The 72,089-nt window shown below is 45.2% G+C and overlaps 1 protein-coding gene across 1 annotated transcript; it reads left to right on the forward strand.

Annotated features, from left to right (window-relative positions):
* The first annotated feature begins 14,204 nt into the window (after positions 1 to 14,204).
* Positions 14,205 to 59,491, forward strand: LOC131285573 (MOXD1 homolog 2-like). The gene is made up of 9 exons (XM_058314432.1): positions 14,205 to 14,531; positions 28,263 to 28,418; positions 34,095 to 34,364; positions 39,114 to 39,293; positions 43,003 to 43,491; positions 43,612 to 43,774; positions 44,021 to 44,156; positions 53,168 to 53,336; positions 59,198 to 59,491. The coding sequence occupies exons 1-9, from the start codon at positions 14,205 to 14,207 to the stop codon at positions 59,489 to 59,491; spliced, it is 2,184 nt and encodes a 727-aa protein (XP_058170415.1).
* Positions 59,492 to 72,089: the final 12,598 nt, after the last annotated feature.

Genomic DNA, 72,089 nt, shown 5'->3' on the forward strand with positions numbered 1-72,089 from the left:
ACGGTTCGTCACTCTACTTTATGTTTCGAAATACTTCCAATTCAATGCGTTCATTGCGTTTGCCGACGAAGAAGTTATTCAGGCGTTTGACTGCGTTGTCGAATTCCGGGAGTTCCCTGTTGGCAAATGGTATTTGCAATTGCGGTGGGAGAATTTCGTCTTCAGCCCTTCCTAGGTTAGGATAAGAAGCAGTGCTCTGGGCCATTCTTCCCATTCCATTCTCTGGTCTGGGGTTTTCGCCTCAGAGTTGAACGGCTCTAACGGGTATTTTCCGGTTCCATTACTGTGCCCAAGTGAGGTGATATTGTGGTACTAGCTGCTTTGAAATCCATCCTCTTTTGTTTTCACGTAAGCTCTACGGCATACGCTTGTTTTTTTTTTAGTACGTTGCGATGACAATTTTTGCTTTCCTCTCCAGTTCGTCCCCGGCATTACCAATTCCCAATGCTACTTTGTTCTCGTTGCGTTTTTCATGCCTCATCGCTGGTTCTTTTCGCACTCTTCCAAGAATTGCTCTTTCCGTGTGTTGCTACACTTGTTTCGTGGCACGTACTACAGCTGCGCCGAGTTCGCCTTCTAGTGCTCTCTCCTTCGACGCTTCGGACTTAACCTGGCTCGTCCCATGTGCTACGGCAGTGCCGGCTCGCTTTTCTTTTGTTTCTCCAACGACGCTGCGGACCCGACCGGGCTCGTCTCCATGTGCTACGGCTGCGCTGATCTCACTTTCCATGGGTCTTTTGTTTCTCCCACGACAATGCGGATTCAACCAGGCTCGTCCCAGCTCGCTGTGCCGGGCTCACTTTTCTTGGGTCTATTCTAATTTCACGCTACGGGTTCCACCGGGCTCGTCTCATGTGCTACGGCTATGCCGGACTCACTTCGGGTTCTCCAGACGTCTCATGTGCTACGGCTGTGCCGGGCTCACTTTTCTTAGGTCCACTCTTATTTCACGCTACGGGTTCTACCGGAATCGTCTCATGTGCTACGGCTATGCCGGACTCACTTCGGGTTCTCCAGACGACTCATGTGCTACGGCTGTGCCGGGCTCACTTTTCTTGGGTATTACTTATTTGACGCTACGGGTTCGACCGGTATCGTCTCGTGTGCTACGGCTATGCCGGACTCACTTCGGGTTTTCCAAACGTATCTCAAGTGCTACGGCTGTGCCGGGCTCACTTTTCTTGGGTCTATTCTAATTTGACGCTACGGGTTCGACCGGGCTCGTCTCATGTGCTACGGCTATGCCGGACTCACTTCGGGTTCTCCAGACGACTCATGTGCTACGGCTGTGCCGGGCTCACTTTTCTTGGGTATTACTTATTTGACGCTACGGGTTCGACCGGTATCGTCTCGTGTGCTACGGCTATGCCGGACTCACTTCGGGTTTTCCAAACGTATCTCAAGTGCTACGGCTGTGCCGGGCTCACTTTTCTTGGGTCTATTCTAATTTGACGCTACGGGTTCGACCGGGCTCGTCTCATGTGCTACGGCTATGCCGGACTCACTTCGGGTTCTCCAGACGACTCATGTGCTACGGCTGTGCCGGGCTCACTTTTCTTGGGTATTACTTATTTGACGCTACGGGTTCGACCGGGCTCGTCTCATGTGCTACGGCTATGCCGGACTCACTTCGGGTTTCCAGACGTGTCTCGTGTGCTACGGCTGCGCCGGGCTCACATTTCTTGGAAGTCTATTGTTTCCACTGTGGCGCTATGGATTCCACTCGCTTGACTTGTACCACGCATGTGTAGGGCTCACTCACTTTTCTAACTTTTCCTCGTCACTCTGGTATGGTTCACTTGTAGCATTGTAGTCAAGGTGCGAATTCTCGCGTGCCAGACTTATGATTGCGCTACTTTATAGTTTCATTGTTAGATCTAGAGGTTCCTTTCCTTTGCGAGAAGTCTAGCCAACGCTTTCCTTTCCTTCTATTCTTTCTTCTTCCTTGCTTTACCGGCTGCGCCAATTGTAGAATCCACTAGTCTTTATTCCGTCCGTCACCTTGCACTGTCACCTAGCTACTGACTGATCGTTCGTTCTGGAACTTCTCTTTCCGTGCGATCGCTCTCTCTTTAGTTCTCCTTTCTTCTCTTCAATGCCTACTCCTACACTGATGAATGTAGGTTTGAGATTGAGTTAATTTATTTTAATTCGAACAATTTAAAATCAACCAAAACATAAAAATAATTATTTTTCGTAATCTTCAAACTGTTCAAAGCTAGAAAAACAGCTTTGATTTATGTTGAAAAGATTTAAATTAGTGAATTATGATCAACACACCCTCGGATCGTCGCCTTTTCGTGCCATTGTCCTTTGGCCGACCTTCTCCAATGGATGCAGTTGTGTGCACAACCATCGTCGCCAACAATCCTGCACAAATAATCTTTACGTTACGAGCGGTAATGGTATCTTCAAATCTCGGCGCATATTCGCAACTTTGCAGCTGCCCGACGATTTGTTGTAGACGGTGGTGTTTTTCCCTTCGACGCTGAATGCAGACACAACCCTCTCAACACCCCTTGCAATATGGTAACAACAGCAACGCACCGAGCTCTACAGGCACTTTGCACACTGTTCGGGTAATTTATGCTAAACAACTCTCGAATATTCCGCAAGATTTTCCCTCCACTCTGCGAGGGAGAACCAAGGTTCGATATCCCATCCGGATGAGTGATTGCGTTAGCAGGAGTAACTCGGTGTCTGTATGCTTTAAGACACGAACGACCTTTGGGTAAGTGCAAGGAGCTGCAAGTACTTTAGCGCCCCCTCAGTCGTTCGAACGGCGAGTTCGCACACCGTTGCACGAATGAAACGGAGCGGCAAAAACAGGGAATCCACCATCCTGCCCGGGCTTAGTGTGGGTATTAAGGAATTTTATTTAATTACAAGCCGCGCCACGTGGCAGGATAAATGAAGGCACGCCGCACGACTCCCCCATTTTTCTTCCATGCCCGTGCCAGCGGCTTTCTCCCGGGCGTCTTTCGAGAGCATTTTCCCTTCCAGCATGATGGACTTGCCAGTGTGTCGGCTTTGAGTAGTAATTTGAGTAACGTATTGATATACGCTTTCACCTTCGAGGAACAAGTTCAAAAGACGACCCATATTCGGTATTCCGCTCACGTGTCCAACGCTCGGCAACAGGAGGAGGAGTCACATCGGACAGGTCTAATTAGATGTATGGAGAGCCTAGCAAACAGCAACCCGAACAACTGCCGTCGGTCAACTGACACCGGGTGGACTTGGCTGTCGATTTTGCTTAAGGATAATTGCAGCCGAAGGACCTCGGCGGGCCGTGACCTGACAGGTTGTCCTCGGGAAGAGCTGGCTTGCCCGTTTGTGATTAAACATTCCACTGGAGGGGCTGGCAACAGCGTATTGAAGCTACACAGGGTCATGCTGAGAATTGCTAATTCACGCAGGAAAATTAATTTGATGGATCTTTCAACCAGTTTTTGTTTGATATTCTATGAAATTGGTTTTCCACCACGGAGAGGAGAAAACAAATTCTAACCTCCAGGTTAGTCTTCCGCGATATCAACAACTGGAACGACGAAAAAAAAGGCAATGAAACTGTCAACTTTTTTATGGCGCTACTTTACCAACTAAACACATGCTCCCGCGGGATGTGGGACGTTCGAAAAAAGTTAACGAGTGAATTCAACCATTTAAAGGCCACGGGGGCGAATGTGAGTTGAATAAACATTCGGGCGAGTTTCGTAGCATCTTTCCATTGCGCTTGCAGACTAACACACCTAAACCATCGCACATCGCCCTTTAATGTGGCCATTAAGTAAGAGTTTTGCCTTTCTTGCCCTGGAAAAGGTTAATCACCTGGGATTCCATTTTATTTCGGTTGACATTCGATTGGCGTAGAGACGTTTCCGGTTTGAGAAGAAGAAACCCGAAAGTTTACAAGTATGAAAAACACCATTCCGGTGGAAAACCCAGCAACCGTTACGGAACGTCCCGATGGAGTTTGCTGTGATGGGAGGAGATGGGTGAAGGGAGGGAGGAGGCATATTCCTTTTAAAAAAATGGTCCATTTGGATGGCACACACATGATCCATCTTGGGACCTCCGGTGGGATTGTTTCGCTTCCGGACAGGATGACAAGTTTCCCGTGTCGGTTTTCGATTCAATACAAGTGTAGAAAAAAACGCAAAGAATCCTTACCATATCCTTAAGAGAAAAAAAAAGGTTACCGGGAGTGTGCCAGACCGGAAGGGAGCAGGAAAGGGTGTAGCGGATCTATCGAAAATAAAGTACTATTACAGTTATTGTAAATCGTGACCAGTTTTCACTATTTGCGCCCTCGGCGTCTCGTCATCGGGTTCTTCCATTTTAAAACCGGAAGGGATGCGTTGACCGGAAGGGTTGGGATGATTAGGTGGGTCCGGAAAAGAACCCCCAAAATCCTACCATAGTCAATCATCGAAATCTTTGGGGGTTCCTTCAAAACAAACGCGATATTCTACGCAACCCTTCGAGGGGTGGTTCATCGAACTCCTCGATTCCTCGCCTTTGCTCCCCGTGTCAGACTGAACTTCGTTGTTGGAAAATTAATCAGAAATGAAAGTCCACCCCCACATAACGATGTTTCAGCCAAACAACGAGCTCTTTCGTGGAGAATGGATTGATTTTTCACCACCTCCACTAAAGAGCTCTGGAGATGGATTTAAACGTCAGCTACGTGGTTTGTTTGCCAGCGACGAGGTTTGAAAAGACAAGAAGAACCACTCAAATGTTCACAGAAGGACAAGCAGACACACACACACAAAAACACACAGGGGAACGGGTGGGGAGAGCAAGTGGATAACGTTTGATTTTATCACTAACCTGAGGGTAATTTTGAAGAGCAATAATTCGAACGATTATTGCTGTTAGGATTATTGTTGCCAGCGTTCGGCGAGGGCATTTTGTTCGGGGTCGGTTTGCACCGTTCTGGACTTTAGAAGTCGTTGGAATGGAATAAAAAAAAACCACACACATACACTCAAGCACACAAGCCCGCTCCCTTTCGGTAGGGGGACAACGTCTCGGAACGTCCCTTTTTGGTAGACTTCATTCCGATGCGGACGCGGGATGTCGATAAGAAAATATAAAAAAATGAAAGAAAACATCGATACTGGAAAACGATACCATGCCCTTAAGGTTAGTAGGACGAACCGGTACACATAAGCACACACACACACATACTCACACCCGTCTCGGGGTTTTTGATGGCCGCATCGGAGCATCGGAAAAGACGACAAATGGCTCTCTATCTAATAAAGCGCTCCGGAATGACCAGAATGTACGAGCCCGAGAGCAACCCCGATAAGCGGTGGCGGGGGGAAGGAAATATTTCGTCGATTGGGAAAATCAATTCCTTTGCGTTTGGAGGAGGCGGTAGTAGCCGTTTTTTTTTTACTTTTGTTTGGCGGCCGACGGAAAATTTAAGAACGGTTTTATGGAATCCGTTTCACTCGGCGTTTCTTGGAATCCACCCCCCCGGGGAAGTATATCCGAGTCCGAGTAGATGCCCGGAAGGTCCGGGTTTTCCTTTTCGATCTTATTTACCGACTACTTCGGCTAAGTGTTCTGGGGCTTTAAAAACCGGCGCCCTTTCCTCACGTCCGGACAAATTGATCCGATTCATATCGCAAAGTGGCATTGAAATATTGGGAATGTAATTTTGTGAATTCAATATTATTGATGGAGTTTGGTGGAACGAAAAGAGACTACTTTAATAAATTAACTGGCCGACTAAACGTCAGAAACAGATGGTTTCGTTCTGTGGCTTACTGTGTCGAGATAGTCGTCAACTTTATTTAGATTACACTGCGAGCAAGTTTTACCGTAAGTTGAATGGTTCCAAACCGTCTGGAGTCTTAGCACAATATAAAATTACCTTTGAAACGAGCGGCGGCTAGGGCTTAAGCTACGATAATCCAACCGATTATCAAATCTCACCATAAATAACAGCTCATTTTCCCCAGCACACCACACCCCAGGCCGGCCTTCAATGAAGCTGTTAAAACAAAGCATCCCTTTTCCCCTTCCCCAAAAGGAAGCCACTAAAGGTAAAATGAAACACAAGAAGCCGGCCCGGCATTACCGATTGCCTCTAAAACTTACCGACCTAATTTTCGGCGAAGCTATCTGATCTGGACACCGGGCGCCGACATTGGCGCAGCAGTGCTGCAACTTCGCAAAAACGGCCGATGTGTGCTGAGGAATGCCAAAGTTTTCCACCTTGATGGCTTCGACGGAACACACACACACACACAGACATACAATCACCTGCCAAGCCCGGAAGGGGATGCTTAGTGGACGTAGGCACGACTTCGGAGGCCTTGAACGGACACCGGAGTCGCTTCCATTCGCTCGTCTGGAAATGGTCTCATTTATCCGCTTTAGCACGAATTAAGAGCGGCACATTCCGGGCGTCGGACACCGTCGTCTCCGGTCTGTTGCTTCGAAACGACGCTGCCCTGAGTTGCGTCCGCCAAGGCCTTGAAGTTTCACTGCTTAGTTTTTTTGTTTTCTTTCATATCCTCGATGAAATAAAAAGGAAGCTTTTTCTCGAAATCCTTTTCTGTCCCTCTTTCACTCGTGCTCGCCGTCTGTCTTTGTGGTAGGCGATAGGATAAACTCATTTGAACAAATAGAAATTAATTAAAAGCTATTTTTCTCACTTTGCCTCGCCTCGGAAGAGAGTCTTGGGCACTAGCGACCGGTCAGCCCAGCAAGCTTTCGGTAGGACTCATGCACAACTTTTGCCTTGTCGTACTGCTCTGCCTCTGTTCATTTTCTTGTCGAGGATCCGGAAGAAATCCGAACGATTTGGTGAGTATCTTCAGACCGGGACCTAGGCAGATCGCATCCCAGGCAGAAGGCGGCGACCTGGATCACGGGCGAGATTATTGTGCTTTTTCCCGCTTTGCCGATAAACAGACGCAACCACCGTACTCTCGTGTCGTACCTGGAACGAGGAGAAGTGGCAGGAATAACCAGGAGAAAGGAAGCAAGATATTTAATTCAACTGCAGACATTGCGGACATTCTGGATGGCGCTGTTGGTTTGTGCCAACGGCACGCGCAGAGCACTAGGTCACCGTCGTCGTGAAGGACGCCGTTGCTCACCGTTGCCGCAGTGTAGATGGCGCTGTTTCGGGGAAGCACCTAGGAGGGGGGTGGTTGGCTGGAAAACCTTGGTCAGTAAGTGAGTGTGCCGTGTCGTGTTGTGCCGTTTGCACGGGAAGCCATTTTATCGATAAAATAGGCTTGTCTTCGAGGGCTTTTCCATCTTTCTTGAGCCGGACCGGGGGTTTCGAAGCGAGGCGGTGAAGAAATTGGACGGCCCTTTCGCCATTTTTCGATTCATTTTCCGATTACCGGGGCCCTTAGTTCGCCGGCCATTCGTCTCGCCCCTTTGGAAGCACGTAACCAGCTCACCGGAACACCGATTCGGGCTATTGATTTCTCGAACCATAAACTTAACTAGCTTCCTGTGTCCTTTCCTGTTTCACCCTTCCCTAGAACACACGCACACACACACAAACTTGAGTTAGCGTGTACGGTCGATCGGTAGTTTCAAGTTTAGTAATATTTTATAAATCGATTTATTGTCGAACGATGTGAGCCCTCTTAGCCCATTTTTATTTCTCCAGCCGATCGAAAAAGGTACCGCTGGGGGAATGAATTGCCATCGTAGGGTATAATTTCTACCCGTTTCCACCCCCTTGCCCCACGAGCAGGTTTCTCCCTCAGCCCCTCAACCACTTCCAGTGGGAGGAAAATCAGCTCACCATCACGAAAAGGAAGCGGCCGATGTTCCGTATTCAAATTTCGTTTCGAAAAGCATTTGAAACTCATTTAAATTCAGATACGATAAATTCGGTGAACCCTCCCTCTCTGGTGGGTTCAACCTAGGCAAACTCGTGGGTGGAAAGGAGACGTGTACACATTTTACAAAATCTGCATCGCAGCATGGTGCATGGTACTTTCTAGTTCTCCTCCTAGACCACTTTTTTTCTTCCCTTTGTGTCGCTATCGTACGAAAGGTAAACCTAAAGCGGGTTTTTTTTCTGTTCCTCCCGTAAGCTTAGTGAACCATCAGGCGCCTCCATCGGGTGCCGATTATCCGTTTTCGTCCAGCCCGGAAACTCGGGCACGGGTCAGCTCGGTGCGCCGGTGCGCAATTTACAGTACGATGAACCGTTAAAAGGTAACCTCGAGGAACATTTCCTATGTTCAAGCGGGGCGTTGGGTGGGAACGAGGGGAGTTTAAAACACTAAGCGTAAAGGTGATGATGGGTCAGAGGGTGTGTGTGTATAAAACCGTACCTTCCTGTTCGGCTTCGATTGTAAGGCTGATTTCGAATGGATATTTTGGGTGGTCGGGAAAACTAGCTCGCGGAACGGTGGGCACTTGAAAAACCTCCGTTCCGAGTCGGGCCGAGGCGACTGTAAAACGTTTATGTTAAGCTCCCAAACGGGAAAAAGGGGTTTGCGTATGCTGACCGACAAGAACAGAAAAAACCAGAACTGTACACGACTATTTCCACAAATTCTCAACGAAAAAGAGGAAGAGAGAAAGAGAAAAAAAAAACTGTGCACATTCAGCTATGGCTTAACATAAGAAAAAAATACCTTCACAGCACGTTTCTTCCGGCGAGCTTTTCCTCCTGGCTTTTTCGGGTTAGAGCCGTCGCAGCACCGAGAGTTGACTGGAGTGGAAACCCATTTCGAGCGTATTTGTTAAATAGCACATTGGGCACCAATATATCCCAACATTCAGATCAATAAATTTACCGACAGAAACCCCTTCTGGCCATTTTTTACGCTCTGCTTCAAGCCATTCGGATTCGGAGGGAAGTTGGTCCTGCAAACGAAGGTAATATCAAGCAGGGGGAAGGAATGAATAAGGTGCTTGGGAAAACTCGTACGAAGTTCACCGCTAAATGGTGCACCTGAGAAGCTTCAAACCCGTTGGTCGGGTTGCTTCCCGAAATTATACAGTTCCCTCGGGAGGACCTTGGAGTGAAGGAATTTTTATCGTACCACTTGAGTGATTCTTTATACGACCCAAATAAACGGGAAGCTTCCACTCGTTTTGGCACGAGACCTGCCATTAGGAGATTTAAAAAAAAACTCTTTCCCTTCCGAGGGAGAACCCGTTTAGACATCCTATTGACGATAGTTTCCTTTAATGTACTTGATTGAAAATGATTCTTTGAATTTTGTCAAAATAATTTAAATTAAAAGCTATTTGTCAACATTCTAGCAGACAAAGTTTTTCGAGCCTTATTGTAACACATTTGCCTCGAAACTTTCCATGGAAAACATCCCTCCCTGTAAACTTCACCCGAAAGTTAAAGCTAACACTTTCATTCTATTGAAAACTGGCTCGGCTTCAGATTTTCACAGACTCGGAATAAGCTTCAATCACGAACAGATAGAAGTTTTTCCCATTGTAAACACCACACCCACGCATACATCATGCTTTCAGCTTCGCTCAAACCCCACCAGCGCGAAGCTTTTCCATTGTTGCTTTCCCTACTTTATCCCCCTTGACACCGCCCCCCCCCCCCCCTTGAGGGGGGGGGGCCTCACTTCTTTCATTCGTTTGCGCAACAATCGTTTCACCAAAATCTGTAAGCAATCATGTTTCACTTAATTAACATATTCCTAAAAGTCATAATCCCGCCTTTGTCGTCGGCATCATTTGGCAAAGCTTGCTTGCCGTCGGCGGCGTCGCGTGGCTTCAAGCATCATTCCGGGCCGCCTCTGAAGGAGCGCAATTCGTCGTACCTCCGGCAAAAATCGAAAAGCAAGTGGGCCTCCTCTTTGCGCCGCGTGTGTAAATAAACTTCGGGTGTGCACGAGTGTGTTGAAAATTCACGCACAACAGCCGGCGCGAGTGGAAGTGGAAAACAGGGGTGGGGAGGGGGAAGAAAAAGAGATTCTCAAAACGATCCCACTCGGTGCGTCCGGGTGTGCGTCATCTAAGCTGTCTAAGTAGCTTTTGAAAAAGCCTCATTTCACTTGCGAAACATTCAGCACCTTGGCGAGAAACACTTTGCGGTGTGGGTGGGAAAAGTTGGAAAACACGACCGCTCGAATGGCTCGAACTTAACGAATTTTGAACGCTCTTCCCGCAAAAAAAAAATGTGCCCAAAAATGAGCGAGTGAGTGAAATTGATTTACAACGGTCCCCGGGCCCGATGGAACGGGACGGGAAAATGAAGCTTTCGAGAACGCAAGCGGTGAAGTGTCTCTTTAAGTTTTTTACAGCCCGTTTTTACCCAAGCTGGTTCGATCAAGATTTCTTTTCCCATCGAAAAAGAAGACCTTAAAACATGCAAACAAAGCTGCCCCACGCGTGCCGAAAATGGCAAGCATTTTGCATTGTAAAGAAACAGCTTTTCATTTTTCGCAGCTACTTTTCCTCGATGCTTCGATTATGTTCTGGTCAAACAAGGTCCGGGGGGGCCTTCGGAGCTATTAAGGAGCGCAAATTCATCAACAAGCACACCCACTGACCTGCAAGGACCAGCGTTCGAGGACAATGTTCTGTTCCCGCCCGCCTGGAGGGTCCTCAGGAACATCAGCTCAGTCGCTTTATGTTTGATAAATGAATGCTTTGCGTTGCGGCAATGGCTGAATGGGCTTTTTGGTTGTTGGATTGACAAAAGAGGGAGGGAAAAAATGACGAGCAAAGCGTCCCATAACTGTGGGGACGTCCTGATGTTGACGACGACGATGATGAGCATGATGCTGGTATGCTCTTCATTGGGCTGGGTGATTTCTTTTTCATTCTTTTTCCGAACATGATCGAACAATTCAAAGAGGATACTTTAGCTAGAATAGGAAGCTTCAAGCAGCAGCATCAGCTACCAGCAAGTGTCAGCAATTTCGATGAGGTGAATAAAAGTCGAAGCAACCTCGACCGAATGGAAGACGTTTTGGCCGGGCATGTCCGGGCATGGAAATAATGCGTTTTGCACGATTTTCATCAAACAGCACTATGAATAACAATGGCCATTACGAGGCCGGAGGGCTAGCAGGGCGACGATGGACCATCGGGGGAAATGGTGGTGTTTCCACGTTCAATCTAGCAATGACATACTTTCCCGGGAGGAATTGACGAGCGACAGGAGTGGAATAAAAAGGTTTGAAAATAAAACCGTTTCGGAGGAGAAGAAAAACCGTCAAGATGGAACGAACGAATGTGGGCGTCTCCGGGGGGAAAGAAGAAACCCGAGCGGGGCTGGCTGGGGAATTTACACATGACAGGAATTCTCACTTTTATTATCACAACACATGGTATTGCAAAATGGAGAGCTATTTTCCGGACTCCCTGCCCGCATTGTTGCATACGGTTGCAGCGGGTTTTTCCACAAGGAAAGGAATGGGGACCTGCCGGGGACAATCACATCACGTCGGGGCATAAAACACATTCCATTGACATTCTACGTCGAGAAGTTATCATTTATTGTGCTACAAAGTGAGGACATGCTTCCGGTGGCCTTTGAATGCTGACTGAGGCTGGGACTTTTGCGCTCGCTTCTGCTCTTCAGGCGCATAAGAGCGCATTTTAGTTGGTCGCGTACACAACTCCTGACAGGTTTGCTTCTTTATCCCACACAGAAAATGGATACGAGTGAAGCAAAAGGGAACACAACTACAGCTCAAGTGCGCAGGTAACGCAAGGGCTCAGGTAAAAAAGAGCCCTCTTGAGCCCTCGGCACTTCACGGTGGCTTTCGAGCAAATTGTAATGCCCTTGCGCGACCGAGCTTTCTGGAGATTTATTTTTCTTGCTGTAGTCCTTTGGCCACCCCACCCGTGCGCCCCCTTCATCGTCACAACCATCGTTATCCATCTCATCAACGTCTACCGAGCGGGTTCGCTTCAAAAGCCTCGCAGCCGGAAATCTTAGCCCGAACGAACGAGAACGAGCTTCCTTTCTCCCACTCGTACGGCATTATTTGAATTTTCGAGCGAAAGCTTGATAATGCGATGCCTTTTGTGTTCGCGCTGAAGTATGTCGAGGCTTTGTTTTGTCCGCGCCTACACACGCGTCGGGCCGGTGCGTGAAAAGAAGTCATCTGCCAGGTAAATTGTCGGAAATTGTTTTTCCCATTCACGCAAACCGCCATTGAAATGGGAGGAGAATTGTGTGGTCGGAGACTCAGTTTTTCCATCTTTGGCCGAAGAAAACGAGTGGGACAAATTTGGAGGAAAACTTTTCTTCAAAAGCTCTCGCTGGTGGAAGGGGAGCGATGACATAAAATGTCTTGTTTTTCGCAAAATGTTAAGTTTATTTTAGAACTGACTGCTACGAATTTCTTAACAAGGTTTTTATTGTTTGTGAAAAGGAAACAATGTTTCCAAAGCAATGCAACATTTTATCTATTATGTATTTTATCTTTTTTTTTTGTATGGAGCTTTGTGTGCACTAAAACCTCGACTTAACACGTTGAATGCCATGTCACCCTAAAGTGGGTGACAGCAGAAATCAGTTCTAAAAAGTTTTGACCCACAAATAAATGAAAATGCAACATAAAAAATATGGTAACATTTAATATCAATTCTTTAGGAAGCTAATGTTTTGCTTATCCTTCAAAAATCGTTAGTTGACTAAATGTTATGAACAAATTTTATTGAAAAAGTGTTAACACGTTGACTGCCAAGCGTTTTTAGCACACTTTTTAAGTACAATATTTAAAAAAAATTGTATACAAGATGTTGAAGATATAAGACGATAAACTAACGGTTTCAAAGGTAAGACGAAGACTTAACGTCCTTTAGAATTTGTTTTTAATAATACTTTAGTTTTTATGGTGCATTTTAATTTTTTTATGGGACAAAAACTTTTCTGAATTAATTGCTGCTGTCACCCACTTTTGGGTGACATGGCAGTCAACGTGTTATGTTTAAGAAATACAAATGTTGTTGAAGATTTGGTTGAACACTGTTTCTTATATAGAATCATCTAAATTTTACAGTTAAAACTCTGTTGTACTAACACAATATGTCAAGGTGTCTCCATAAAAGTTGTACAGCAGGGTTTATACAACTAGGGGAAATCGATGAAATATCAACCATTTTAGATATGCCGTTATTGTGCACAAAACAAAACACAAAACGTGTTGCATTTGTTTTGCGATCAAAAAATCACACAATTATGCAACCAGTGGAACCTAGTTGCACGCCATTTATCACTGCTATCAACCGTACGTGGCACAGTTTTTCCCTTTTTTAAATGCAGTCACGGTGGACAAAATAAATTAATTTCTTAATTTTCACTACTCGCACACACTGTCGATGGACGCGCGGTGGACGTTATCAGAGGCGACAGTTAATTTTATGGTGTCACCGTCAGCGTCTTATCGCCTCCAGTGTCTCCGGGCTGTTTTATGAACCCCTACTACTTCCGCGCGCTCGTTCTTACCCCTCCGCAATAAAGAAAGTGCTTGATGTAAGCACGCGGACTCTGCATTCCCACATTTTGCCGGAGAAAAGTGCAAATGTGCAGCGAACGAGTGAGCTCCCTATTTATCTCGCTCACAGCAAGACATTCAGGAAGCACGACAAGGTCGAAAGTTCGCAATCAGTCTAGCGTCGAAGAATCGGCACACTGCACACATACACAGAGCAAAACCGCAAGTGCATTCGGTCGGTTGCAGTCGCATCTGCAGCATCACCGTTTCGTATGGCATCATGGTCGGTAAAAAAACAAGAACACACACATAACGGCTGCAGTGGTTCGGTGTGTTGCCACATTAAATTAAGACTAATTTATAACAAGTGACACTTTCCAAATGCCCCACATTGTTTCGCTTGCGCTGCCTTCCCTCCCTCCCCTCCGTTGGTGCGGAACTAGAACATAGTAACAGTCGAAGGAGGACGAGCATTGTGACTTTTGCGACTGTATCATAATTAATGATTTAGATAAAACCACTCGCCAGCGATGGTGTCTTATGCTTCTCGAGCCAGGCGAGAACTGTTCCCCAGCTGTACTTGCCGTGTGTGCGTTCTATAAAAACTCATCACTCTTCTCGCGTTCCGTTTCAGATGCCAGCGGTTCGCGGTTGAATGCTGAATGGCAGCGACGTAGTGGCGGAACACTTTAGTGCGTGATAGTGCGTGTGTGCGAGTGAATTTAAACCCCGGTTTTCGGCAAGGAAAATACAGTGACACCTGGTGCGGATGTCAACATGAGTGCCCAAAATCGGCAAGTGAAAAGCGCCCGGTCGTCGGTGCCGGCCAAGGTGCTGCTGGGTGCGTCGGTGGTGCTGGTGTTGTGTTGTGGTGGATCTTCCGGTGCAAGTGCCGCGGGTGGCTCGGTCGAGCGGTGGGAGCATCTGGTGGACTTCGATCCCAACTTTAGGCTGCTGTGGAGCGTCGAGGGCCAGGAGGTGACGTTCGAGATGCAGGCCCGAACGCTCGGATACGTCGGTGTTGGGTTCTCCAAGGATGGAACGCTGGCCGGCGCGGATCTGGTCGTTGGCTGGATGGACGATCAGGGGCACGCACATCTGCAGGTAAGTCACGGGAATTTGTGTTAGGCTGGGGATTTTCCAGTGTTGAAGATCGGTTGCATTACGAAATAGATCGACGAAGGAAACATTTGTATTGGGACTTATATAAATTTTATCAACGTGAATACGTGAATTTTATGAAGTGCATTCTATACGGATGGCCGTACTTTGTTGTGTTGTTTTAATAGAGGTTTAAAATGTAACTTCATATTGTTAATCAAAGTGAATTTTGTTTTTTTTTTTAAGACACATTAATCAAAAGTACAATGCACGGTTTGAAAATTGTGAATAAATTGTCTCGAACCTGTAGTCAAATATCTTTCCTACCGTGTATCGGTCTCTTAAAATAAAGATCTATTGTTTGATTTAAATTTTTGATGTAATCCCTCAATTATCAATTGAATAAGTAAAATTAACATTGAAATTCGCTTTTTATCTCGTAATAACTCATTCGACCTATTTACAATATGGACAACAATGGTTGAAAGCACTTTTGTCATCTGAATGAAAATTTGTTTCAAAAAGTATATTATGAAAATTTTGAAACTTACTATTTTTTCATAATCTAACATTTTATTTCGGCAGCTTTCTAATGAAACACGCTTTAGCACCATTTCAACAAATTAAATGATGAAGTGATGATTTGTTTAAAAACTGTTTACGAAAACACACGCCTTAAATTGATCGACTCGTTAAGTTAAACCCTTGTGTGGTTTTCAATGTCCAGGCATTCATGGTTTTGTTTTTTGTTAATCAAATAATTTGAAAGATATTGGAAACCAAAAATACTGAAATCAATGACATGTAATAGAAACGGATAAGAATTCAAACAAAAACTTCGAACAAAATAATGCAAAATCAGTGGAAACAATCAGAAACGTAAATGAAGGGAGCAAAATCAACAACTTGCCAGACCTTCCTATATACGAATGACTTACCTTAACAGAAACGATGTAAAAACAGTGCTGGTAAACAGCACATTAACCTCATTCTTGCGAAAGGAAAACAGGTATAAATAAAAGAAAAGCTGAAAGTTACATGCGAAGGTAAATTTTACACATCATAACCTCGAGCGGAAAAGTTTTGCATTTACAATTGAAATTGAGCATGAACATAACAACACGGCGCTAAAACGGCCCGGTCGCCTCGGGCAAAGAGCAAGAAAAAGAGTCGGACCGGAGCAACGGCCCGCCAGTGCGGACAACAACGACAAGCAGACGTACGGTCGACGCCACACCAAACACACGACAACTCGCTTGTTCGTTCGCTGGTGGATGTGGCCGCCCGAAGATTTGTTCACCGCTTCACTCTTCGAAGGGACGTGGTTTCCCTTGTAAAGCGAACGAGCAGCAGACTTTTGCAGAGTTGTACCGAGAAAGTACAAACGCGATATGACCTCCAATTAATTCTGGTCCCATTGCAAGGATGTAACGAGTCGGTTCAGTTCAGTGCCAGGGAAGGCAAACACCAAGCGGTTGCCAAGGAAGCGACCAGGACGCGGCGAGATTGTTGGACGGAATAATAAATGCGTGTTTGACCCGAGGGCACCACTGTTTACAGTGTAGAGTTGATTTTTCCCTTTGGTGCGTGCCGAGAAGATTGATTTTCCTTCTCTCGTTCGTATCAGTTTCCCATCCTTTCCGTTTTTCACTTCAAATCATTTAGCAAAAGATTGATTTTTCTTTTAAATTTTTCAGTTACAGATAGGATAATCTTTTCCGGTTTTCAGAACAAGTTCCCTTTGCGCCCACCACGTTCAATTATGAATGGAAAGCACCAGTTGATAATCCGGTATGTGCGCTCGGTGAAAAATAACATAACTTATTTCCAGTCACTATGATACATTTATTATGATTTTCCAAAAACACCAGCATCATCGCCAAACAAAGCCGTCTCTTGAAACACGTCGCTGCACATGGAGCATTTTCCGGTGGGTTTCCACATTGTTCATCCCCCCTCCCAACCCCGAAAACTTCCGACCGAAAGTAATCCGTTGATCGGATCATTTAAGGGTCTCGGGAGCGTCCACCCCAGCGAGCATATGTATCGCGCGTAATCTGATTATGCTTTCGAGCTGGAACTCTGGCCGAGCAAACTAAGTGTGTGTGTGTATGTGTGTGGGTGCATACCGAGCCCCTCCCGGCTGGTGTCGAAGGAAAATTTTGAGGGAAACCTGTCAGAAACTGGAACAGGGGCCGCACATGCCCGCGAATCCTTCTTTTGCAGTTTAGGGTTTTGCATGCAGCGGATGGAAAAGTTCCCGTTTCGAACGGGTGGAATTTTCCATGCCGACTTTGGAGCCTTGTTCATGGTAATCCTGAACATCCACCCTTCGCCCACGCTCGCACCCAAAAAGACGCTCAATCCACCAACACTCAACCCCAGGTCGGCGCTGGCAAGATGAAGTTTGAAGGAAAATCCTGCGTTCCAACCCACGTAGCGCCCGTCCCGAAAACCCCATCCGGAAGCGGGGAAACTGGCAAGAACATCGGAACGGCGAGAGAAGGAAAGACGTATGCATACGTGCAAATGATTGTTGTTATGATTGTATCATAAATATTACACAAATAAACAAATTAATTCTCCCTACATCAACATCGTCAAGCGATGGCCGGCGGCGCTTTTCCCGAGCGCAGCTTGTGTGCTCCTCGGAGATTGGAAAGTTTTCACCCTCGGCGTTCCCACTCTCCCGGTGGTACATTCCCGGTTTTTCTCCGGTGAGAAATGTCAGACGTCGGAGGATGATGAGGATGAGGCATTTTTCGGCTGGAAAACCACCCTACTACGTCTGGGGAACGTTTTGGCGAAGTTTCACGTTTGATGGAAAATTGTTGGACTGATTGTTGCACCTAGCGCACAAGCCCGGAATGAAATTTTGTAACTTTTGCCCGAAATAGTTTTCCGTACAGTTTATTTTTGGTTTTTAGGTGGTAGGTTAGAAGGATTTTTAAATCACCAAACACACCGTGCAGAAAGGTATTGAAAAACGGTGAAGTAACGAGTAACCATTCAAACGCATTACGCCACTCTAAATGAGAAAAACCATCAACAAATCCAAACATTTACTTCACCTTGCCTGCCATTAATTAGCCACTCGAGTACGCACGTCCGGGGGCCAAAGGGGGGCGTATGAAATTAATCGCTGCCACTCTGGATTCCATTTCCACTTCGTGCGCGATTTGCTTGGACCGATTTGTCAAACCGCTCGTATCAAAACAACATTATCATTTTCGCTTGCCTTTCGATCATCGTCACGGCCGTAAGCCCGCCGGGTCCGGCCCGGGTTGACTCGGAAGCGATACCAAATCCTCGGTCGTTAAGACCAATAGTTTCTTTTCGCTGCGTTCCTCCGGCCACTTTCACCTGGGCCATAAATTTCCCACCGACATTTTCGCCACGCTGACCATAAATCACTCGGTTGGGGATTTTTTTTAGTAGTAAAATTCGTTTTCCGAAGGTGCGCCACCCGAAAACGTACATATAAACAAAAATCTTCAACGAAAAACCAACCCACGCTCACTCCCATCACCCTTAGGGGGACAACAAATGGCCCTCCATTTACTCCTGTCTCGGCCGGTTTTTAGCGATCATGGTCAACCCCAATGGGAGGACAAGGGGAGAAAAGTGTGTTTTTTGTTTTTCACACCGCGCGCGCGGGAGGAGAAAAACCCGTAGTGGGGAAGCTTCCCGACACCATTTACTTGCAGTTACTAAAACGGGCAGGTCATTAATAATGTTAAGACACGCTTAGTCCCAGGTGGGAGGGTGGTGTTTTCTGTATTTTCCCACCCTCTGTTTGGACACGCTGTAACTACCGTATCGAAAGTTAGAATAAGTTGGTACGGTTTTCCAGCAACACCAAGCAACAATTACGGTTACAGAGCATTGGCATGCGTGAAGTCTTTTCTCCCAAAGGGGCAGATAGGGGTGGGAGGACGGTAGATCGAGAGGGCCACTGAGGAAGTGAAACAACCCCAACAAGATGGTAGATGTTCGATAAGAAAATTCTAGGAAAAAGTCTCCAAGCAATAGTAATACCAGGCGGGTTTTGGGTGAATTGGCCAATCATTTCAAACCACACTGCGAGTACTTCTTCTTATCTTTCCTTAGTGATGATTTTGTTTCTGACCCTCCTCCTACTGTTCGTTCTCTCTTTCACTGTTTTCTAGCAAACAGTTCTTCTTTCTTGCGTAGATTTGCAAACGATGGAACGGAAAAATAACCTTATCATTTAGGAGCAAAAGTTTTTCCCTTGGAAACCGAAAGTACGAGGAACACAAAAAAAAAATCGAACGCAACAGGGATCCTCGACGACTGCCAGTGTTTTACCCAACAACAGCTTTCCACTCCAACACTTTTAAAAGCGGCCAAATTATTCGCTTTTCACAAAAGCTTGCCCGGGGAAATGTTTCGCCAACGCGAAGCGAGTTTTATGGTGCAAAGTTTGTGTTTTTCTTCCTTTTTTCGGCGCGTTGAGCAATCGCTGATAAAAATATGCTCCAGGAGGGTGTGCTAATCTTGCGGTTGCGACCCACTTTGACTCCCTTCTGCGTTGGGAAGGGGTTGTTTTTTTGTGTTCGGTTCGAGCCCTTTCTTCTGTGCCCTCGAGACGCGATGACATTTCTTTTTGGAACCACACGCTCGATTCGTGTTAGCTAAATCATTGCCTGAGGTCAGTGGAGGTGTTGGGTAAAACTCGAACCACGGCACGAATTCCCACAGGCAGGAAAGTGGGCCGAGAAAAATTCGGGCACAAAGTTCACGAGCCCACTTCCTATAACGCAACGGTAAAAAGTTAAAATAAAAATAGAAGAAAAACACAGGAAAATGATGCGAACTTTCATGCGCTAAGCCCCGGTCAGAATATCCGCCGGGTTCCCGGCAGTGAGTGAATGAGGGTTTTCCGGGGTCCTCACCATTCCTTTCCGGCACACCAATTCCGGCGTGTTAGTCGCAGCGCAATTAAAAAGTTGAAACGTTTGCGGAAAAAAGACCTCGCGCACACCTTGTCCGGCGCCTAAGCTGGCATTTTCTCTCGCCGGGAATTAAAAAGCGTTAGCTTTTCCGTACGCTTTTTCTCTTCGCCCACTCGCTATCGCTTTCACCTACCGATAGGCTCCCACAATTCCCTGATGGCAGATAACGTCGTTCGGTAGCGGGAGCCTTGTGGTGAATTTTTGCGCAATAAGGGATGTTCCGCGCCAAGCAAACTCGGTGGTGGTCGAAGCTTACGTTGAGGGTTTCTGGAAACAGAGGTTGCCCAAAGGGTGAAGGGAAGGGACAGGTTTCCCCAGCTGGCTAATGACATGCCAACAAGATTGACCTCACAAAAAGAAATACAAAGAGGAGTGTGAGGGTTTGAAGGGTTATGCTACATATTTTCTTCTATTTCCATGTAAATTGAGTAAGTTAAGAAATTTAATTTTCTTTTCATACGTTAAAACATAAATTAGGGCACGCTCACATAAAATAAATGAAATTGATAACCAACTGGGACATTTAAATAGAGTCTGTTAACGTTGAAATCATAAAAATAGATTCACATCGATGGATGTAAAAATTCAATGATTGTATTAAGCAATTTACTAAATGCAAAAAAAGAAGGATTAAAAAGCAACGTCAAAAATTGCTGACGCTTTAAAAATTTACATTATTAAAAATGCTAGCCACAATGCTGGCAAGAAAATGAAAAAAAAAATACCTGAATCACGCGGAAGAATATCGCGATCGAGTTAGCATTCCAAACCCGTGAAACCTGCGATAGAACCGCGCGAAAAATTGCTAACCTACGCTAAATCCAACGGTGGCCACTCAGCAGAAAAGTTGGAAAAATAACGCTGAAATGTTGGTGAACGGAAAACCTTTGCGGAGGAGGGAAAATAAATTGGTGAAAAAAAGGAACACCGCAAAAGAGTACGATACGGCACGGTTCGCGGGTTGTTGGTTCACTTAAATTCCGGTAAGTGAATTTTTGACACGGCAGTTTCCATCGAGCAAAATATAGGCGAAAGGTGCCCGGTGCGGCAAGATTATGTCGGGCTGCCGACGGGAAGCAGACGGCGCACCTGGGGTGAATAACTTTAAACATGATAATTAGTTAATTTTAACCCCCGCCCGGCTTTCGGTCGGGTCAGACTTTCCTAAAAATGCAACCAGGGAAATGTAAACGATGGTGTGTATTTTTTTTCTGGGCTGTTTTCACAACCATCCTCGGGTTAACCGTTTGCTTTAGCCACGTGGGATGGAAAATCTTTGTTCTCGCGCCAGGGGGATGTTGTTTAATCTAGCGGAATGGATGAGCTTTTAATTGTGAGCACAATTGAATCAGTAGTCGTCGTTGGTTTTAATTAGTTGACACTAGGCTCCGAGAGCGTGACGGGGGACACGTTTTTCCATCCACCTTGTTGCATGAACATATTTTTAGCTTGTAGCCAACCAAACCAAGGCCTAATCTCAATGTCTTTACTATTAATCCTTGTAAGAGATATAAACGACTGTAGAACACATTTAAAATTGCACTTAACAATTTAATCCCGCGATTGGTCGAGGAAACGTTTAGCGGAATTGGAAAAGGCAGCGTGAAAGCAGCAATTCCATATTTTACGATTATTTATAGCTTGCTGGTTTTTATGCAACCGTAACAAAAAGTAATGCTTCTTCAATCAAAACGCGGTCATTCACTGAACGACCTTAAATCGGCCATCGCTAACTGCTCTATTCAAAATCCACCGCGCCGCGTGGGAAATGGGGAAAAGGGCCATCGATCAACCAACAACGTAACGACACGGACCCGATCACGTAGGTCGTATGAAAATCTTCTCCCGACACAACAGCGTCCTTGCGGAAAACCCTATTCGCATGATGGGTCCATTTCGATGAGCGGCTTCGTTGAAACGGGTTTTGGTTTTTATTTTATTTATTTGTGTGCTTGCCCGGACTCTACCCTCCCGCCTCGGCCGAGTGCTTGGTGATGGCAATAACAATTTATTGGAATAAATGAAAAATTGTTGCCATATTACTGCGTGAGATTACATTTATGGAGCGGCCATTTTATTGCGCGGCATATTTTAAAAGCTATACCAGAACCTTTCGCTCCTCCGCTGGCATCTGGTGGTGGTTTCGTTGACGGTTCCGTGTTGAAAAAGGAAACTCCCTCGTATAAGTCGAACGTACACACCACGAGCGGAGAATGTGTGGGACATGTTTCAGGTTATTTTATTTTGCCTCTATTTCCCTTCGAAGCCCGATTTCTTCCCGCTTCCAAATATATGGCGAACGTCTTCTAGCCATAACTGGCGATAAAGATAAATGAATGGGTACTTTATCATTTCTATTGCATGTTCGAAGAAAACCTGATTTTACCCCACACTTGTAGGGTTCGGAGAATAGACGAAAAAATGGAACCTCTGTTCGGTTTGCAACAAGGATTTGGTGAAACTAATTCCTTCCCAAATAGTGACCTAATTCGGTGAATTTCTCGAACCTACAAATCCACTTGAAGACAGTCACTTTGCGCGAAGGATTGTGGCTTGTTCATAATGCAATTAATTTTTGACATTTCTGTCGGTAATCGAATCAGAGGCGAAGGTCATCAGGAACTAGGTTTCCATTGTGCCCACTGACTGCATATTAATTATGCCGTGACGCTAAACGATTTGTCCATTCCATTCGTGGGCGCTTCTTCGATTCTTCGTCCTTGGAATAGCTGCTTGCCTGCGGTAATTATCCCTCGCTTGAAGAGAAACGCTCCTGCGCACGAAACTCGATTCAAGGAAGCGTCAAGGTTTTGCATCAAGCTGAAAATAAATACAACGCACACCTGTGCGCGTGTTCTATCGAGGTTGCACCTAGCTCGTAAGCTCCTTTCAAGTCCTTAAAGAAGGACTGCCCGTGCAGGCACTCCTGTGGAATGGGAAAAAAACGCCTGAGTGTCTGGTGCATTAAAATGTAAAATATATAGCACCACTTTTCCGCTGGTAGAGGTTTGCGTGAATGAGGCCTGACGATTCCCGGGTCCTTTCGTGCCGCGTCGGCAAGCACGCGGGACGACGTCTCGAGTGTTAGGAAAATGAAGTTGTGAACAGGAAACAGAAGCCTAATGAAACTAAACAGTTATTTGTGTACCCGCCTCAACCCTGGAGGGTGCCTGGGTTCCACCGAAGTGGTGCGCCACGAATGATATACGACTTTGCAAGCTTTGGGCGAGAGCTTTCTTTCCTTCGCTGAGGCTCAAACGATCATGGCCATGTTTTTCAAACACGGAACTGGAATATGGTAGGCAGACTGTTGGTACCAGCTGGCACCAGGCTAGCAAGCACACAGTGTTTGGTGTTGTTTGTTTGGCCAAATATTCGGGAAGGTGTCAGAATCTGCACCTGGGCACCGAAAGGGGGAGAGGGAAAACCAAACACACGACATGCCAAAGGGCGGACGCCGCGTGTACAGTGGCAAAATCGCTTTCCGTCTGGCAAGTTTTGCTTGTTTCGGTTCGGTTTGGTTTCCGCTCCGGGACCGTGTTTTAGGGGTTTTTTACCCAATCTTCCCCCAACCGAAGCCCCCTAGGCCGGGTCTTTGCCTGCTTTTCTTAAAGGACTCCGAACGAAAGGATGGTTCAAGTTTTCCACCCCGGATACAAGCCTGCCCCGTTCACCGATGTCAGCATTGTAAATCGCATTATCGCGTCTGTCGTGGGGCGCATTCGAGCGAAAGTGCATGTTGTACGCCATTTGCAAAGCGTCCTGTCTATGTCGCCTTCTTCCGCGACTTTTCGGTAAGTGTGCGCAAATGATTCCCCATCGTAAACGTACGTCGAACAATGAGCAGATTGTTGTGTTGATTACTTTTCTCGTTACTTTTGCCAGCGTAAATGAGCTCAGCTCCGTTTGTTCACACTTTGTTGTACGGAGCGCGAAGTTCTATGTTTTCTCTAATACTATTGCACGAAACTCGTGTTTAATTACTGGCTTGCAGTGGATAATGGAGAATGAAAGGACACTTTTTAAATGTATACCTCTCATGAGTTGAATCTTCAGATAGTTTGGAACACACTCTAACTAAATGTTTCTCGCCGTTTTTAAACAAAATAAAAACTATACACTAACTAGCGTCACGAACAGATCACATCGTCCTATTTCGTTCGCTCACACAAACCGGAATGTCCTTTCCGTTGTGATTTAACCATTTGGGAAAATGGAGCGACTTCGGTCGCTAATAGAAAATAGAGCCATCCAGACAATTTTACGATACGCTTCGAGCACAAGCACACGGAAGTGGCCCCGAGAGGACACAATCTCAGCTCTCGCGCACACACACACACAAGCACACATACATTGGTGCCAACTAGAGCGAAAAGTGCTCACAAGCTGATTTTCCCTGGTACAAGCTGTGATGGCTATCAGGATCGTTCCGCTTCGGTGCGGATTGTGTGCAAATTCTGTCATGTGCGAGCAGCTGTCAGAGTATGTGTGTGTGTGTTTAAGTAAATGGAGAGGATGTATTTACCCTTCACCGCCCCATCCCTTACCCGATGGACCTAGGTGGGGACTGGGTCGAACCATGATGTTGTTGTAATATAGTTGCTAAGTACACTCGTAATAGCTTTTATGTCGGAAAGTCGAGATCCTCTTTAGGAAGACACCGGTACCGGCAGTCCTTCAACCAGACTCAATGACAGCAACTGAGGACAAGTTTTACTACATGCCCATACAAACACACACAGCCTCGGATACACAATCACGGAGTCACTATCACCCTTGCTTCCGGTTCCCTTTGCGATCGTGCGCTCCATCTCATGCATCAGAAGCGCTGGCGGTAAAGGGTGATGATGGGGATTTTTAGCACGACGCAAGTTAAATTAATGCAAACATGTTGTTTGATATGAAATTTTAAACTTCTTACAGCCTCGGCGCCTCGGTTAGGTTCACATGGCGCTCTTGGTTTCCGAGCTTGGTGGATTTTATCGAGCTAGCAGACCGAGACTGAAAATAAACCAGCTTTAGTTGCAACCCGCTAGAGTGGCTCTAAAACACTCAGTTACCACTTGCTAGCGCTGTGCTCTACATAAGAAAAAATATGGAATTCACTGGCGCAACTCGGGTGGACTTGATTACGCCTCTGATGTGGCGTTTGGTTTGACATTCAAATTGATGTAAACATAAATGTCATGAATTATGTAAACTGAAGAGTGCTGTTTAGATAAACATGCACTTCTAATTACCAGTTGCTATCGTGATTTGCAACAGTGAAAGTGTGATCAGAAGAAGCATTAATTATTGGAAGGTTTAGGCAAGTTTATTTACTGTTTCAACATCAACAACTTTCAGCATAAGCGAATCTTTGCCAAAATGTTGCGGGATTAATAACTAAACGCGTTTCTTCCTATTTTGGCCTAACCTGTTTTGTTACATGTGTTGTAAATTCTGAAAAGCCTAGTGTTTTTTAGGCATGGTTTACAAAAATGTATGCTTTAGATCGTTCTATCTAATAAAAAAAAGATTTTAAAACTCTCAATCACAAAGAACAGTGAAGACTGTCAAAAGTATTTTTGAAGGTAGTAAAAAAGTGTTCTATACTATACTTATTCGTGCGGCATTCAACTGAATGAGATGAATTTTTTGGGAAGCTTGAAATTTATTTTTCTTTTTCTGATATTTCCTCTTTTAGGACTGCGTATTACTTTTACTTTACTTTTTTAAATGCTTCTGCAGCAATAATTCAATAATTGTAAAATATAGAATTTTCCGTCAGAATACCTCCCTAATTTTCGTTTGAAAAATTGGAAACAAAAATTTGACCTTCGAACTCGTTTTTTAGTCAGACCTTCCACCACGATACACTAACTCAACTGGTCGATAAAGAAAGTATTCCCACGAAAGCACCTTAATCGATGTCACTCATCATTTCTAATCGCCTTCAACCGATTCCCTATGACTAGGAAACCCTCTACGGAATCAACCACTTGGCCACCGTTTCTCTTTTTTGGAGGGCTTGACCTCAAACCAACCACTCCACTCGTATTTTCCCCTCACCTTGAGCCGGAAAACTCCACCCGTGTGTTCCCGAAGCTCGAACATAAATTACTGTCCATCATCCGTCGCTTTTCATGGCGCGTTTTGCAGGATTTCTTGCAACGCCTTGGTTAATAATGATACACGACAACGAGGGGACAGTGTGGGGAGGTGGCGAACGATTTGGGTTTCCCGTGGGAGCCCCCTTACGTTGGCTTCCGTTGCGGTGTGTGTTGGTCATGGTGTCGGTGGCTACCATAAAATGAAATAGCGATGACAAATTGTGGCAATTATTTCCGCCATAAATCAAGCGTGAATAAACTATAAACGGGCCGCGTTGGTCACTCTGGGCCTCACGACAGGAATATGGGGGGAAAATGGCAGGATTCTTAGGAGAAATCTCGTAAACGTTGGACTTCTTCTATGTTTATTGTTCCCGAACCTCCGAGGGGTAAATTTAGTACAAGTAGAGGCATTCGGCCAAAACGGAAGTGGTTTCGATCCTACCCGAAGAACGTTCGGTGTGGTCATTCCGGAAAATTAGTTGCCAATCGAATCGACTGAAGCGACAACAGGACACTATTTGCCCGTTTTGCTTGTAAGAAGACCATGTCGTTCCTCCCTTCGAATGAGTGCGTGAGAACGGTCAATTTTCCGCTACCGACCAACCAACCAGTTCCATCGACAATTTGTGGCAAATTACCGCGCTTTCCCAAAACCCACTGCCCATTAGCTTTCCGCATCCAAATAAAACATTGTTCCAGCGTCCGTCAATCTCGTGTCCGGACGACGTTCCGCGCCGATCCGAGCTCCGGCCGGAAAAGAGGCTGTGCTGTCAATACGAAATTACACGCTGATGGCATTTCGGTGGCACTGATTTGCCACCGTTCGGACACTGCAGCCGTCAACGGAAACATGATGTTTATGACGAGCAATTTCCGGGCCCATGGTGATGGCGAAAACAAAGCACGAAAAATGGCAAGACGAGCGTGTGGCCTCTTTTGGTGCGTGCCGGCTCTTTCCGGAAAGGGCAGGGGAGAGATATGGTGTTGCTCGTAATGAGGGTGAATCGGAAGCATTTTCTATCGGCAAACCTCGGCCAAGTCGATCCTCCATAGAAATGCAGGCCTATGTAACGGAAATTATTGTTTCACGCTGCAGCGCCGCTAATTGTTGTGCGTCCCGGACAGCATTCCAGCTACGCTTTCGCGCCAAAAACCCTGAAGAGATAATTACGCGCCACCCGCCTGGTGTGTCAAATCATCGCGCAAAGCGGAGGCCATGCCATTTCCGGCGTGTGCTCCCGTGTGAAAAGTCCACTGTTTGCAAAGCGGCAAGCTTTTTGGACGCTCGCCAGCGCGCTTGGAATGTTGAGCTCCGGGAGTCCTCCGAGAGATTGGTTTTGGCGTTGCAAGCAGAATAACGGAAACGGATTACCATATAATTGACTCGTGCACCGTCCGATGGCTAGGACGATGTGACGCTGATGGCAGGTCTATTTGGACGATCGTGTGTGTATGTGTGTATGATGTGCTGTGCTTCGAGTAATTTGCATATTTAACATTTTTGCAGTGAAACGATTTACTAGTGGTTAGAAATTGATGAAATGACAATGAATTGAAGAGTTGATCTTCGTTTTTGCGCCTGAGCCAGCGCCATAAAAGGTATTTTGTCATGTTTTTCTTGGTATTTCAAAGACTAATATAAGAAAAACAGGGTACCCTTTCTTGAAACGCATAAAATATTTCATCTTTTATAAACAGATGGAATGACAAAGTAAACAAAATACAGCATTTTCAAGAAGCTTAGAGCGGCTCTTATAGGAGGTAAAGTATGAAGTAAAATATGAAGTACAAGGAAGACTGGGTACTCTTTCTTGCAACGGAACCTTATGATTTATCAGATATGTTTTGTTTTATAAATTGATATAATGAGAATGGAATAAAGACAATCAAAGATGAAGGAAAGGAAAGACAATCAAATATAACAATTTTGGAAATTATTGGAATGACAAAAAATAATGTTTGCTTTAAACAAAACACAACTTTTTGAAGAGTATAGAGCGATTCTAATTTTTAACTTCAAAGATGAAAAAAGCGAAGATAGGAAACCAATAGTTTTAACCGCTAGTTACAACCAAGTTCTGTGAAGACCGAGTAAGATTGGATGAGTGATAAAAATCCTACTATTGAGTTGATCGATTTCAATCCTCACGGAAAGTTTTTGTAATTCTTTTTTGATTTTAACTTTTAATAACAAAATGAATCAAAAACGAGTAAACCTTTTACTTATTCCCTCTTTTTGAATCCCACTCCCTTTTGAGAATTCAAATTTAGTGACTAATAACTCGTTTTGCATGTTTCAAATCACAATAGACTTTCTAACATTTTCGAATCATCGTGATGATTGTTCAGTCGAATTCAAATCCGTTGAACGAGTTGATGTTTTCATCAATACTTTGAACAAAGTTTCTTCAATATATTCAAAGATCAATAAATATTTTAAATGGAAGTAGTTTAATGAAACCACAACCTTGTTTTTAATTTTTGGGAAAACTTTTTGGTGTTCGATTTATTGATTTATTGACGTTGTTATTTGATCATCGATTTTAAAATTCGTTTCCGATATTTAATAAACCTGCAATTAAAATCACTAACAAATGCTTAATAACGACAAGAAATTGACTTCCTTTACTAATCGTTTGTTTTCCTTTACTTCCTCTTGACAGGATCGTCACATTCGGGCGGACAGCGACGGAGAGCCGCTGGTCGATCCCTCGCAGGATTATCGGATGCAGTTTGGGTTCGTGAACCAAACGCACACCGTGTTTCGCTTCAAGCGTAATCTCGATACCTGTGATATGAAGGACGACTTCCCGATAACGGTAAGTGGCTGCTCGAGCAGGCAGCAATTCAATCACGTTCCGTTACGCTTTCCTTCAAAGTGGACGATGTCGCGACAGAGTTACGAGAGCCCAATTTGGCAACATTTTCCTTTGACGTCAGAGGGTTGAGGGTCGGAGAAAGTATCTTTCGCGGCATCGAGAATGGGAAATTGCAACGGTACTTGGTGCGGAGGGTACAAGGGAAATTATCCCAATCCACAAATGGTTAACAATGGGCGATTGAAGAGCAACCTGCTACATGGGAGGAAACCACGGACAACTCCATTGCTTGCAGCTGGAGCACCAAGATCAAGCAACCGCTGGGCGCAATTCAAATTTAATCGTTTGCAAACTATTGCCATAAATCAGATGACAGCTTCCGTTTCTCGGGCTTCTGGATGGCCCAGACCACGTTCCCAGCGGCTGCCGGATGGTCTACGATGGTCCACGCAAACGGTAACGAATGCTGAAATAGTAGGAAGCGAAGTGAAGTGGAGTGTCAGCTTGTGGGATGAACTGAGCCGAGATAACGATCAAACGGAAAAGCACCCTCCAACCCTCCCTGGGGGGGATGAACCACAACCATTCACCGGGACGAAGACGATAGAAAGCCACCGTTCCGGAGGCTGAAGCGAGCGAGAGATGGTGAAAAAAGGACAAAAGAAGGCCAGAAGAGTCAGGCTCCCGAGTCAAACCGCATCGACATTGGAACCGATTTCAGCTCCGGTTTCGATGGCACGCCACTTGGCAACTTCGTTCCGGTTCGCTTCGGCAGATCGATGCACCGATTGACGGTTTTGCACGGAACTGCACCTGCAGCCTGGCCGGTCCATACCGTCAGTCGCTGTTAGATACGCTATTTGCATATCGTCCGTATCACCTTGCGGCCTTGCGGATTCATCGCTCGCCCGGAATGCACCGTCGCATGCAAGTGCTAAATAGAACCCACCGGCATTCGAAAGCGTCCGTTCGATCCAATGAAATCCCCCATGAGGAAAAAGCTGGGAGATGGGAGGGAAAAGACGAACAAAACTAAACCAGACCCCTGGGTGGACAAGGCGATCCCCGATCCGGAAGCGATTTATAAACGCAACATTCGGTGTTCTTTCGTTGGTGTTTTCCTTCCATTGATCCACACCCGTTTGCTTGTCGTTCGGTTACGATGGTGAGAAAAGTTTTCTTTTCCACTTCCGGCAGCCCGCTTCGGAAGCAAGGATAGTGTTTTTCCTCCTAGAAAAGGGGCGCAACGCTGGAATTGATGGTTTTCCTACAGCTTTCGCTCCAATCAGGCTGATAGGAACATTGGGGAGCGTTTTCCCCCGTCTTGGAAAAGTCGGGAAGAAATCGGCAGCCGTCTGAACGATGGATCCAATTTTCCTACATTTTACTATCGAAACCCGAAACGCAAAACCAACAAACCAACGTCTTTCTCCACCTCCACCGGTTGGGATCAAACCCTCCACACATCCCGCGGGGCAGGGAAAGTATAGAAACCGATACCGAGTGGTTGTGGATTTTCACTTCCTCCGGCAGAAATCGGTGGAAAACAAGAACGTCACGCCGAACGAGGACGGTGACAACTAGGACGTTAATAAACAGGGAAGGAATTAAAGCAACTTTTCCAATTAGTTTGGAATTACGATGACAGTTGGAAAGTCGGTGCGGGAGGAAGTAGGAAAGAAGAATGGAAAACCCATCGTCTTTCGTACGTCTCAGCGCGGGATGCAAAACGGGGATCGCTCGGGCTAGCCGGAGTTAAAACCATCCGCACAATGTCTTGAAACGTCTCGCAGGGGTCGTGGGTTCTCCAGATCTCGAGTGAAGAGGGAAGCGCAGCGAATGAGCATTAAAATCAGATGATGCTTTATTTATTGTGTAATTAATTTGTACCACTTTTCGGTCTTGTTTGAGCCGGCGGAGACTGATATTGGTCCCGGTCTGGGGTGACGAAGGGTGTCGCGCAAAAGAAAGCAAAGGTGAGAGTATCAACAATCTAGATCTTTTGCATTTTATCGCGAGGGGTTGAAAATTCTACGGCAGCAGTGTTTTTACCGAACTATCATAAATCAGTCGTTTTGTGACGTTTTTTATCGAGCAAGAAAATTACATTTGGGAATTACTTTCACTCGTGGAAGGACGGAAAGCGTAGGAATTCCAGAAGGTAACACATGGATGCGAACGATAAATATGCCAATCTTTTCTATCTGGCATTTTTCGTATGAAATTTTTCCGCTGTGATAGAATAATTTAATATTAAAGAAACGTTAGATCATTTTCCAAGATTGTCTACAGATTTTGAACAGGTGAAGTTGAAACAAGCTAAGCACTTCTGACCAGGACCAAAACCTCGTTAAAATGGAACCTGCCCGAATTGGGATCACTATCGGGAAACCGTTGGCCGACAACAATCCAATAAAATCACCCATTAGCCAACTCAAACCGCAAACTCAATTACGGAAACTCAATCATAATCCAACGTGGGACGGAAGGCGATGGCCGGCGCACGACGGTTAGGGCGATAGATCCCTTGTCTGAAGCCTGTCAGACCTTTTACGCCACGCCACGCACACACAACGCTTGCACATAATGCTGCAATCCTTTAAGACACCGGAACACCGTTCCCTTTCTTCAGCGGCCGCCAATTTTGGAGCCGCTTTCGAGTGGCAAATTCCATTAACTTCCACCTCCAAAATGCATTTCTTGCCACAACGGCGGGTGAAAGTTTTGGCTGCGCCCTCTCCCTAATGGTTTTTTTTTCGACTAAACTCAACTCGGTACCGCCCAGGACCTATCCAGAGCTGGATGCGTGTTTCGGTTGGTTTGAGAAAATGGAAAGCTCGAATCGCTCCTCTCCAATTTAATTGAGATAAAACCCCGAGCTAGATTAAGGTGTCGGGATAGTCGAAATCCTGTTTTCTAATTGGAAATTGAATTATGAAAATAAGGAAACACAACACGCCACCGACGGTAGGGGAAACCGGCCGGGTGCTGCATTCGCAGGGGGTGGAAAACTTGGGCCCGCCAACGACGCTGTTGAAAACCGAACACTTGCTCACAAATAAAAACAACGAAAGCGAGGCTACGAAACGGTTTTTCTTTCGGATGTTCAAACCGGGACCCCAAATACCAGCGAGGGGAAAGTCAAGCACAGACTTTCCCGGGAAGGGAAATAATAATATTTGAATATAAATTGAAATTAACATGTGCACTGATACAGACAAAGCGAGACGCCTAAACGATAGCAAATGAAAATAAAAACACCGAGCCGCAGACTGGCGGGATGGGAATTGAAAACATTCCTCAACATTCAAAATTGTTGAGCTGCATTTTCTTGAACCATACTGGAGTGGGATTTTCATTTTGTTTTTCTTCAGACTGTCAGTTGAAAACTTTTTGTGAAGGATTAGTAAATTGTACGTTTGCCTTTTTATTGATTGGAAAACTAATTACTGTTACCTTGATAGAGAAAATATCCCTCCAAAAAGTTACTACTTTCAAGAGAACCAATTACTGTATTCAAATGATTTCTTTCAGTAAATAGATAAAGCATGACGATGATGGCTCTGAAAGTAAATTCTTTTACTAACACATCCATCAACCAGGGTAGTTTTCCATTCGCTCCCGACTGCAGTTTCGGATTCAGATTCCCGCACAGATTCATATTCCAAACGCTTGAACCAAACGATCTTCTGTTTTCCATCTGGCAGTTTCCTCCCCACGCAAACAGTTCCCTTATGTCGGCTTCAGCGGAATGGATGAAACCTTGGGCCAATCTCGTTACGGATATGTGACGTTGAGTGAAGCAAAGACCCACTCCGGATGCTCCGCTTTACAACGACTGAGGGAGAAAAAAGTGCAAAACCGACTTCCAAACTCTTGCCAGAGTTTGAATGTTTGTGCCCGGAAGTAAACGCTGCATTGTGCGTGCGGAGGATTTGCATGTGGAATTGAAATTTAATTAAATTTTTCATAATTGTAATTTATTCAAATTGCAATGCAAACATTTTCCTTTCACTCGAACCCCAAATGGGCACGGAATTTAGAACTCCTGCCTTGGGAGTAACGATGGACGGGGCTTAAAACGCTGGTAAATAGTTGTGATAGCTTACGAAAGGTAGGGTTTGCGATGCCACCCGAAATTAACTGCCAGTAATGGAGTAGTTGGGAAAAGTTGAGCCGATAGATATGTTACTGACATGATTTTCCTGGTTTACCGCCTTCCCCCGGGAAACAACACAAAACTGAAGGGTGCTTCCACTTTTAAAGAATAAAGGTTTTGGAAGTTTTACATCACTTTATCAAAAGATACTCCAATAACACAACTTATCCAAAAAGAAATATCAAATTCAATATCAACTGAAATTTATCTAAGCAAAGCTTATTGACTACAAACTAAATTAAACATCCTTCTGAAATTTAAAAAAAACATCCATATGCTTTCGACAAACTGAAATTGTAATCACTCATGAAAGGCATGGAATGTTCTCTGCAAAGTTTCCATTCGCGTAGAAATGCCGCACTCCACCGCCAACAAATTGCCGATCACGATAAAAAGGAAAACCTAGAAGTCGAGGGTGCCAATTGATAAACCATGAAACGAAACAGATAAAATTTCATGCCTCGTAATTCTATTATTGCACAACGCACCGACGCTAGCCGATATGACAAAACCAATCCTCGCCGCATTCGGTTGGTGCGAGGGGCTCTGGAAAAACATTGAGCCTCATTGTTGAGGGCGGGAAGGTGGGATCTAGCGCTGCTGAACGGAGGGTGTATTATAACGGCTGAATGCTTACCAATTTCAAATCAATGCTACACAACGGACGTCATTCCATGGCCTCCCTCAACACCGTGAAGAGAAATGTTCGAACGGAAAGAAGGGCCCGGGGCACGAGCGGGAGCGGAATGAAGCATTGTGGTGGAAAATATTGCACTTCTTTTGTTTTCTCCTCCCATTTTCCCACCACCTCAGCGGCGCATCCAATGATGACCAGTGAAAATGTTTCATTTTCGCCCCGAAATTGGGTTTTGCCGATTTCCGATGAATTTTCCACCCCAGAAAATTCCAATCCTTCCGCCCTAAAACTCGGTTGATGCAATCGGGCCGGAGTGGGGTGCGAGTTGTGTGAAAAATGCATTCGAGTGGTGGCGGTGGTGCACTGGCGTGCAGCGGATCAACATTACTAGCTCAATTGCATCGAAATTGTTCAGCACCGTTTTTGGAAAATGCTACTCTTTTTCTCTTCCACGCGGTCTCGCTCAGATTTTCCTGGTCGGATTCATTCTGGCCATTCGATGCACGTCGCTTCAGTTGTGTTCGAAAGATGAGCAATTTAAATCGATTATCTTTTCCACCCAGATACCCCCCGGATCGGTGCAATTATGTGCATTCGAGAGAAAGCGATCCCAGCAAATGAGCACCCGAACAGGCTAACGATCCCACAATCGGGTGTGTTTTGGTGGGCTTCTGTTCTGCCAATTATTTTCAGCTGATTCGATTGTGGTTCACCTTTTGCGATCTTTACATTCGGGTTAATTTCGCTTTCACGCTTTCCGTGTCGTGTCGTTTCCGAACGGAGGCCTCTGTATTTGCCACCATTTGGATGATTACTTTGTCATTTTTAACACCCATTTTAATCGTCGTATTTTCCACTGTCCTTTTTCCCTTTTTTTCAGAATGATACCATGCGTGTAATTTTCATGTACTCGGACGAGCGACCGCAGCGTGATTCGGAAACGCTGCCCCAGCCGCTCGTCGCCTTCAAAGGATCGCGTTCGATCTTCCTGACGCAGCGCTCCAGTCAGGACGATTTGGGGAACGAGCCGAGCATCAACGTGCTGGAGCTGCGCAACGAGGACGTCGAGCTGCCCGAGGCGGACGAGAGTCTGTACTGGTGCAAAATTTTCAAGCTGGATGACTTCGTCCAAAAGCATCACTTGGTGCGGGTAAGTGAAGATCGATCCAAAAGACCTAGAAACGGGGGGAAGGTGAAATAAAACATTCAAAGCACATTGAAAACTTTCTCTTCGGGAACTTATGCAACTTTCACTCGCAAATGGGAAAGGTTTGATTGTGTTTTGTTTTATATTTTCTAGTTTTCATGCAAGCAAATCTCCCACGAACAAGCAGCGCACCCGCCATTGGCAAACCGAAACCCATCCATTGGCGGTTTTCGAGGTTTCGATCGGCCATTTTCGGTCAAAGTTTCGTGGCTGGCGGAAAAGCCATCGGGAAAAAAATAAATAGCCAAAGCGAAATGTGTTCCCTAATGCATTAACACGCTGGCCACGGCTAAGCAGATGAAAAGCCCATGGCACTCGAGAAGTGAACCAGAAAAATGGGCAACTATTTCCGGCACCCAGCCGGGGAAACCCGGGTTTGCGGGAAAGGGGTTTTGCGTTCAATTTCCGGACAGAATTTCATTCAATTTAGTTTCGGTCAACCACACACGGGCGGAATTCCAACCGCGCTTGCAACAGGGGAATGCAACAAATGGGATTCTATTTTTGCCAAAGAATTTCCTTCTCGGATGTGAATGGCGGGCGGTTCGGAGCCCGAAACCCGATTGTGACTTTTCCCTTTTCTGCGCGTGGCTTCCATCGCGAAAGCTCGAACGAAAATTAATGTTTTCAAATTTTTTAAACCACCACGCGAAACCGGAACATTAGAAGTGGAGAAGAATTTCTTCCGGAAATTTCCTGTCGCTGGTAGATTATCGACATCATCATTTAGGGCGCCGTACGGAATCGCATATATCTTCATCGATCTCAAACGATTTCCTCCCGAAATGGTGGTGGAAAATTTCAAGAAAACGCGATCGCAGAACACACTCGCCACATTTATTTACTGCACGATTGGTGAGTTTTGGTTTCCCGTTTTCAAGGGAACGGTTTTTTTCTTGTTTTTTGATAAATGTAACACACTTGCCACACTCATTTCCATCAATTGAAATCGTTTTCCTCGAAAGGGAAAATCCCAGTTCCTTTTTCTTTTCCTAGAACCATACGAAAAATGGGCCATACTTTGCTACTTGTTTCTCCCTTCTTCGTTTCGAAAGGGAAGACATTTTTCCGAACGCGCACGATAAAACGCGACACCCCAAGGACGACGTCTTGCGGGAATGAATAGAAAATTTATTTATAATGTGTATAAATTGGAATGTGAGAGTGCGATATGAAATGGATGTGTGCCCACTTCCAATTTCCGTTATCATTAAAGTGATGTATGGAAGTGCGGCAGGTGGCGGGTGCCGAAGGGAAATGAGGCAGGACATGAAGAGCACACATTACGATTACGGCATTGGAACGAGTTTTCCTTTTCAGCAAAGTGTTGGACATTTTTTATTTCTCTCTCCTGTCGTCGTATGTTTTCTCTGCTCAGTAGAACCGTCCGGCATCATCATAAGCAAAATGGTTGCTCGAGCCATGGGAAAAGCTTTTCCGTCGCTGGACGATGCTGTGAAAAATGTGCTTCTTTCAGCAGCGAATGAACGTTCGCTTCGTTTCGTTCCCGCCGTCACCACCGCAGATAAGAAAGTTGTAAAAAAATCATTTCCTCACGTTCACACCAACAACAAGTGGGGAGTTGGGTTTGAGTTTGTTCGTCGACTTGGAAGTGAAGGAAAAAAGCACCTGAACAATGGTTTAAAACACTCATCCCAAGGAGGAAAACATATGCAATAGTACGAAGTGAAGAAAAATGTCATCGTAGAAGGCAACACAAGAGAAATTGATTGGAAAATATTTCCACTGGCTGGGAAATGATGTTGATGTAAACGTCAGTTTATAGGATGCTTTTTCTTTTCTCCTATTCAAAGCCTCGCGTTCATTCGTTTCTTGTGCACATTTGGACAAAGATACTGTTCTCTTTCTAATATAATCCATTTTTTCTCGTTCTTGTTGAACCAAATGTACAAACGAGTGGAAAACAATATGCACAAGCATTTCGATCGTACCGTTACGAATCAATCGAAACGGATTCCCGAACGGATGCGCCCGGCCGATGTAATATCCTGCCACCGTGCGCGGTGCGTGGTAAATGAGGAATGTTGACACGGCACGGAACCGTAAATGCGTAGCGATTTCCTCCCATCCTCTGGATGAAACCTCCCCCCCCCCCCCCCCCCAAAACAATTGTGTTGCAAGTGCAAACTTTCATTAAAACCAGGACCGGAACAAATGCACGCTACAAATGGGGTTTTCTTTTCGCCTGTCGAGAGGAAGCGATTACGCCGGGGATGGAAATCCTATGCCCCGCGGTATTGAATGATGAACGTTTGAGATTTGCCTTTCGTGTGTATCGAATCGTTTATGGCATCAAAATGGTACTTTGGTCGAAATGAAAGGGGAATTTAAGATACCGAATGTCGTGCCTACGGTTCGGTTTTCTTAGGGTTTGAGAAGAAACTTTGTAAATTCATTCAGACCGGAAAGGAAACAAACCAAATATTATTATAGAACCAGAATCCAAACAACGCTGTTATGTTCTTGAGCAACGAACGTCGGTGAAAAAATGGGCTTGGTGCGCTTCTATTTCCTTGATACACCGCAAGCAGTTTCGGTGGAAAATATGAAAGGAATCGTTCCCTTGGGACTCAGACTCTTTATTGTTTCTCATAGCAAATATTTGCTCCGTGCGTTGTTATAATCGCAAAACCAACGACAAATTAATCGGTCTCTGTTTTTTCACAATCGATCCCTCCCGCTGGGAAGATGGTGGTCGGTCAACAATTGGAGGATGAAAAATAAAAGTGATATCGAACGTCGTAAAATGCAGATAGCAAAGAACTTGTTCAAGTACAGTCGGGTCAGAAAGGAAAAAATCGTAGGGATCATTTCACAATACTGTAACATGATCTGCTTGCAGCGAGTGGTTGTCGCCCTCGAGAGTCTTGGGAAAGAAAGCGACCCTCATCAGCATCCGAACGCCGACTACGAAATCCAATCGAACAATTACCTCTCGAGCAGCACTGGAAAGCGTGAGGATGAGCTAGCTCTCAGGAGGACCATGAAGACGCGGTGAATAAATGAATTATTTCAACCCGCGATTGCACGAGAGTGCTTTATATTAAGGGGGAATCTTTGACGTCTTTGCGAGCACCACCTCCTAATTCGAAGCCGCGTTTTTTAAAGGTATTGCTACCACACGCTGTGAATTACGCTAAAAATCGTGGAATGAGAGATTCCTATTTCTTTACCTATTCAAAACAAAGACTTTCACTAAAATTGTGCGAGCTATAGATGAAATGGAACCCCTCGAGTTAAACAACCACAGAAGGGATGGACGCAAAACCAACAACGGAAAAAAGGGTGAGCTGTAATTCGATACCCACGAAGTTCTTGCACGTGGAACGCTTGTGCGTATCGCGTGCCTTAAATATGACGTAATTTTAATTGCAAACTAAATGAAATCTAATTTTTCAAAAATCCCGGTGAAAATAAACTGGCCTCAGGAAACAGTCACTTGTTTGAAATGTAAATTTTAAGAAACGTAAATTAATTATACATTGCCCTTAAACATACAACCCTACAAACCTTTTCCTAAAATAAAACCCGTTTATTTCTTCTCATCAAAACCCTTATCGACAAAGTGACACTCCTCTCATCCAAGGAGACGTCAAAAAGCAAGTCCGCCCGACAATCGATCGTTTATCGATCAAATCACTTCAGTTCGTTTTCACATTTGAACGCGCATTTGATGCATTTGGCATCCGGCTTCGAAGCATCCAGTTTTCCCCGGCTCTTGTTGGCATTCCTTTGGCGTCAAAGTGATGCGATGCCGCAGGAATATTCATCAATCTCAATCTCCCGTACGGCTTATTCTTTGCGTTCCCTTGCCCGTGTCGTTCCTAGCGAGCCTCTGCACCGCATGTGGTGTATGTTTCTCTCGGTGGCCTTTGTTTAGCATTTTCCCCGAAAACACTGACACCGCAAGAAAAAGGATAGAGTATGACCGAATTGTCTATTCAAATCGTTCACTCAATCGCGTTTGTCAAGATTATGCTCAAACATTATTCCCTCGGTGGCAGTGAGCAGGGACTGCTAAGCCATTGCTCAACCTCTCAATCAGCGGCACACGAAGGCAAACGGGCACGTCTGCACTGGTATGTCCTTGGCAGTGTTTTCTGTATGATCGAGGCACAAATCTGCTCTTCCTTATGCAAATAAGGTGACAGAGTTTTTGGGGGCAAATGCAGTGCGAACGACTTCATTGCGATTACGTGTGAGAAGTTAATTTTGTTTCAAGTGAGAAATTCCAGTCGCTTGTCTAGTTTTATTTGTTCCAGATTTTTCTTCTGTTTATGCGAGTGTGTAGTGATTCGCAAATTCCTCTAACATGAAACTTAACTTTTTTTTCTAATTAAATCCTTATCGTGAAATTTAGCTACTTACGAGTTTTTATGAACAGTTAAATTATATCTTGTTTGATTTGCTTAAAAATAAATCCTCTTAGCCTCATTTTTTTATGAAACTTGATGAAAACAAAAGAAAATAAAATAAACGCAATAGTTTGATTCTAGCAGAAAAATTATCTAATGACAAATTGATAATATTTATTAAAAATTAGTATATGTACAAGCGTCCGTATTATACTTGAAGTTAGTGTCAATAAAAGGCCTAAATTTTCACTTTTTACCACATATTTGAGTATTTCCAACACCACCTTTTCTCACTGTTTCATCTATCTTCTTCCAGTACGAACCTGTCTTTGATTCGCCAACGAGCGTCCTCTACCTGAATCACATCATCCTGTACGAGTGCCAGGGGCTGTCCAAGAACCTCGAGCAGCTTTCCCGCCAGCGCGGCCAGCCCTGCTTCCGACTGCAGCCGATGCACTGCAACACCGTCGTCGCTAATTGGGCCCGTGGATCCGATGTAAGTCAAACCAGGCCAACCGGGGCTTCCTTCCACCAGTGCAATAGCTTGCCCCTATAATAAGGGGTGTTTTTTTCCACGCGGTTGCTTTCCTCCCGGGGTGTGTGGTTTAGCTTTTTTAGCCCGCTCCATTCTACCGGAAGAAAACGGACCAGCTTTTCCCTCGCAGGAAACGGAAATGGAATGGAAAATGAACATGAAACGAGCAAAGCAGAAAAAAAGAAAGAAAACACAATCAGAAGCAGTAGAATAGCTTTTCTTAGGTAGTTTTTTGTTTGTGTCTTTCTTCAATCAGGACGAAACGCCGGAACGCGGCGAAGCGTTTTGTGTAGGTGACAAAAGTCACTCTCGTTTTCCGCTCGCTAATTAACTAACGGTTACGCTTTTTGCCGTTATGTACTGCGTCGTGTTTTTCTTTTACACTACTTCCGCCGCCTGTTTTCCATTTTTTTCCTTCAACGCACAATGGGACATTTTTCCGACTTGGAGGGAGGGATTTCCCGCCCGTCACGGGTGGCTAACGAACGGGCCAATTCGAAATGCCACGTGAATCTACCACCACCACCACCAGGTATACGCGTTTCGAGGACGAATCCTGTGAACGGAATTGGTTGGGGTTGGTTTTCGCTCGGTCGGTCGCTGGGTAGGTGTGAAAATTCGCCGAAGCGCCCACAACCTCACAGAACCCATCTTTGGTGGCACTTTGCTGCGAGCAAATGAAAGAACAAAACGGGCCACTTTTCAGCACCGAGCCGAAGATGGAAAAGCCCTCGCGGGGAGGGCTGTACGGTGGAGAAAATGGGGCAGAAAAATGGCACGAAACGTCGTGAAATACACCGCGACCGTCGTCTACGAAAAGGAAAACCAACTGATGCAGCAAAACATGAAAGAACATTTACGCGCTGCTGGATCACTGATTTTTCGCCTCCGTTTCGCTGGGACTTTGATGCTCGGGATTGAAAAATGCCGCCTGTTCGAAAGGAACTTGTAGGTCGTATCTTCACTTTCGTCTTGAAGAGGGGAAGCCTAAGGTTGAAAAATATTTTTAGAACAATACCAAACGAGTCGTACTGACGTACGAAAACAACCTACGAACGCGAATGTAATACATTCAATCGTATTGCGCCCTGAAACAATCACATCCTCGGAAATTAGGTCAACGAGAGCATGTTCGTGTAAAATGAAAACACGTTTGTTACCATAAGAGAGCGAGATCCAGGGAAAAGCGAACAATTTTAGCATATAGACAAATAACCTCTATTGCAAACCTCTGGCGCACACACAATGGCGGTTAATGAAACAACCAGCAACAGGATAAACACCCGCCAGATAGACACCAGGAGTTGTGGTCGACGGAGGAAAACAATGGTGGGCAGTTTTATGATTAAACAAAAACGCCAACGCACACAATCCGACCAGGAATGTTTGGCAAGGAGTGGGGCGGAGAAGTAATCACGGGGGGGACGGAGAAGTAGTGTATTTCCGCCTGGAATGGTTGTAATGTTTTTGCAAGGAATTTCGGTTCCAATACAGCACAACATGTAGGATTTTGTTTTTCCTTTTTCGTTCAAAATTCAAACAACTGTGAAACTATTTTATGTCATTCGAGGAAACTGAATAAAAAGTAGTGACTTCAGTTTTTTGCTGATCGAGGATGTTATTTCTGTGCAGGGTAGTAATCATACATGTGTGTTGTTGCACGTGAAGCATGCTTCGAAATGTGCATAATTTTTGACTTTTGTAATTTATCATTTTTTTACGATTAGATTCAATCCATATCTTACTAACATTTCAAATTGCTTCATAATTTTCAAATAAAATAACAGTTTTACTAAAGATTTTTCACAAGACAAGAACAAAAAGGGTTACGCAATGGGTAATTATTATACCTATTGGCCTGCTTCCACAAACACTTAGTTCTAATTATTAATTTCATCTTTGGATAGCGAAACAGTTTATAATTCAACACGTAAAGCATACACTTTGACTACATTGAAGTTTTGTTCTATTTTTCATTGAATTTAAAATCAGTTTTTTCAGGATTTGACGAAATATGAAGGGTTTTTACATTAGATAAAATGTTTTAAAATTTTCTTTTCACTTTCCTACAGTGCGTTGTTCATTCACGTGCCTTATTGTTGCTCTTGATTACATGTTTTTATTTGTTGTTCATTCCGTTCAATTCCAATTTTTACTTAAAACAATAAACCCGCTCATACGGCATTAGGCCAGCTTGGTGAACTTGATCACAAATCCCCCAGCAAATTAAAGTAAGTGCGTGAAAACCCGTGAAAAGGCAGCGCAACGGAGCAACACAAAGGATGAGACAACAAATCGACAATTGGCTGATTGAATTTGTGCCGCACGCTGCCATCGGTGGCGTGGATAAAACGGCGGGAAAATCCATGCTACGCTTTTCTTCAAAGGAGCGGAGGAAAAAAAGAAAACGGCCATGCGCCTGAAGTTTTCCCACTTCTCCACGTCTTGCACGTTTACACTCTTGAAGCCGAATCGAAGAGGACCGATTTGTAATGGTCCTGTGGCGTCGCCTAGGTCGCTCATTTTCTACCACTTCTTCCTACACAAACCCTCCCATCCCGTCCACACAACTACCGTGGAAACAGACGAATAAATTAAATTACACGATAGAATAAATTTGCCGATTGCCAATTCAATTTGAATGTGATGGAATGTAATGAATTTCGCGATCGTCGTCGTCCCCGATACCGTGGAGCTTTCGGCACCGTCATCGTCTCGAGTGCTGGTTTCCTTCCCAGTTTTTCCCTTCCTTCCCGGCAAGGTGTGTCGCTTTTTATGCCGGCGAAAAAATAAGCATACCGAAAATCATTGGCCGTGTGCGCCCGAGGTTTGCTTTGGATTTCTTGCACCGTTCCCTTCGATAACGACGCAGGTGAAGCTTTTCTACCCTCCCATGTTGCACTTGTACGAGTTTCGTTTAGTCACGTTCTGGGGCCGCGTCGGTTTTGGTGTAATTTATCGCACTATTCGCACATAGTGTCTGCGACTAGTTTCGTCCCACGTACGGCCCACGCCACATGAGCGCCGTTCCACAACTCCAACACCGGTTTTATGATGTGTACTGCACGTCGGAGTTGAAGTGGATACACCCCCATCGCCCTTCCCTCGCAAGCCCGCTTTCTTCTTGGTAATCCCCGTGAATTTGGCGCATATGAAAAACAGTAGCAAATGGGTATGGCGTGACTTTTACGACGATGACGCCAGCGCGAACGTGAACCAAGACGGTTATTACCGCGCGCATTGTGCCGTTCCGTTTTACGAGTCTACAATTGGACCCGTTGGAGGACCGGGGAAGTAGTGGCGGGAGTAGTGGGACACCAGAGCGAGAACTACAGTGTCGTAAAAGGGGCCATGCACGGGAGAAGCCGGAACTCGATGGATTGCGACGGATGGAGCGCAATAAAGTCGTCTTAGCTGTTTGTTCGGAGGATGAAAATGAAATGATTTATGTTGTGATCCACCGAAAAGGGGTAACGATAGGGACAGATTGAGTGTTTTGAGAAATCAAGGACATTTTTAAGTCCTTAAGCTTGAAGGACATAATCACTCACTACGTTAGAAATAATGTAATTTTTAAAACGAACTAATTGCGTGTTGCAATAATTGATATCTCAAAGTTCAAAGTTTTACTCCTTGACTTAATTTGTTTGTGTTTTTTTTGCTATATCAGGGATTCACCTTCCCTTCCGAGGCCGGTTATCCCCTCGAGTCCCATCAGGCGACGTACTATATGCTGGAGACGCACTACAACTACCCGGACTATACGTACGACTTCTCGCCCTTCTACCGGAAGAACCTCAGCAAGCAGCAGCGCAATATGAACATTGCGTCCCGCGATGAAACCGTCGAACCGTCGGTGGACGACAGCGACGATCTCGGTGAGGACGACGACGGAACAATGATGGAGCAGCAAATGGTGGACAACTCGGGCCTAAAGATGTACTACACGCACAAGCTGCGGCAGTACGATGCGGGAGTGTTGTCGGTGGGTCTGGACCCCAACTGGCGCCACATCATTCCGCCGCGGCAGGAGAAGGTCGTCTCGGAGGGTCACTGCATCGGGGCCTGTACGCAACGGGCATTCCCGCGCGAGGGCATCAACATTTTCGCCGTCATGAGTCGAACGCATCTGATCGGACGTCAGGTGAAACTGCGACAGGTAAGATCCCATCAGCCAAGCCATTTAACATTCGGAAGTCTGTGGCGTGGATGGTGACTCTGAACTTTAAGAACCCACCTCGGCAGCTTTAAGAACATCCTTTTCGAATGTCTCCGGCAGGTTCGTGGCAATGCCGAGCTTCAGCCGATAATGCACGACACCAACATCGACCCGAGCTACCAGGACTACCGGCGACTGGCGGCCCCGGCCAAGGTCCTCCCGGGTGACAGTCTCGTCGCGGAATGTATCTATGACAGCTCGTCCCGCAAATCCATCACTCTCGGTAAGTGAACCGTGTCGGCTGTCACACTTCACTGCCACTCTTTTTCGCAGCGCGTTCGGCCTCGAGGGAACACCGAGGAGGGGGAGGGAAAACAAGACAACTCACACTCCCAAAACGCCTCAGCACAGAAACCACCACCCTTGTGGGCTCTCGCCAAGGCCTCGAGGGTCTCCGGAATCGTTAGAACTCCTATCACTCTGGACTAACACTCGCCCCTCTCTCCTCGCTCAACCGCGCTTTCCACAGGTGGCATGACGACCCGGGAGGAAATATGTCTCATCCTGACACTCTACTACCCTCGTCAGCGCGAACTGACGTCGTGCCACTCGCTGCCAAGCCTGCCGACCGTCCTGCACTCGCTCGGCATCGAGGAGCTAGCTTCGTAAGTATATTATCTACCGTTATTAACTTCCCCAGATTGGGCGTCCGTTTTCTTCGAGCCGGGCCGCAAGAGGTTGTAAAGTTCATGTTGATATGTGTCTGCTTTTGAAACAAAGCGTAATGGCGCTCGGTGGCATTTTATGCTGAATGTTTCCAAGAAATATTTTTACACGACGTGATAGGTTGTCTATCGTTTGGAGGAAGAGCATTAAAAAGAAAGATAATAAGAAATATTACTTGATGTCATCTACGTTCGCAGTTTAAGTTGAAATGGTGATTAATAGTACATTAAAAATAATAATTTTTTTTCGAACATATTTTGTTATTTATGCAGAACGAAGTTTGCGAATTATTAACAAAAGCAATAATAAAAGTAAATCTCGCAAAAGATCTTTGCAATGTTCAACATGTTACATGTTTTGTACGTGAGTCCACATGTAAACAGAACAGTTCTAAACTTTGAACTTGATTTAATTATGTTTTCGACCATAAGTATTCAATCAGGTTTTACTGTAATCTTACAATCTTTTTTTGTTAAATTATTAATCAAGGTTATAGAGTCAAGCTAAACATAAACTATTGATCATTATGGCTCAAAGACTTTCTGTCAAATTAACCAATACTTAAACTATCCATCTTTCCAGAAGTAGTTTATTTTGAAAAACTATTTGAAAAATAGTTCGATCTGAATTCGAGTATTTTTTTTTGTAACAAATTGTAATTTCATAAAATTTATGTTGATGCAAATTAATTATGTTTAGTCTTCATGTACAGTTTATCCTCATTGAGCTCTTCATTTCCCTAACCAACTCTAAAACGAATTAAATGTTGAATTAAAATCTCTAAACTATTAGTAGCAGAGTTAACCAATAAGTATTGTCAAGGCTATTGTATAACAATAGAAATTACCCATTCTTGCTAAATACTATACAGTCCGGTCTCGTTTTGAAAATGAGTTTGAAACGACATCGTGCCACTTCCCTTTTTCCCTCCGAAGCCCAATTTCCGGTGCGCGCCACACAAAATAATCGACCACAAAATGGCCTTTCTGGGTGTCATGAAAGTATGAACATTGTTTGACTATAAAAGAAAATTCCTTTTCGCACACCCCGCACCAATTCGGGTCGCATCCTGGGAGGAATTTCTGGCAGGGGCCAGACGCCTACCGTCATGTGTCCATTCCTTTTTTTGTTTTCGCCACTTCGAACGGGTGTAATTTTTATTTACTCTCCATCGTTGCGGCGTATTTCGATCGGAAGCTTTTCGAAGCATTTTTGTCGCCGTCCTTCGGGTTGTTTTTTCTTTTCTTATAAATTCTTTTCTCGGTGTATCTGTTGAAAGGGGAAAAAATGTAAGGAACCACTTCAGACAGACGCTTTCCGTTCATGGACCCTTGGACGATGGGCAAGCATCGGGTAAATGAATTGCTTTGGTAATTTTTCAACCCCTCAGTAGAAAGCGGCTGAAGCTCGTTCGGTGCAAACTACAAGATTTTCTCCATTCATCGTCGATGCCTGCGTCCAACCCAAGCGGGTTTTCTTTAAATAAAAAAAAACACCGCTTTGTGCTCCAAGAAAATGAATCCACTGCAATTTTCTTTAGCGCACCTGAGACGTCAAGCGACCGGTCCTCTAGTGGTTTTCCTTAAAAAATTGTAAAAGCGCTTACTTCCGCTGATTTTTTTCACCATCTTCCACCCAAACCAAGGTGGTGTCCTTCGTAGCGTGTCCGTTCGTACTCTTTCTTTGCCACTTTCCCACAACCACTGGACACCGGAGATACATTTTCGCCACCATCTTTAATACGACTGCAATGGCGTAGGAAATTTTTGCAGCAAAAGTAGACCAAAATAGGAAATCCCAAAGGAAAAGTACGTCGGTTGAAATAATCAAGATAAAAAAGCGGGTTCAGGCCAGCCGTTTGTTTCAATTCATTCGCGGGTTGCTTTTCCCTTTTTCTTTCCCGAGATACCCAAGGCCTCGAAAGGTGATGGATTCTTATTGAATGTAAAAGCGACGCGAAGGGCACCCACGGGAAAGGAAATACGAGCGCGAAGGTGAAATGGAAAAATCTCATTAAATTTTAATGATAGCTCCTTTTTTCCAACCCACTGACGGCTGGCGGTGGTGCTGATTTTCCGCCAAAAACGTTTCGCGGCCAGTTTCGTGCAGTTCGTTTGGCTTCACCGTTTTTTTCACTCTCTTTTGAACCTTTTCTCCACCCACGTTGTCATTGCAACATGCTTCTTAGCGATTCTTTTTTCTTCCTTCTAAGCATGCAATACCGTGGTTGCCGTTGCGATGGGCTTTCTTTTCATCACTGCGACATTTTTCCTCCCGGGAGGGGGGAGGAATACGGTTCTTCACGGCAGGTTGCAGGTGACGAGATGATGAAAAGTGGACATTGCGAAAATCTAAAAAGAAAGCAAAAACCATTCCTTGGCGCGCAATGCGCAACGAATTGGAGAAAATAAAACATTCCCCCGCGGCTTTTCCCGACCCACGGTGACCCCGTACACAAAGCAGAACAAAGCTCGCGAACACGGGAAATAAACTGGACGTATCGTCAATATTCACTCAAAAAGGGCCGTGTGGTACCGCAGCTTCCGCAGCGCATTTTAAAAAGGGGAACTTATCTTGTTTATAGTTTTGCGGTTCTGTCAACCGCATCAACGTCCCAAAGGGCCCCCGCAAGGTCCCGCCCGACGATGCAGTTTCCACCTCCTCCGCTCGTCTATGGGTGTCTTCCGTGTTGCACTGTTGAATTTTTCGCGAAATGAGCCATGAACGTCATTAAATTTGATGAAGAGTAAAAGAAAAACTGCAACTCCCGCGCGCCAGTGAAGCCACAATCAAATACATCAAAAACTCGTTCGTTTTCTTTTTTTGTGTGTTTTATTTTTGGTTTGTTTCGTGCATTATTTTCACGTTTCGGGCGTGTGATTTCTTCTCTCGCCTGCGAAGGGTGGAGTGAGGTCGAAGGTAAATGCTCCTCTCGCGTGGTGTGAAAAGGACCATTTTCATCCGCAACCGGATGTGAATTGAAGTAGAACTGATAGAAAAATGTATTTTAAAACAACAAATAACAATAAAAGTTCCGCATTTAATGACGTGATGAGCTGCAGTTCGGTCGTATGCAATAAATTATAAATTATTTCAAAGTGGAAATGGGTGTTTATTGCTGGTTGAAACTGATCAACTGCAAACAATTGTGCTTTTAAGAGAAATGATACAGTAACTCTGATGAAGCGATCTCCCGATTCAGATACGATGTTTGCCCGGAATTCATTTATCAAGTGTTGATAGAGCCCATCCATCATGGTGGACCCGTTGCGTTCATCTCAAACCCCATACACCTGCTCAAGGTTTGTAGCAGAAAGGAAAAACCTAGTGAAGAAAAATCATCCTTTTCCGGGAGACAAACGACCGCCGGGGGTTGAGGACGCCGACAACGGCACCGGAACATGCAATACGAAATGATTATGGCAAAATAATTACAAAAGCAAAGTAAAAACACGCGAAACGTCCGCGATAATATTACAGACGCACGCAAAACTACACGACAGCGGGTGGGAAAACTTAACAACGCCAACGGCAAAAAAAAACGGTGATGATTGCGTGGAAAAGTCACCTTCTGAAGAGATTTGGCTCCGGCGAAGCGCAACAAACGCGACTGACAATAGTTCTTTTCTCCCGCTCCGAATCGTCACCCGCCCCGAAGGGAAACGGTGGTGAAAATTCATGTGAAAATAGTTATCATCCGTCCCGGGGGTAGTTGTCGTATTTTTTTTTTTGTCCTGCCAAAACGAAACAAACCCCTAACGAGGAAAGGAAATACACGATCCGCGAAAGAAAAACACGCCATAATAATGATAGTTTTGGTCTCGTTCGGTTGCGGAATGTCCGCCGGGATGATTTTGCCGTTGTAGCGTCATTGAGTTGCGTTGTTGTTGGAAAAGTTGTTGTACTGCACCGACCACCGCACTGCCCCGGGCGGGCGAAAAAAAGGTGCACTAATAAAAACATTAAACACAACCAAGCGACCGCCTAAGCTGCGGTACTCGATCCTCGCGAACGAGCGCAATCAAGGGATGTGTTGTTCTTGTGGAGGTGAGCAGCTCGTTAGGAAACATGAAAACGGGGGTCAAAAGAATATAAATGGTAGAACTAAGCGAGGGAAAAACATGAAACTACAACAATGTCCAGTATAGGATGATTTAAAAACAAAATATAACAAGAGAACTGTGGCACAGAAAAAGCGCAAACTCAAAGGAAGAGAATTTTTCCCCTTCCCGGTAGGAGAAAAATTGGACGGGGGTGGAAAAATTGAGGCAAGCATGAAATAATTTGCACCTGAGAACTTTCGCTTGTGTTTCGCATTATTTATCATGTCCCTTCCTACCCATTTCCCATCGCCATTCCCTTCCCATTACCCGAATGCAATCATTTACAAGATCCTCTCTTATGTGTGTTACATTTTCCTCTTGTCTACGTTCGATACAGGGGTTGGAAAACATGAAGAAAATATCCCAGCTGCTGCTAGTGCTGCTGCACCCTAGCAAAACACACACGCACACCAAACCCCTCGTGCATAGTTCTGTTTACGTGCGGGATTTGCTGTGAAAATCCACCGAAAGCCTGCTGTTGGGGAGGGTGGAGGTCGAACTAAGCGGTTCTAATATTAGCAAAATCCGCCCGGGATTAGCGGGCCTGTCCCGTAACGAGAATGTCCTCGCATCAAGGACCACCGGCTGCAAATGGTGCGCTGCGCGTTGGGGAAAAAGAAAATTCATTTCTTCGACCCCATTTCGGGCCGGGCACGAAACCTCAACCTAATGCACCTTCCATGTCGGTGCTAACTTTTCGTGAAGTTCAAGAATTGGATAAGAAACGACATGCGTCAGGGTGTCTAATGGCTTTCGAATTAAATGGCTGGATCACACCGAGGGAAAATGCGTCCCTTTCCACGCCAGCGTTCGCAGAAGCCGAAGGAGTGATTTTAATTAATACATTGAATCTCAAAGGTTACACCTAGCGCGCGTTCCGCTGGGAGTTTGATTATATTCCAGCGCGAGTTTGGGCGAAAAGTTTAATCCTTTTCCCACAACCCCCGACAACAACAAAAGTGGCTGAGGAGTGAAATCCCGTTGAATGGAGCACTTTCGCGATTCGGGTGAAAAGTTTTGCCGATGAGTTAATGAGTGAGTTACGACCGACGATGGTTGTTGGGTACCGGGGGGGTTTTTCACCCATCCACTCCACCTCCTGGCCCGTTTGCAACGAGGGGTCAAAGTGTTTACCTTTGCCACTCGTCACTTTCACTCGAGTCGGGTTCTAAAAAAAAAAAAAACCACAACGAGAATCGGAGAGGAGTAGGACACCCACTTTCGCGAAGTAAGCGAACGCGACTGATCCCCAGCCCAGTACCTCTTGTTCCACATTTTCCGAGGCAGAAGGCAGAACACACAGAAGCGCAGAAGGCAAAAGGAGAACGAAAAAGGACGACGACCGGGAGCGCCCAAATAACCGTGGCGAAAAGCATCGCGTACCGACGCTAAGCGTAAATCTCATTTCGAAAAGTGCGCGGAAAGTGGGTAATGAATTACTTTTCCCCACCCCTTGTCACCACCGGCACTCGGGTGCCAGGCCGTTTTTCCTCGGCGGCAGAACCTTCGATCGGGTAATCCGCAGCCTCCTCCAAACCGAATGCGCGGAGGCACGCTATCTGGGAGGCCGGCAAGTCTGGAGGAATTTTCTTCTCGATGGTGGAAAAGCGATGGTTTACCCTGTCGGCGACGGGGGGGCATTTTTTCTACGAAATGGAAAACTTCCACTTGTTCGCGCACCAAAACCCCCACAACCAAACCCCCCCTTCCAGCAGAAGCGTGTTTGATCTTGCACAACGAATGTAATAAATTACTTTCGAAATAATATATATCTATATATATCGCCATCGTTTTCATAGACGCTACGGGTGGACGGGAAAAAAGGTTGGGAGTGGTGGGAGGAAAAGCTACGAAGAATCCATCCGGTTCGGTAGGAAAAAGAGAAAGACGGCTCAGCGGCTGGTACGCGGCAACAACTGTGGTAAATTGCAATATGGCTCGGAAGCATCCAAAAAACAAAAGAAAAAAAACGTCCACAACGAGCGGGAATTTTCGTGGCGTCGAAACATGGGGAGGCCTTTAAAACCTCGCCTAACAGCGACTTAACAACGGCCGGAGCGATTGTGGTAACGGCTGCAAGCATCAAGTCACTTCCAGACACTTCGTTTTTCCCTCGTAAGCTTTTCCCGAAGCGGCAAGGGCCGATCCTTCAGCGTGTGTATCCAGTTGTGGAATGTTTCACTCCCTTCGGGGTATGCCTGGGCCCTTTCGAGCGATCTTGACCGATAAATACGCGACCTACGAAACCCAGCTGGGGACGCGTTGCCCGGGAAAACAGGGAGCTGACGCAAGGAAAAAGGTTCAAAACCATTAACCACTTAAATTTATTGCTGAAAAACATAATTCTCCGAAACGATTACGGAGGGAAATAAATTAAGTAACGGTGTGCGCCCGACTTTCGCAACCTCACCCCGGGGACCCCACGGGTTTTCCAGACGCTGATCCCCACCGGGGGTGAAAAACGGATCTCGGGGAGGACGAAAGCGATCCTGTGCATGGGGAACGTAATTTTTCTTCTGTCCAACAAACACATTTCTTCAAATCGTGCGCTCGAAACGAAATTAACACCGTTGCAAAAGTATATTTTGGCAGCAAGTGCTATTGTTGCTGTTGTTGCTGTGGAACTTCTCATATGCGCCCGAGCGCGGCGTGCCCTTTCCGGTCGGTGACGGTTAGCTATTAATCTTGGGGCTGCTGGAAAAATGGATTTCTCATCTGCGCACGGTGGGAAAGAGTTTCCCGAGCGTTTGGGTAATTGCAAATTCGGGTCGGAAAAACAACCTCAAGATGTCGGCGCTTTGACGTGGATGAATTCATTCCGGTGTGTCGAGGGGGTACATTTTCCAAAAACAACCCGTGAAGAATAAACAGTAAACATCGTTGGCAGAACACAAGAACAATCCAAGCACTACAAACTGCGTACGTTTCGTAAACTTTTCAATCAGCTCCATCGATTCTAGAGCGACCCTTTTCGGACCGCAATGGGCTAGCTGTCGATGTTGCCAACTTCCGCCGGACTAAGTGCACCTTGGGTTACCACGAAAACCGCCGAAAACTAACCGACCGGGTGCATTCGTTACCAAATGGACCGAAACGATGCTCCAGCCGGGTCGAAGCGAAACCCTCCGGGTGCGGGATTCACGCCGGTGGACCATTAGCGCACCTGCGAAAAACCGGACATGTGTGGACCCATTTTCCGTTTCGGCGGTGGGCCACATCGTCCATCGGGGTGACCGCAAAACTGTGGTTACCACTAATAACCGACTGACCAGCGGTGGAACAACGGATATTTCGAACATATATTCTTTCTTGTCGATCATTAAATCTTATTAGAGCGTTGTTTTGAAACTGGCTTATGCAAGCTCTTATGGAAGTTCATTAAATATTGCATAATAATACGCAACACGGTTTATTGTGTTATTTGAACTTGTATCTTCTATTAAAAAAGCAGAATTTGTTTAGGCAAAATAATAATGTAATATCAAATAACGTTTGTTTTAAAAAAAGTAGACAAAGTTCCGTCGGCGATAAGAAAAATGCTAACCATGGTTAACAAGCTTGCAAGTTAATTGAATGAAATCAATTTTATTACAATGTTTCAAATCTTAAGTACCTTGACAAAATATTCCGAAAGCCAGTAATGCGGGCTTACGATACTTGCCAGAAACTTTAGCGATAGCCGAAATAACTATTCATGTAGGAATGTTTTTCAGTTGTTGTGTGGCTTTCATGAGCAAATGCTACTCCGTTTGGACTTTAAAATATTTTAATATGTCCTTCCTTTCAGTTGTAAATGTTTTTTTTTTCGATCAGTTGTAGTTGAGAGGCATAAGAAGGGTTAGCAGATTGGGGTATTTCAATCAAAAGTTTCAAAAACAACATAAAGTACCATGTTTTTTTTATCATTCGTCGCCATGTGGCTTTAAATAAACTATAACATCCATGCTGGTCACGTTGTCGCGATTTTACAAAAACATGTTTGATAGGAGTTTCGAACCGTTTTGTTTGAGTAACTGGCCTTGATCGACACGTCTGTATAACAATGTCCATCTTTTCTAAGTTTTTCTTAACTATAACACCAGTTGAAGCGACCTTCTGACAAAAAGAGTTGCATGGTTAAGCCATTTTTCCATCTGCCTATCATCACAGCCTCTGTTGTAATTTTAGGTCCCGCAGCACAGTTCATGCCCTGACCAAGGTTTCCAAATCATTTTTCAAAATTTTTCCATATGTGACCAAATAGTTAAAAATCCAAATCAGCTGAGTTCGGTAAACAGGAAATGTTATAATTTGTTTATTTAAAAAAAAAATGCGAACGTTAATTGAAGTTAATAGAACAAGTTAATGTTTCAAAATGTGAGAAATAAGTTAAAATGATTTTTACGGTTTTTTTGATGATTTTTTGTAAAATAAATTATTAAATAAATAATTATTTTCATGCTTCGAAAATGTAAGAACCAGATTTAATTGATTTCAATGCTCCTTTGTGAAGGATTTATGTAGAATAAAGAAGAAAAATTTACTTTTGCGTCTGCAATAGTTCATTATCACTTTTCAAACCGTTGAAAAATTTTGAACTTACATGTTTTCAAAATAAGAAAATCTAGAAACTGAAAAAGCGTTATAGAGTAGTTGCTTCAAAACCAAATAAGCTGAAGCCCCAAAAACAAAACAAAAACTTTCGTTTTTAAAACGTTTCTATCCTGAGTTTGCTGAAATGTTACCAATTTCACCTTTTAAAGTGCATTTTCAAACAGATCTCGACCAACTTGTTACTTTCACTTTAACTGTCTGCTCAAGGCACTCTGCAAACGTTCTAAAAATGCTCTAATCTCTTTTTTCCCCAGCGGCACCAACCCGGTCGTCATAGCCTCGCCGGCGGAACTGGCCGGCATGACGCTCGAGCGGCGGCTCACATCGTACGACTGGGAAAACCAGTTCGAAAGCTTCCAGGACGTCACGCGGCAGGGTTCCTTCAAGCCGCTATGCTGGACCCCGACAAACACGATGATGCCGGTAAGTTAAAGCGGATAGCGGGCAACATACCTTTCCGAAGGTGGTATGTGTTAAAAAGGTTCACCTCAAAAATGTCGACTCAATTCCGGCCGGTTGGTCTATTTTTAAGGAATCTCACGCAAGCCAACGGCGACCGCAAGGAAGCCCGTTGCCTACCTGAGCTCCTGTTTTCAATTTACGTTCGGATGCGTCGGAAAAATTCATGGTTTGGTTAAATGGGTATTTTTGAGCGAGGTCGCCCTTTCGTCAATGGACTGAACTGGTCTCGATTTTCCCTTTTTCTCGGTTGCTATTTTGTGTTAAGAACTGGAATCTGTTTTGTGTTTGTGTGTGTGTGTGTTAACTTCCGTAAGCTGCACATGACAGCTTATGACAGACGCCTCAACGAGCAAACCAATGAAGCGTGTAGGATTTCCCAGTGAAAAACCGCCCACTCTGAGCCGTCCCACGCAAGGTTTTCCCCATGGTCGTTTTTGAAACTATCCCTTTACCCCGGCCTTTACCCTTCCAGCGGGGCTTCCCACAGATCCAACGTCCCTTGGCGGGGGCGTTAGCTACTCCGAAGTTAGCTGGGTTGAAAATAAAACTTTTAAATAAGCCCTCCCAAAATGATAATGATAACGTATAATTCCCCGATGGAGCATTCGCCTGCCGAGCCTTGGGAGGTACGCTTTTTTCCCTCTTGCTTTCAGTTTCCAGCCTCGTGCGTGTACACGCTGAGACGTTAATTCCGGGTTACATTCCATGGGCCACGAGGGGGTGGAAAATGCCCGGGAAAATGGGAAAATGCCATGCGAGCAGGAGCCGGAGCTGACTATCAACACGTGTGCACATGCCGATTCCGCCGGTTTTCTGTCGAGCCCCTTCTGACCATTTCCACTTCCACGCTCTTATTGCTTTCCCACACGAAGCGTGTGTACGTTTGTGTACGTGCGTGCGTGTATGTGTGCCCCCTCCACTCTCCATCCTTAATCCGCTCCAACTGGCTGGTAAAACTTCACTCCTCAAAACCCCGCTCTCCACCCTTCCACGGGGGAATGGTATTAGTTTTGTTTTACAAATGAAGGAAAATGAAGGAAAATCCTTACGAGTCTCGTGGGGCAGCAAACTGTCGCCCGCCTGGGGGACGGACGAGTCTAATTCTCGGCGACGGATTTCGAGTGATATAAATGGCTTTAGCAGCGAGCAGCAAATCCTCCCGCAATGAGACCGACGTCGCTAGATGGTTTTGTAGTTTATTTTTTAGGATAAATATTTGTTTTTCTCATTTTCGCTCTGAAGAAAAACGAGGGTAACGTTTCCTTAAATGAACCAAAAAACATTTAAAACATTCTTGCAAACATCGTGCAGCGTTTTCTTATTACAAAGTTGCATAAACACTTCAACGGAAGTACTTTTCCATGCGATTTTCACGCGTGAAAACTGGCGCCTCTCGAGTGTCAATTGATATTGCAACGGCGCGGTGCACTCTGCGTGGCGGCGATGTAGAAAACGCGAACACTAAAGGACCCTTTTGAATGTGCATATGTGTGGGTGGACGCCTTGGGTGTAGCACTTCACTTGAGCAAAGAACAAGAAATGCAGTAAGCTCATCAAGATCGAGATCAAAGCACAAGCCAACAAATGGAATGTGTTCCAAAATGTACTTTCTAAAGCCGGTTTTCCTATGTTCTACACATTATTTTTCTACTTCAAACATCAGAAATGGAGGACGTGTGTTTTTGTTTTTATTCGGGAAACTAGCAGCATTTATGCGTCCATAGCTTTCAAATGCACCTCCATGGTTAAGTAGATGTGAGCTAGTAGGCGCTAATGAGAGACAAACGCACCACTGGCAAAAGTGTCCGCGCACGCTCAAGAACCTGCCGAAGAGAATGACATCAAAGAGTTTTCTTGCACTTCCCTCCATCGGTGTAGAAGTCTTTATGTTTTGATCCTTTGTTTGCCTCACAGGGTGTTTGCTCCACTTTTCTCTCTGCCGATGCACTCAGCCGGATGCAGTCTGCGTTCTAGTGTGGGCACCTGAACATTGTTCTCACAACGCTCGCCGTTTAAGATAGTCTAACCCGACAACCGGCCGAAATGGGAAACATGTAACTCTTTTGCTTTAACATGTCTCCAGCGGGATGTGTTGTAAGCAAACTCTGTTTTCCTCTTCCTTTCCCGTGTATTTTCTTTCCCTTTGTCACGTTTTCCCCACGAACAATTTGTTTTGTCTCGTCCTTCGTTCATCCCGTCGCATTTTTCTTTTCCAGCACAAAATGTCAAGCATACTGCAAACATCAAAGAGATTTCCTGAATTGAAAAATTGCCTTTTGCGTGATAGCACGGTCACCGCGGCGGTGTAGGAGATCTGGTTTTCCTTCTTGCCGTACGAGCGCTCCCTTTTCCCTTTGCACCCGTTTGAAGTGTTTGTGCCTTTTGTTTGCTAGCGAGTGCATTTTTTCGTCTTCCTCCATTTTTTCGGCATTTGGTAAGAAGGTACTTTAGCACGTTCTGAATTTTGGCAGGAGAATTTCGGTACATCTTTTGACAAACCTATGAGTAACTTTTTGGAAAGAGGATGGAGCACAAAGCGTGCCGGAATTAATGATAATCAAATTTTGGGTTGAATACAAACTTGTCTTTGGAAAACAAATTGTAAAGGATATTAATTAAACATTCCTGAATGGGACACTACACAACTTTTTTTCTGATTTTCCGAAACCTCTCATTATAAAGAGGGTCCTTCCCTCTTCGTATCTCTCCTGGATAATGAGGCAGTCTTCTGCGAACACAAAATCGATAGAGTGTAAATGGGACGATCTCTCTTGACGATGCAGTTGCAGTTGAAAGTAGTTCCATCGTACCAACCTCGTCTGATGTAGTTACCAAGAGAGAGCTTTTGAAAGAAAAACAACACAAACTCAAAAGTGATGCTGCATCGATCGAAAGATGAGGTGAAATAATGTGACGGATACGACGTTCTTCAACTGCTCGTGAATCGAGCGACCAACCCAAAAGGATGAAATCTAGACGGCCGGGTTTTTCGCTACACACTATCACACACACACCCCCGATTCCTCAATTTTTTCTTTGTGCCACTTCCCTTTCGGTACTCGGCCTAGAGGACGCGGCCCTTCGTGGAGGAGTAAAGCCTCTCGCTGCGCTTCCAACCCATTCACCATTATGCTCGATATGTTGTAATGTCGGCATCTCTTTGATGTCTGTTTCAAAAGCACTCGCGCTCTTCCACTCCTTTGTTGTCGCCCTCGAGGGCGAAGTCTAGTGCGAGCTCCGGACTCTCCGGTAGGCCTTTTTGAAGGGATGATAACGGCTCACGGGCTCCCCGAGCCAGTGGTGGCGGTGGTGGTGAGTGTGGTAGGTTTTCTTTTCAACCAGACTTACGCCAGAGGGTGGGTTTTGGATGGTTGGGACAGTTTTTTTGCGTTTGTGGTGTACTCATTCTGGCAGTGTTTTTTTTTCATTCCCAGACTTCATAGGCATAGCTCTAGTGGCCATGAGTTTCCTATTTAGAATACGGTACACAGCCCGAGTTTGCGTAGGCAGGTTCAATGAGCTGCAGAGTGAAGGGAGAGCCATCAGATAAGACACTTACAAGAACTATGGCATAGAATTCGAGCTCTAGGATGCAAAATTGCGCGGAGGAAACCATGAAAAAATCTCGTACATGTCCTGCTAGGCCTCATTCGCCGGATGTCTTTCAGGTCTTTCTATCTCCGGTCTTCTCGGTGGCCGCCAGAGAGACCATAATAAACCCATTGATGGCAATGATTAGAAGTAACTGTGCGTGATTGCTTTATGAACGCTTTTTGTACGAAAGGGAAGCTTTTGTTTGAAGCTGGGAGTGGGTGGGGAAGCGATTACACAAACGCTGATAATAGATGGAACTGTAACGCTCGAAGGACACTTACGTTTACGAGATGAAAGGTACAACTCCCAACGTGACGTAAGACGACGTGACGACTCGCCTGCTGAGATAAAAACACATTGGAATAGCTTCTACACTAAACTGGATCTCAGCTCGACTGCAGGAAAACGCAGTTTTTCCGCTCGTTCGTACACTAGCACCTGCTTCCCTCGTGTTCCCGGAGAAGTATCCATGTCTTTGTATGAATATTAAATTTTTAATTTTTTTATTTGCCTTCCACGTTCGCACATTTCACAAGTTGTTTTTCCACTCCCCCTCAACGAGGGAGAAAAACTCTCAAGCAGCGAGCGTTGGGCCTTTTCCGCTGACCAAATGGTCATCCAGCGCAAACCCTCCGCTACATTTGCAGCATTTCTGCTCGGGATTTCTGGATTTCAAACGGAATAATTGAGGCGCAAAAGTTTGTTTATGCCATTCGGTTCTAGGCTCGTCTGGGTGCTGATCCTTATTCTTCAGCCGCTTCCCTTCCCAGCCGTCGGCGTGGGATCCGTTTTCTTGCAAGGAACCTTAGCGTTCGCATGTCGGGAAAAGTCGGGAGGTGGTGAAATAAAAATCCGCATCCCTCGGTCCGCTTCTTTTACGGGTGACTGCAGTCGGAAACTCTGCACGCCAAAGGACGAGTAACACGGAGAAGTATAGGGCCAAGGAGCTCGTTAAGAAGTTTTACATTTTACCCATCTTTTGTTGCCGACGTCTTGTAATGGTTTTGTCGTTGCATTAAGATGCATCCCGAGGGTGACTGTTAGGCGGTGGTTGGAGTTTAGATTAACAACGTCGTTTATAGTTAATTTATTTCGAATGCCAATTATGATCTTTGAACGTTTGTGGATTTTAGGTGGACTCCTTAAGACGAGAGAATTTTAATCCTCATTTTGGGGAAGTGGAATTCTTGACAACTGTTTCCCGATATAGCTTGTAAAAAAATACAACATCTTTCCCTTGAAGAAACCTTTCTTGAGAATGTCCTTCCTTTGATGGAACACTACAAAAACCAAGTATCACTCTCGTTAGCAGAAACGGTGGTTGAACATGAAGGAAAGGATACAGTTTTCGTCGAGAAAATGGCTTTGGTAATTGGTATGCGGTTACGGGTGGAGCTAAAAGAATCCAACAACTTTCCTTCCCACCCTCGTGTTCGCCCCCTTCGCCCCCATTTGCGTCCTGCAAGATGGACGGATGTGTTTTGGATCCTTCATCCGATGGATATCGGTTTCACATTGCCCGTCCGACGCAAGGAACCCTTCTGAGAGAATGCTTCTAGATCCGAAACAAGGTGTAGCATCATCGGAATGGGAACGATTCTCCGCAAAAAGGGCACTTTCCGCACACTCGCTGCCTCGAGCTTGCCCAAAACTATATCATCAACATTATCTCGACTCACATTTCCTCCCCCGCTCCCGAACGTCCAGTCGTCGAAAACGCAGCATCAAATGCGAACCGCACAAGTGAAAAGTGCACGATGCAACTTCCATCACGGGTTTCCTCACTCTCCCGACGATGCCCCGGGAAAAACCGCCCCACGAGTGGGATTGCAGTTGGGGTAACGAATTGGAACAAATGACCAGAACGTTCCATGTTTTATCAGAAAATCCACCCCGACCCTGCCTGCGTTCGCCGCCGTTCCGAGTTTTCTTGGTTTCCCGAAAACGTGTCCCGGTGGCAGATATGAGTGGTATCATTTTCCACCAAACCGAACACTTGGCGAGCAAGTGGTGGACGAACAAAAAAATAGAAAAGAAGAACAAGTGGGGGAAAACACGAGCGAAACATTTAAACAGTAAAGTGGGTTTACCGACGTGAGGAACGTGACGAAATTTTCAATTCGAAAAAACATTTAACCGAACCGTTCCCGAGTGGTGGTTTTATTTTTCGGTAGTTCTTGTCCCGGTTATTCATCTGGTTTTTCTTTTTTGCTTTTGTCTCCTTTCAGGGCAGCGAAGCGGAAGCGTACGGTAGCAACATAACGCAGTCGTGGAAGCCGGTCGACACGTGCCGTGCCGTTCACACCAACCTCGTCACGGAGATGATCGACATGCCGGCGATGGACGATCACGAGTCGACCAACATGATCGATGTGGATCTGAAGGCGAAGATGTCGCGCAGCGGCCAGCAGACACCGCCCACCACCAACCACCGCCAGGTGGGACGCAGTGCCGGCACGGCGCTGTTCGAATCGTTCCTGCTGCTCTCCCTGGCGACCTTCGTTGGGCTGAGCGTGCAATAAACACCAGCAAGCCACCACAAACTGCATTAGCAAACGAAAAACAGGTCCCGAATCGAAACATAACACACACACACACACTAGTGCAAACATATTAAAAAAGCAATAAATACCCTAAATCAAATACACTCTTCCCCGCGAACATAGTTGCGCCATAGCGAGCCGGAAGCTCATTACATTCCGCGAGAAAAGGGGAAACAATATCTGCCACATCGCTCCAGGATAAAAAAACAACCAACCAACCAAACTGTAAATATCATCATCATTTGTTGTGAGGACGGGGGTGCTTCAGATAAGCGAATCATAAAAGGAAGAAAGAAAAGAGTGATACCATACTGGAACAGAACAAAAAACTATCCACACTGGGAGAAACAATTTGTATAAAAGACGGCAAAAAGAAACCAGAATCGAAAAATCAACTATACTATAAAATGAACGTGTATATAGCTTCATTTACTGTAAAACTAACTAACTGAATAAGGATGGGGTTTCGAACGCGAGCGAAGGACGCGAATCCTATCGTCACGCCTGCATCACCACAGCAATACTAACCAGTTGATTAATGTTTAGTTTGAGAGTTTTCATTTGTTTTCCGACCCAACCCCGCCGCCGCGGGTTTCGTTCTTACACTCGTGCTAGCTGAAACACAAACTGTTTAACCGAATAATGTGTATGTAGAACGTGGCATCCGTCGCCCGACGGAGGCACGGGTGGAGGCTAACTAAAACGGTGGAAGGATGGGAAAGGTGTACGCTGTAAAACTAAACCAAAGCGATTACGAATAAATTGTCAAAATAAGCTAGTTGTTACTTCTGTTCTCTGAGTATATTGGTTTTGATATCACACATTTAAAAAACACATCCATCGATTGGTTTTTCTCATATAGATTGTGTACAGTAAGTTCCATAATAAAATGCGAATGTTTTCAATGCTTATTTTTGGGTAACTTTAAACGTTATTTTTACCGTGGTCATGCATCTGGCAGTAAACTTTGAGACGATGTCATCAAAACAGTGGTTCTCGAGTAAAAAAGTGTAGAAAATTGTTCGCAAAGAAGATTGTGACTTGTTTACTGGACGTCTAAAAACACGTAAAACAAATTTTGCTGATTGTGAGATGCCACCTGACTACTGTTTACCGTATCGTTCACTCCTTGTTGAACTACCTCTCTGAAAACCAGGAAGTAGCCATCCACTCACACGTCGAAGGTCATCAGATCAATGAGAGATTAAGTGAGGCAAAATCGTATCACACCGATCCGGAAATTGGCTAAAGAAACCGATATTTCAAAATCTACCATGAATCGGCGGATCAAACATGACTTAAAATGTTTGTCCAGAGTAAACCGTCTTCTTGCACCAGACCGAATCAAACAACTATAGCTAGAGTTCCCGAAGCATTTGGTGTGAACATTAAAATAAAAGAAAACCGTCATCGCCTTCTCTGATCAAAAAATGTTCATCGTCGATCCCGTGTCTAACACACGTACAGACAAGTTTATATCGCCGAAAAAGGTTGAGGATGTTCCAGAGAATTTGGAAACTATTTATTTATTTATTTATTTATTTATTTATTTATTTATTTATTTATTTATTTATTTATTTATTTATTTATTTATTTATTTATTTTTTTATTTTTTTATTTATTTATTTATTTATTTATTTATTTATTTATTTATTTATTTATTTATTTATTTATTTATTTATATATTTATTTATTTATTTATTTATTTATTTATTTATTTATTTGTTTTTTCCCTCCCACCGGGCTTGAATTCTTTGCTTTAAACAACTTGGGCACATGATCGGGTTAAGGCCTGTGAACGTTCTAGCACCATTGTTGGATCCATTTTTTTTTATGGGACATACTGTAATGACTTGCTCCCGAACGCACGATCAAGCAATGCAATTGATTTTACGTTCTCTAATCACAAGTGATTGCTTGGCCCGATCGATTTCCTTGGTAGGCCGGATCTGCTTGGGACGATATGGTGCAGCTTTAATCATTCTACATTGCAGTTCCTTCACCGGAATGGAGGAAGGAACCGCTTCAACTTCAATGGGCAACGCAAGAACTCGACGCCATGGTGAATAATCTCCTCGGCATCATGTGTATGCGTTCGTGTTTGGTGCACAAACTTGCAACGCCGTACCGTGAAAATTGTATTCTGGGAGGCTTCTGGCAATTTTCCCTTTCTCCTCTCTCCCCCCCCCCTCCCTTCCCCCACACACGCCTCTCCCACACGAAGCTTCCGGTCGGTTTGCCGTCGTTCGATCGATTCTTCAAAATGAAGCTAGCAAAGCAAATATTTCATCAGCACAAACACGAGGAGGAGGTGGAGGGAGATACACCATCGCTCATCGGTTCGGAAAACGGATATCGGAGGAGGTTGGCGATTTTCCCGGCGTTCCATCCCGGTGTGGCCACAAACTGATAATTAATCTTCACAAGTCTCGCGCGAGCGCCAACAACGTCCCTTCGTCGTCGTCGCGTCCCTGGTTGGAGGCTCCGGACCGGGATCCTGCCGTTCGTTTGTTGTTAGCGTGTCGGTGGTAGTGTTGCAGTCTGGCCGCAAAATCCCTTTAGGGATCGTGCACGCACCGGGCGAAGGTCAGTTGCTCCCTGACGCATCCCACATGGCGTTCGTGTGTGAAACGTAAATTATGCACCCGAAAGGCTACCCTACGTTTGGAAGAGGTTTCGATGGATTGGAAAGGACGCTCCTGAGTTTTCTCTTCACCCCGTGGGCGAACGAGCCCGTCACGCCAACGGGAGTAATTCCGTGCTCGAACGCTAAGGACGGTGCGATGGATGCGAGCCAAAAACGCAATTCATCAGAGAATAGTTAATTCAGTTGCCACGGTAGTCGTGCGTGTGCCATCCTGTACGAGGGTCCTGCAGTCGAGCCGAACGTGCGCTCCCAGAGATTGGAGAAGGATTTCGAACTTGCCAATCGGTAAGATACCATATATTTAATTGATCGCATCGTTACAGTGAGCGGAGCTCAGCCCAAACAAGGGGAAAAGACACCCGCGGGGCGTCGATGTAGGACACAGGGTTCTCCTCCAGAAGTGCACGAAAACTGCAGCACTGCACCGGCCAACAATGGCCACACCGAAGGACATTAGAGCCCGTTGCGTTCGGGCCACGTCATCCGGCCGTTTTCCCTAATGATACCCGACGAGGCCAACGGGACGTCTAGACGTCTGACGACCACTAAATTGGTTAGTCCCTCGTCGAGCGCCAGAACCCGAGCCGGTTTGGGTGTTGTTTTTCCACCACGACATGAAAAAGGTCAATTTAAAGGCATATACATACAACATCGCTCGTTCCACGCGACGGGCGGGTGGAAGGCTACACCCACCGTGACACACACTCACACATATGCACGCATGCACGCAACGATTTTTCGTTCGACTTTATTGGTTTCGAGTTTGTCCTTTCGGCGATGGAAAGCTGGAAAGGTTACCTTCCGCGTAGGTTTTTCGCTTCCACGCGCACCTTTTTCCCTAATTTGGCGCAATCTTGCTCACGAAAGGGCAATTTTCCGGTCGATGGGTGGGAGTTAAAGTCGTCGACAGCGTGGCGTGCCCGCTTGGGTCACACAATTGTAGGTCGCACCGAAAAAGGGAAAGGGAACTTTCTTTTACTTCAAATTATCCGTTTCCTCCCAAAAACAGGGAAAAAAACCTGCCGGCTCCGCGAAAATTCTGTCCAATTTCTAATTGAATATCGCATGTCAGCAAGGACCTCTCCTACCCTTTTCTTACCCCTAGGAGAAGGTAGGAAAAGCCACCACAATCCACCGGACCGAACAAAGGGAAAATGGATTTGGAAATGTCTTTCCGACGTTTCCCTTCAGAGGTGCCGATTTTTGACTTCGCGCTCGGGAAAAACGGATGGTCTGCGTGTTCGGTGCACGTGTCCCCGTTAGCGGCCCCTTGTTAGCGTTGTCATTCGTTGGCGTGTGTCCCCGGCGTGCGAAGGGCACGGGTGAAATATTTCCTGCGTTTTCCCAACGTCCTCCCGTCGGGCACGTGTCGTTCTTAATCGTTTTATGAGCGGACTTCTTCGGCACTCCTCGAGGAGTGCGTCACGGAGTGCTGTGCCACGCACTCATGGTCATGATTCATTTTATTTTATTGACCGAAATTTCTTCACCGAGAAAAGCCACAGCTCAAGGGAAGCCCACGTTTGCTTTCCACAAGTGACGCAAATAAAACCATCTGCGCCCAACCGACGGTTCGCATTTCCTACGCGCAATGTTCCAACGAGGCCGAAGAGGATGTTAATTGAAGTCGTTCACTTAAATTGCCTTACATTTCTTTTGGGACATTGTTTACCACCTGCTGGCGCTTCCGATGGTATATAATATAAAAATTTAAATCCCACCACAAGAGCACGTACGCGGAACTGATAAATCACCATTTCGTTTCGCAAACAGCGCTTCGAGGATGCTCACTCTGCGTGATACTCACTCCAGGCTGAAAACGGCCGAACGATGAAATCATACAATGTCAATAAAAGCAAATCCTTCCTTGATGAATGAAATCTTCTCTCGCAGATCGAGGACGGCCCCACCCGGGACATTGGCATCGCGTGAGCACTGGATCCTGTCAATTTACTCCCTCGTACCTCTCCTCGTTGCGTATGAGTTGGCAGAAAATGAAGTTCCCGCCCGGAGGTGGGACAATACTTGCCTGTTTATTGTGCGATGTTAGGATATCAATCAATCATGCTGCTGATACTGCCTGATGCCTAATGCCAACCACTGCACCGAAGTACGTTTCCATCAGGGATGTTGCGGGACGATTCGGAACCTGGGACCTGGAATTGCAGGAAGGTTAAATAAATCATAATTATCGAAGCTTGCCCACGGACGCTTCTGGGGAAAACCGGAATCCTTGATTGACATGTATCCTAATAATAAAACCATCACAACACTCATTCCCCGGTTGAATAAATCAATCATGCTATTTATTACTGGTCAGGGAAAACTTATCTTCCTGCCCAAAATTCAAACCGAAGCAGCTCTGAATTATCTCAGTGGTTTTCACCTGATTCCAAGTACCAGATTTGGTTTGTTTGAAGTTCCATATAAATCAATAAATCATCCAATTCCTATTCCGTAAAGGTTTTTAATGTACAATTGATCATGTACCGTAAAAATTTACATACATTAGCCATTTCCCAGAGGTCGATTTGGCAAGCATTATCTGATCGAAAAACCCCGTGGCATTTAATCAGAACGCAAGCATTAATTTTCTATTCATCAACAACATATTTTTCGGCGAAAAAAGGCTGACCACCTGCGTGGGGCAATTAAATTAGTGGGTATGATTAAAAATCAATCAAATCATGCCGCACCGCGGCGATCCCCGCTGGAAACCCTACCCGCCGCGTCGAGCGGGTAAATAAAACTGACTATTGTTTTACCAACCACCGGTGACTATTTATCACAACATCGCGTGAAGCCATAGGCTATTGTCATGCACTAAAAAACTTACAAAATGTTGCAAGGTTTTTTGTCGGTTGTGGTTTTTTTGTTTTTGCTCCTCCTGTCGTTAGAAACATCAGCACGCTCATTATGCAAACATTTAGAGCGCGGGTAATAAAAATAACAAACCAATCAACCATAACCTAGTTATGGGTCGGAACGGTTGGGGCACATTAAAACAAACAAAAAAATTAACCTGCCAAAGGGATACATTTCTCACCAACCGGAAGCGAAGAGCCCAACCCCGGCGCCATCGATCGATCAGCTGCTGATAAACAGCTGCGGTGAACCGGACAGCGGAAGTGCAGCAATAAATTAAAATGCGTTCAATACGGCACTGGGATGGCAAACAAATAATTACTACTCAATGTAAACCTTAATCCGTGTGCGTATGAAATAAATGTGACTAGCATCGAGGGACGGCATGGGACCGAAAAAAAAATCAATCAAATTATTTTAATGACCACCATCGGGTCATTGTTTTTTTTTCTACAAGCATTGTGCCAACATCAGATGTTTCTTTTTTATGCTGTGTGTCACTGGAATACACATCGCTCCATCGACTTTTCCATACTGGAAGGGTTGGAGAAAGAGACAGGGAGAGCAGGGTTTTGCATAAACTCATCGAGCGCCGGAACCGATGATGATTCAAAACTAAAATTTTATGAATAAATCATCTAATGCGGTGTGCATAATTTTAAAGCATGACCACGGGAAATTCATTTGACGGAATTAATCTCTTAATTACATTCATCACCAATACCCCCGACGGGTAATGTTTTCCGCCCGCATTGGAATCTCCCGAGCCAAGAAGGACGCCCGTTGTAACTAATCGAGTCATCGGAGGGTGAACACAATGAAAACTCACCTGCCTTACTGGTGGATGAACTGACGGTTTCTGAAATGGTCCACAACCTGACAGCAATAAACGGACCTAATCTGCACAATAATCACCAAACTCTAATGAATGACGATCTCCCCGATCGTTAAACCCACCGAAGGCCATAAAATCTTATGTTTATTGTGCACCGAAACTGGCCAATAAAGTTCTATCGGTTTTCCGAGCCACTTTTCTAAATTAAAAACCACAACCACCATCGCCATCGGTAGGAAATCAAACAAAACCGTCAACGAATGGACTCAACAGTCGTGCTAAAATACTTGGCCAATGGACTACAAAGTGTGCTTCCTTGTGACATGAGAATCTTCGAAGTTTCATTTTTCCATTCCTAACACACCTACCTCTGTTTATTTGCAGTACGAATTTCTTCATCGATTCATCCCCGAACCGGACCCTCTTCGTCGTTGTAGGGATAATAAAATTACCCAAAGTGTCCACCCCGAACACCTTCGGGAACCGCAAAATCGAGATCCTTCCTCGGTTACAAATAATGCCATTAGAACATGTGTTTCCCGAGCTCATCCCATCCCACCGGAGGCCCGATTATACCGGCTCGGGGGCCCGCATTAACGACGACACATTGTCCCCCTGGTCGAGAGAAGAAAGGCGAACATATGCGAGACTTCCAAACACCTCACACCGGAGTAATCGTTAGATCAAATCTTTCCCAGCGTACTCGCGTGCGCAAGGTTTTTCTTTTTGCAAAAGCGGAGGGATGAAGCCCATTTCAGGCCGCTGGGAGTGGGAAAAAAGGAAAATCCGACAAATGCATTAAGGAACATTTCCGATAATTCACCAACTGCGCCGAAAAAGAAAAGCCCCTCATTTCGGGGTTTCGAAACTAAGAAAATGTTTCGCACACAAAGGATTTTAAGGATCCATTCATCAAAACCGAGGGACATTCGTAGGGATGTTTTAAAGTTAGCAATGGCTATGCCCTTCCTGTTTTCAAGGAAAGTATTTTCCTTTGGACCTAAGTACTTTGATTGTTTGTCAAATCTAAGGGTGTCTTAAGTTCATTTTTTACATTTTAGCAAAAATCCAAGAAAAACGAATTCGATGATTTGGGGTCGATTGAGCAACTGTTCCCCTTCCACAGCACGCAATAATAGAACATTTCAATTCATTTTAGAATGTATTGAAACGTTCCGGCTTTGGCGCGTGCAATCTCATACATCTTTTCGTACGAGATGATTGCCGACGCGCCATAAATAAATCCGATGTGTTTTTCCACCGCGGCCCAAAACCCAGGCCGGCCGGTTTAATCTGCTTAAACATTTATGCGAACACCCACGTTTCCGTGATTAATAATATCAAATTAATTTAATTGCAATCCATTCCTCCATTGGTCGAGCGTTGGACCCCGCCATACCTCCGGCCTCCTTCGATCGAGATAAAACACATTTCGTACAATTATTTTTCACCATTCACGGGGTTCCCATTCGTGCGCTGGAAAACCCCATTGGCGCCGGGTCGGCTGCCTTATCGGTACAATAAGATCAACGAGCGATGGAAAGGTAGGAGGGGAACGGAAAGGGAGGGGAGGGTTACAAATGAAAGCACACCGGTACCGATTCTGTCCTCGTTTTCACCTTAATTTTCCCATTCAACCTTAGTCAGGCGCACCCGAACGGGGTAATGGTATTCGATTGTCAGATGGTTCGATTTTTCCCGCCAACCAATGACGGCCGGAAAACCACCTTACGGTTGGGATATTCGAAGGAAAACGAGGACGGCGGAAGACTTCCACCAAGCAACGATACCAGCACACGCACATAAATTTGATATTAATGATAAAACTTTTCCACTTTAATTAAACGATTCAAAATTCACGAACGATGGAGGCACGGCTCTGTTCGAATGCTGGTGCGCCGGGAAAACTCCCGGACCGGATCGTGTTGATCGCGTCAAAGTTCGCGGACCGAGGTGCGGGTAATTTCGGTAACGCATTGCCTTGAGCTTCCGCGGAACTGAGGAACGGTGTAGGAATGTAAATTAAGGTTAAGCATAATGCGATCATACCACCTTTCGACGGAATTTCCCGGTTACCATCTTCTTCGGCAGCAAAAGCAAGTACAAATTGTGTCAGCAGTAAATTAAAGGTGTTTATTGGATGGCCTTATTGGATACCAAACGTCGTCGAGGCACAACGCGGAAGGAAAAGCACAACATGTCGCTGAATTCCGAAGCTTCCAATCCCACCTTCGGGGGAAAATGTTCAGCATTCCTTACCCGGGTGTGCAATTATCTGTACGGAAAAGGGTAAAACGATGGAAAACAGGCCATGTTCATACGGTTCCCGATCCCAAACACTCCACACGGTTTCATTTCAATTAAATGTGACGCGACATTCTTTCGCTAATCAGGCTCCATCTCTCGCTCCGGTGTGCACGAGATCGGGACTGCGAAACAAAGCCTTCCCCGGGCTTGGCTGTACGCTGAGGGTCGAGGTGCAAAACTATGCTGGTTGCTGGAAAATTGGCACCCTTCAGGTTCAGTCAGGTATTAATAATTTTTGCGCTTCAACCAGAAAAGCGAACCACGAACCGAACTTCTGCTCTTTGCAGGAAAATAAACGATCCTAGCGCGGGATAAACTCCGTCGATTAGGTTACCTGAAGAATTACGAGTACCTTCTCCAGCACGTAACAGGCGGAAGGGAACACCTTTGTGTGTGCGCTTTCCACTATAAATCACTTTCCCTAATTACCATTTGCCACTTCAAAAGTCGCATTAGCCCGCCGGGTGAGTGATATGGTGGTTGTTTTACGATGTAATACTTCATTTTTTTCTGCTCTGTGCATTCACCTTTCCATTTCACACCCTTAAGCTCACTGTGTACGTTTTTTTACTCTCTTTCCATTGCTTGACTTTCTTCTACCTTCTTCGTGTTGGTTGCGCCCGGAAGCAATGCAACCGAGGGCGGGTTTGTTTTCGCTTATTTTGCTGCAAATGTCATTAGACGATACAGCACAAGGTTCCTAGAGGTTTTATGGAGAATTTTCTCTAAACTATGCAAATGTGGGTTTGTTTTTGTTTAGCTAAATGTTATGCAACTGACGGTGCCCCCCTTTTTCGTCAAAGCGCCCGAGAGGTATGCATCACGCAGCACACCCTTCGTAATGGAGGCGCGTGGTAGTTTGTTGCCTCTTATCTTATCGGCTAGTTGTACGTTGATAGCATTCTAAAAATATTCTTTTATACGCACGCATGATTGTTTATGTTAGCAATACTTTTCACCCGCAGATAAAGGCGTCGCTGCGTGCAACAATGTGCTCGCGGGGTTCTCGCTTCTACAAATTAAGTTGTAAATCAGATTTTATGTCACGGGAAGACGGACAACGGGGAAGTCAACGTCGAATAAAAAAAAAAGCGAATGGCCGAAAAAAAAAAGAAAAATGATGGAACGCGTCAAGCTAATCATCGCTTGGGAAAAGCATTGTGATTTTCTGCATATTACGAATCGCGGTATGAACAATAAAATGTTATGGACTGCTTTAAAACAAAAGGGAGGCATAAAGTCGATTTATTAGCTTTTTTTCAACGTGATAGGAATCAACAAAATTATTTGATTGATTTGCAGCATCGAGGGAAATTTTTAGTTAAGGTTTTTCAGAGAAAACTGTTAACATTCTTAATTGGAAAATTATGCTAACTTAAGAAGTTGGTGCAGTTTTCGGCATAAATGTCCTTTACAAGCACAATAGCTTCAACCTTTCAAAATCTCTGAACCTGCTTTGCATGGAACGTGCCTCCTTTTACCCCCCGATACCTTGTTCTACTCCGTGCTCCTCTTAATGCTGCCAAACGATCGATAGACAACTCTCCGATGGGCTAGCCTCGTCCAAAGACAAGGACCCAGACCTTCGAGACCGAGCGGTAACCATTCGATGCATCGTACGCCGATGCATCGCACTCGGAAGCCATGCAGTGACAGGGTTGGTTTGATGGCCACACGGAAACATGGTCATGGTCGTGAGGGCGGGTAGCTTTCTAAAGAATGATAAATTACTCCCACCTCGTCGCTGTACCGACCATGACCGCCGAGAAGTGGAGTGGATGCGGACTGCTTCCGGACACTCGTGTCTCGTAGGAGAAACGGGCAAGTTCGATACAATTTAACAAAATTATGAAATTTGTATGCGTCACGCAGTGCCGCCGTCGGATGGATGGAAAATTGAGACGTTACATTAATGCAGTTCAATTTAGGTGTTTATGAAGTATCATAATTCAGCCGCTGCCAAGGGTTCTGCGGAGGACAATCGCTCTGACGCTGGCAGCGTATCGAAGGTGAATGTGCAACGGTGCGTTGATAAAGGAATGCACGCCAGTTCTTCGCTTTGCATAATTTTCCACGGACTGACGTGAATTAGTGACCACTGGTATTGAAAGGAGCCATCGCCGAACCCCAGGGGGGAAATATGAGATAACTAATTTAGATAGTTAACGTTCAGATTTCCCGGTATGTAGTAAGCCTTGCGTAAGGGTAGGATCCAGATCGATTCGATGGGGTTTCTAAGGCTGCCATTAAAGTGAGCAAAGTTTCACATTTCTTTAAACTCATCTGGGCTCACTAAAAGCGAGAGTTTTCAAAGGAAAATGTATGCTACGCGTAAAATGAGTCAGAGGAATGCATAATGAATGTTGCTCATTAGTATTGCTGAACCATCCTTCATATTGACATACGAAATTGGAAACGTTAAAAAAGTCCGTACGTCACACCGGTCATCAACATATTCGTAGCATCATCTTCTCTCATCTCGGTCTGCCTCATTTCCCAGGTCCTCACGTTTTGCTGTCGTAACAAATTTCCAACATTAAAGCATCATGCGTATTTTCGGCGTACCGGTTATTTATCTGCTTAATGAATAGAGAATGACTTTCCACAATTTGCACCTTCATTGGATTTTTCCCCCTACCCGAACCCGTGTGGGAGGGCAAGAACTCATTTCCAACCGAGGGAAAACTACAACAGACGAAGGCAAATTGCATTGAGGGTCGGGTCTGGGTGAAGGAAAAAAAACACGGAATTGTAACGACGAAGTAACTGTTCAGTCAAACACAAAACTCATTAGTATTTGGAATTGTCCTTGCTCGCGCCCTGTCTCTCCCCCTCGTTGGTTTCCCGTGGGCTCCGTGGGGCCACAAAGTAAGTACCGGAGTCATCTAGATAAGACCCCGCCGGTTCGTTATTTCCGACCGGTGCGCTTAAAACAACACCGAACGATCCTGCAGGGAGCAAATGGCTCCGGCAATCATAACGAAGTCAGCCGGGAAACGTCGTGAACTGTCCGAATGGATAACCCGTTACGTGCCCCTAAGCAGAGCAGCGCGGTGGTACGAAAACACCGAGGGAAATAAAATTCATTAGAAATAGTCATTAATATTGTCAAGTTGCATGCTGCCCCGTTTGGGCGAAGGGAAAGTGTTGGAAGATCCGCCCGGGCGGTTGAAGGGACGAAGATAAATTTCACTTTACTGCAGCTCAATCCAAAGTGGCCACATGATGAAGCGCAACTGGGTACTCACAGCCATCGGTGGAAAGTGCGTGCTCGGGACGGCGGGGGTTTTCCTCATTTTTCCCGAATGATTCGTGTCTAACAGCTGTAAATTTGATGATGATTTCACTTCCAACCGTTTGCTACCCGTTGTGGAAGTGTTTTTCTCTGTTTCGAAGTCGACCGGGACACGTGATGAATAGGTTCCGAAATTAAGGTGGTTCGCAGTAATAGAAACGTTCTACTTTGCTGCCCGGTCGGTGTCAATCCGATCACCCGAACCGATTCGTCAATGCCAGATTGTACCCTCCGGGCGTTGGAATTGCATTCCCGAATATCAATCCGACATTCCGAGCAAAACCCCCGGCGATAGTGATACGTTTAGTTGGCTTCCGGTGAGCAGCAGCTTCAGTGCGTCCCAGGCAAGGACGATCAACATTTATTGAGTCATGATAAATACCATTGCGATCAGCTTTCCAATCACGTAAGGACAATTCTTTTCCCCGTTTTTTTTTTTTTTTGTTCAGTGAAAGTGGCCCCTGCGGGAAAAATGTTTTGCGGCATTTCGTCAATAAAAAGAACATTGCACCTTTTCTTATTGATATGAATGATTTTCGGGCGCATTCAGGGTGTTCGCGGGGCCATCGACACCCGACGATGGTATGATTGGAAACATTGAAATCCCGAATTTTGATTGCACCCCGAA

This window comes from Anopheles ziemanni, chromosome 3, assembly GCF_943734765.1.
Source record: "Anopheles ziemanni chromosome 3, idAnoZiCoDA_A2_x.2, whole genome shotgun sequence".
NCBI lineage: Eukaryota > Metazoa > Arthropoda > Insecta > Diptera > Culicidae > Anopheles > Anopheles ziemanni.

Excerpts from the sequence above, each read along its gene's own strand:
- LOC131285573 (XM_058314432.1), top strand. The coding sequence starts at position 14,205 with ATGAGTGCCCAAAATCGGCAAGTGAAAAGCGCCCGGTCGTCGGTGCCG. Across the intron at positions 39,294-43,002 it reads ATTGGGCCCGTGGATCCGAT|GGATTCACCTTCCCTTCCGA; the intron begins GTAAGTCAAACC and ends TTGCTATATCAG. Across the intron at positions 43,492-43,611 it reads GTCAGGTGAAACTGCGACAG|GTTCGTGGCAATGCCGAGCT; the intron begins GTAAGATCCCAT and ends TGTCTCCGGCAG.